The sequence below is a fragment of the Lithobates pipiens genome, unplaced genomic scaffold (genome assembly GCF_037356315.1).
Source record: "Lithobates pipiens isolate NorthernLeopardFrog02 unplaced genomic scaffold, aLitPip1_a1.2 Scaffold_22, whole genome shotgun sequence".
Classification (NCBI taxonomy): domain Eukaryota; kingdom Metazoa; phylum Chordata; class Amphibia; order Anura; family Ranidae; genus Lithobates; species Lithobates pipiens.
In genome coordinates, this window is record NW_027507784.1 from 267627514 (window position 1) to 267699602 (window position 72089).

Here is a 72089-nt window from a genome sequence, read left to right on the forward strand (position 1 = left end):
ATATCCAAAACAGGGCATAGTAAGTTAATTGGTCCTCACAATGGCTTTCTTTTAAGCTCTTTGATATAAATATTATATTTCAAAATCGCCACCACAGTTCCCCCTGAAGTTCATTCTTGAACTGATATCCTCCTTCAGTGATTTTGTACCCATCCACAACAGCCCAGAAGCCCCAATCCTTCCCCACCACCACGGCCTCCTCTTTCTTTCTTGAACACGCCGGAACTCCTCCATGTAGGCTTGAAACAGCCAAAAGGAATCCTGGTGCCCTTGAGACTTCACATCCAAACCATGAGTGTCTGTACTGCAATGTTTCATCGCCCCTCTGCCTTGGACGAGCGGAACTCCAACATTGAGAGCGGGATCCTGAAATATCTGGTCCTGTAACGGTTGCTTCAATTGGATCGGACCACGAGACAGCACTTTTCAGCATGGTGAAGGGCAGTTCAGGAGAGTCCTATTTGTTGCACATTTGTCTCAAGAGATGACTTATCTCAAGGTTGTCTTCCAGTGGTGGTTGGGCGAGCCTCCGGACAGTCGTGCATGAATGCAAAAAAACAACAAAAAAAGGTAGAATGTCAGTGTACAGATAGTGGAGGAATGCCAGACAGGAGCAGCGGGTTGGCCATTGAGACTTAATACTTATAAGGGGTGCAATGTGGACGAGTATAGTGGGCTCCCCACAGGGAACAGAGTCCAAGCAACAGCCAGTATCATCCATGGCCCTTGATGGTAGGGATAGTCAACACTGCCTGTTATTGCCAGGTCCCTGGGTTCACCACACCTGCTCGCAGGGCTTCAGGTTAAAGCAGGAAGTAGAATTACATTAAGTAAGGCAGAAATGGTAAAGCCTTCCATTTCAGAGCTCATCTCTGCTATTCAAACAAGAGTTCCAGAAGACTAATACATTTACTTTTAAAGATATAGAAGAACATTATCAGCTAATTGACTGGTACCATCACTTAAAGTAATTAAAGATAAGAATATGAAATAAAGAAAGTAGGAACAAGAAATAAGAGGAAAAAGAATAAAATAAGAAAAAAGAATAAAAAAAAACACATACAGGTTTAATGCTACTTCAACCCAGATGTCAAAGAACATTGAATCTGCATTCATAAAAAAATGAACAATATATAACTGTCCTGAAAAATTATTACAAAGTGCCCTGAAAAATGATACATTGCCGCTGTTACCGCAGCAACTTAGCAAAAAATTTAAAAGAGGAACAAAAGAATAAAAATAGGTAACTCCTCTCCCATATTAGTGATCAACAGGTGAACCGGATCACAGTCACTAAAAAATTTACAAGTCGGGTACAAAAAAATATTAAAAAAAGGAGAGAATAAAACAATGGTTGCCAAAAAACTTTTAGAATTTAGTCAAACCCGACTGCACTTTGTTGCTCAAATTTTCTTAGAGGCTTTTCCCAAAACAACAAAAAAGAAAAAAATATAGTTCAAGGGTCCTCTTTTAAATGCGCACAGTACTCTACATCAGTCTCTTAATAGCTACCCACATCAGGACAGCAACAGGGTGGAGTTTACTAAAAGCTGTGGCCCTAATAAACTTTTCCCATTAAGAAACCTTAGTTGGATATATTTAGATTCACCTCTTTTGATTGTGAGCTCACCCAAATCATCCACTTCACTCCTAAGACATCCTGATTTCCAGCTCTCTTGTTACCTCCTCCCATGCTCAACATCAAGATCGCTCCAGAACCTCTGGAACTCCACCATCCCCGTATGTCCAGTCAGCTCCTACCCTGAGCACCACTAGGTGATCCCTAAAAAAAACTTTTATTACGGGAAGCCTACCCCACCTAAAATGTTACCTCAGCCAGCGCCCTATTCCCAGCCGCTATTGTTTTTTTGTACCACCCTCTTATCCTTAGATCATAAACCCCTTGATCAGGGCCTTTCTATTTACGCCCTACACAGACTGTTGGCACTATCTAAATTCTGTTGCCCAAACTACCCAACTACCCAACTTTTAACTCCTCCCGAATCCCAATGGAAGTTTCAATAGGGATGTCAGGATTTTTTTTATAAAACCTTTTCTCTGGGGTAATAGGGGTCCACCCTTGTGTCCCTGCTATATCTATTACCAGAACAGGGGAAGATGTGCAATAGACTCCCTGAGGTAGTGTACCATGCTGAGAACAGTTCAACCCGTATAGCAGCATATAGGGCATCACTGGACATTCAATACCAGCACCAATACCCTTGTCTCAGGTCTCGATTATTTTTAACTTTGTTTAGGACCAGTTGGGACACTACCCCGGCCTCCATTGGACCTGATCCCCCTCCTGTGCCAGTATTGTTGTCTTTTCCCATAGCACAACACCTTCCTTTCTCCAGCACTCATCAGTACCAGTCATCTGAGGCTGTCCAGACTCAAACCATCAGAACAAGATGGACTCCAGGGTGTAACACAGTAGAGTCTGATAGGATAGCACCCCGATTGACCACAATATCTGCACAACGTTCCATCCCTGCCATTAGGGATGCGAACAGTGCAAGTTAGATTTTTTTTTCATGATCCTGGAACTGAGTCATCAACCAATCTATTACGACTCATAGGCAACTTGGATACTACCCCCTGCCTGCCTATCCTTGCAAAGTGATGCTGGACAGAGCAAGTTAGTTTTACTAACCCCTTCCCTGATATGTAGCACAAGACCTCCCAATGTGGTCCAGAGTATCTCCAGCTCCGTAGTGTTATAAGGTACCCAGTGCCCCACCTCCAACTCCGAAGGCAGTCTCCCTTAACCCTCTCTTTTATCCTAAGTATGGGAAATGTTCTGAGTACCCGAATTGAAACCACCTGCCAACAGGTACACCTTCTCCCTCCTTTATCAATTTGGTAATCAGACCATGTTATCCTTCACTGATACAAAACAAACTGTCCACACTCTTTAGACCGGACTCCCATGAATGACAGTGGCACAGTGCAACATTGGGGCACTGGTCTTCTTGGCACGCAGGCCATAGACCACTAGTTAAGGTACACTAGGACAGGGAGGACACTGATAGGTATTAACTGATGAGAATACAGCATACCCACACATATATCCAAAGTGAGGGTCCTTGGAACAGCCAAGAGCACCCCCTACAAACTTCCAGCACAACTTTTCTCCAGACTCAACCCAAACTATACAATATGGGGCCAGACCTATACACTTTCAACTTGTATGCAATCTGGCATACAGTATGCAAACTACACTTCTGTAGGTAAATCGCATGCAAGGAAATTGGAAAATAAAAATTGCATAATGTATATCCAGCTCGAGGAACTGTTGCTACCCGACACAACTGGCCAACAGGCAAAGCAAAATCCCTTCCTGGACTAAGGCACTGAGATCACTGAACAGTAGTAGGTACACGAGCCGACCGGTGTGCCTTGAAACACACCAATATTCATTAGGTAACTGATAACAAATAGCCACATAAAAGCAGACAAACAGGAAGCTCTAGGAAAAAAAATAGGATTGCATGGTGACACAGAAGGAAACAGTTGTGAACTACACTTGGGGACACCCAGATAGCTAGGCACATTAACATACTGTAGCCTAAGGCAAAGAGCTACGCTTGCAAGGAAAGCACTGGCTGGGTGTGTAACTAATTACAATGACAGCAGGGGGGTGAAGCAGTCTTTAACACAAGTCTTGTGAGATAACATCTAATTGCCGACCCTTACCAGTTAAATCCATGGAACTACAAGTATCAACATGGCTAATCAGTGGTGCAAAGAAACTTGTTCATACCAAAGCTTCATACATGTTGGATCAGAACATACCACACACACTTAGGTAGTCCGAGACACAGCTGATTGGGCTAACAAATAGAAACACCCACTAGATATCGGTGCTGAAACCAGGAAAAAGAAAAAAATTGTCTATGGTGATGGTGATATTCTTTGTTCTGTAAGCCAGGAAACCCAATTATTGAATCTGAGGGATAAAAACACCAATAAAATTTAGTAATAAACATTACATTTTTCTCGCCTGAAAAAAACTGGTTGTATACCTGTGATAAGACATTAGCATGTGAAACCAATATACATCACATTACATTACAAAAATAGTGCCCTTTTTTAAAATACCCCAAAAATTGTTGAGCTCAACTCATTAATATGTATTACTTAGTACATATTAATACCACGTGGATTTTTTTTTTATGGTATACCAATAATTCCCCCCCAAAAAAATGTATTCACCATGGTGAGAGAGAAAAAAATTTGCAACTTGTAATAAACCTTTTCAGGGCACCATTTCGTCTCGCCAAACTGTCTTTTCTGGAAAAACAAACACAATTTAGTAAATGCACCTTTTCAATTCATTAGTACAAGTCTTGGCTCAGGTCATTTGCATGTCAATACAGTTTGCTTTACATTCTCACTGACCTGGTCAGAAAGAAGGGGGGTCATTTGGGTGGGCTGAGAACAAACTTCACAGGACACAATCTATATTGCATACTCCACACCCACACTCACACAATTAGGTCAAAGACGACCTCTAGATATCACACCTATTAACATGTTTTCTATCATAACCTGTACTTCTTGTTAAACTCATAACATCTGTTTGGTAAGTTTTAAATTCTTTCAGAGATCCATCCCATTTCATTCGCCCCTTCTCCGCCTGTATGGGGGCAATAAAAAACTCTTACCTTCCCGGGATTTATTCTTGCAGAAACACCAGGGATGGAACATTGTTGGTACATACCTTAAGTGTGGAGGATGTCCCCCTGAATTCAGACATACCCAAATCCCTCGCTCCGTTATCTCCTGGGCAGCTGAAGTCCTATGGCCATGTCATCTTAGTGCGATGAGCACGGTACAGATCTTCCTGTACATTAAGTTTCTTACAATACCTCTTTACAGTCCAACGATCCCAAACTTGCATATATAACCCAAGGCCCATATTTATCTATCCTCTCTTCCTTTGGGGTCACGTGGTAGGGTTTCTTGGGCTCTGCGTACAGAGAACCTGGCGCTTTACCTTCAGAGCGGTTATAGTTTGCGCCTTTATCACTATAACCGGCCCCGCATCTCCGATTATTGTACACGGCCTGTGCGGGCTGCTAGCGTACTACTCCGAATGTACCCACGGTTAGACACCCTCTTTGAAGTGATTTGATTACCCATCCTTTATGGACGATGGACCTTGATTCCCCCAACCTTTTTACAGGTTGTCTTTACCCCAGAGGTAGCTACTCTCTGGCCAAGAATTGGGTTGACAGACCCCGCCCCTGTCACCGTTGCTGCTTTTTTTTTCACTACTTGTCAGAACAGTTTTTTTTTTTTCTCGGGCTCTGCGTACAGAGAACCCGGCGCTTTACTTACTGTAGCGGTTATGGCTTGCGCCTTTATCACTATAACCGGCCCCGCATCTCCGATTATTGTACACGGCCTGTGCGGGCTGCTAGCGTACTACTCCGAATGTTCCCTGTTCTGACTATAGTCCTTCAAAAAAATTAGCCTGGAGATTATCCAAACTATAATAGTTCAATCTCCCTCGTGGACTTTTCTGAAGTATTCTAAAAGAAATGCTTAATGAAGCGCTAATACTTCTGTTATTAACTTGGATACTCAGAACCCTGATGATGCTTGTAGTACAGGAGGCCGTCCACTGAGGCACACCTAATTTCAATATGAATTGTAGCATTTACAATGTTTACAGGTCTAATTACAAAGCTCACCATCCACAGTTAGCAGTTTACAAAAAGACAGATTCATACTAGGGCTGAAACAACTAATCGACAACCAATCGGCCATGAAATCAATTGACCACTACCTTCACAAATCGATCAATCGGCCAGTAACTTAATGGGGTTAAAGAAACAAAATGAGCCCTCTATTGTACAAAAAAACAACACTTTCACAGTTCTACAGTAAAAATTAACCCCTTATACTAGTGACTATCTGCTCCTCCTGCACCACAAAGGGCCGTCCCTAGCCTTCTCAACACCATTATGTTAACAAATGTCCTAGACCTGGCGCACACCCATGTCCCCTGTCCCTCTGGTGCTTCCTGCAGAAAAGCACCACCGTTCACCTACATGGCTTCCCATGAGACACATTCACATCTATGCTCTCTTCAGCCGCAGTATACCTGGAAAGGGTCAGGGAATCCTCCCTCAACGCAAAAAGGTGCCTTTTTGGTTCAACACACTTTAATGGAGAGGCTGCCAAAAAGCATGCAATGCGCCCCTGCAGCAAGCCGTGTCCTACAATCTGACCTACAACAAACTGGCCAAAAGAAAATGCAAATCGCAGCAAAATCACATGCATGAAAATCAAAAACGCACAGCAAAAAGCACTGCAGAAACAGATCAAAAGCAAACTGCATAGGCCTGCACCAAGCTCCATGCTGGCCACAAATATCAACTCTCAGACGAGAAAACATTGATGAAAAATCCATGTACATTCACTGAATGTTTGAAATTTAACTTGTTTTTAACATCCAGAGAGCCCGGAGCTGACAGCCAAAAGCGATAAGTGCAGGGCGGACATGACGGGGTTAACAGTAGAGCAGAGGAAAGAATTAGGGAAGGACTAGGGGCCGAGGGGGCGGGGTTAGGAAAGAGTCAATATAGTCTCCTGGGGCATGCTGGGAGTTAACAGAAGACGGAGGAGAAAGTTAAGTTCAGCATGGACACGGTGGAGAGGCTTCTGATGCAGCTGAGGGAGCAGGCGGCGGTCCGGGGTGAGGACTGGCTGGTGGATTCCTTGGGGGGTTTAGTGACACGGCCGGAGCCTGTGAATGCTGGGGGGACCGGTGTGAGCACGCGGGCGCGGCGTTCCCGGCCGCCAGAGCGGTTTTCGCCCGACGAACAGGGGGGGGGGACGGCGGGCGGGGGGCGGCGGACTGGCGGGACGATCGGCGGCACCCCCTGGGTCTGGACTGGCTACAGGCAGCTTGGGTCTCCCGGGACAGGGCTCTACACGGCCTGCATCTGCCACGCGGGGGAGGCTCAGGGGGATGGGGATGGAACACAGCACTGCCAGGAGAACAGCTTCAGTGAGCGCTGGCCCCGCCCCCAGAACGGAGCAGAGAGCAAGAGTCACGAGGGGGAGAGCTGATGTCCCCAGGCCTGCTTACTTGTCGGCAAGGGACGGTGCTTTGGAGCCCCTTCTCAGCGCGGGCCACCCCCCATTAGAGGAGCAGCGAGCAGCCAGCAATCAAGGGAGAGCGGTGGTTCCCGGGCCTGCGGTGGTGACGGCAGGGGAACACTTTGGGGAGGCATTTCGGAGCGCTGGCCCCGCCCCCGGAGCAGAGCTGAGCAGTGGGGGGGCTGGGGGGGGACATTGGATGTCTGCTATCCCCGGGCCAGCCACAGCCGCGGCAGGGGTTCGCAGCAGTCTGGGACGGGGGCTGCTCAGGGTCACAAGGAGCGTGGCGGAAGACTGCGGGACTGTGGGGGCGTACGCCGGTCGGGGCAAGGCCAAGCGGAAGTCGGAGGCCGGTCACGCGGAGCGCAGAAGGGTGCGGATGGCAGCAAGCACAGTGGCAGCCAGAGGAGAGCGCTCTGGCAGGTCCTCATCATCGGAGGAGGTGGAGCGAGAGCTGGGAGCCATGGAAGAATCGGATGCGGTGGACGATGCGGCCCTTCCTGGCGTCGGGAGGAAGTCCGGAGTGAATGGGCGATCGGCTGATGGGGCGTCTCCTGTGCAGCCCGGTAAGTCACCTGCTTCTTTACCAGGATTGGGTACGTCAGGTAATTGGCAGCAGGGGGACGGTGGGGGGGGCTTAGCCAGGGTTTGGGGTCTGGGGGGCTGGGGTTTCTAAGGACTTGCAAGGTTTTTTGGTGGGTTTGAAAGAACTGGTGTGTCAGTTTGAGCGGGGGGTTACGGCACCTGCGGGGCCGGGGGCGGCATGGGTGCCCCCGGGGGGCGGAATGGCGGAGGCGAGCATTGTTGCGGCTCGGCCTGTTCCGGGACCTGTGGTTGGGGGGCCGGTTGTGGACGCTGGGGGGAGTGACAAGAGTGTGGTTCCGGCGGGCGAACAGGTGGCGGCGTCTATTGATAAAGGGGTGAGGCAGGACATTACTAGGCTGGCAGACGCGGCGAGGTGTGAGGTCTACGTTTGTTACGAGGGACCGTTAGGAGCTCATCTAAAGCAGGAGGTCCGGGAGAAGCTGTGGAAGGGTGAGTATGTGGAGATCTTCTCGTTGTTGCCGCTGGAGAAGTTCAACTTGGATAGGGTGAAGCCTGACGATTCCAAGAAGGAGGATAAGGAAAAGCGGAGGTATCGATTAATTCCGAGGACGTTTGCGAATTGGTTACAGGCATTTGCCATTATGGCCAGTGCCATTGGGGAAAAACACTCCGAATATTGTTCGGCTTTGTTTTGTTACCAGGATTCGATTGGGGAGGCTTACCGGGTGTACGGCGGAACGGCGTGGTTGCGCTATGACGAACAGTTCAGACAGCGGAGAGTGATAAGGCCGGACCTGCGATGGGACCACAAGGACATCAGCTTGTGGATGCGTTTGATGACGACGGCGAGGGCCCCGGGGCAGTTTTTTCAGGGGGGGGGCGGTGGACCGTCGGCCCCAGGACAACCGGCCGGAAATAAGAAAGGGGTGTGTTGGCAGTACAACTCTGGTGCCTGTAAGTTCGGCACTGGTTGCCGGTTCAAGCACGAGTGTTTGGGCTGCGGCGGAGCTCACCCTGCCTCCAGATGCTTTAAGCAAGGGAAGGGCCGACCGGGGGATGTTGGCAACAAGAGGGAGGACTCCGGTGATGGTGGCAAGGATGCGGCCGTTTCTCGGTAGGTATCCGGACAGGAGTGCAGCGAAGCGTCTAGAGGATGGGTTCACGGATGGCTTTCGGATTCCTTGCGCGTTGACGGTGATTCCACCGTTGGCACCCAATTTGAAGTCGGCCCTGCAACATCCGGAGGTGGTTTCTGAGAAACTGCGGAAGGAGGTGGCGTTGGGTAGGATGTGTGGCCCTTTCCCTGTGCCTCCTTTGGACGACTTGGTGGTCTCTCCGTTGGGTGTGGTGCCCAAAAAGGAGCCCCTCAAGTTTAGGCTTATTCACCACCTTTCCTTTCCGAAGGGCGGGTCGGTGAATGATGGGATCGATCAAGAGGTTTGCTCCGTGTCATACACGACGTTTGACGCGGCGGTGAATTGGGTGCGCAGATATGGAAAGGGGGCGTTACTGGCCAAAGCGGACGTTGATTCGGCCTTTCGTTTGTTGCCGGTGCATCCAGATAGTTTTCGTTTGTTGGGGTGTCATTGGGAGGATGGTTTCTATGTAGACCAGTGCTTACCGATGGGCTGTTCAATCTCCTGTGCGGTGTTTGAACAATTTAGCTCGTTCATTGAATGGGTGGTGAGGGATGTGTCGGGGGTGAATTCGATCATTCACTACCTTGACGATTTTCTATGCATTGGGCCTCCAGCTTCCAAGGTTTGCGCGATATTGCTGGCGACGCTGCAGCATATTGCGGAGATATTTGGCATTCCTTTGGCACCGGACAAAACTGAGGGACCTCACACGGTCATCGTGTTTCTGGGAATTGTCTTGGATTCCGAGGCCATGGAGTGCCGGTTGCCTGAAGACAAGTTGGCGGACTTGCGGCGGGAGATAACAGAGTTGTTGGGGGTTCGGAAGGTTCAGCTGCGAAAATTGCAATCGGTCCTAGGCAAACTCAATTTTGCCTGTCGGATTTTACCGATGGGGCGGGTTTTCAACCGCAGGTTGGCAGCCAGCACGGCGGGTGTCAGGTCCCCTACGCATTTTGTGCGATTAGTGAGATCGCATAAGGCAGACTTGAAGGTCTGGCAGACTTTTTTGGAGTCGTTCAATGGGCGGGCGATGTGGATGTCGGGGCCGGTCAGCAACTTTGACCTGGAATTGTTCACCGATGCGGCTGGGGCTTTTGGATTTGGGGCGTTTTTTCAAGGCCGATGGAGCCCGGGTCCTTGGCCGCAATCATGGGTGGCGGCAGGGTACACGTCGAATCTGGTGCTGCTGGAGTTGTTTCCAGTGGTTCTGGCGGTGGAGCTGTGGGGCGCCTCCTTCAGGGATCGGAAGGTGCGTTTTCACGGGGATAACATGGGGGTTGTGCAGGTCATTAATCGTCATACGGCCTCTTCCCCCCCTGTCATTCGGTTGCTGCGTCACCTGGTGTTGCGGTGCCTGCAGTTGAATGTGTTCATTCACGCGGTGCATCTTCCGGGCGTGGAGAACGTGGTGGCGGATGCGCTGTCCAGGTTCCAGTGGGAGCGGTTCCGGGAGTTGGTACCGGGGGCGGAAAGGTTTGGGACTCCCTGCCCTCTGTGGTTGTGGGATTTAGCTTTTGATACGCCTGTTAAACAGGATGCTGTTTGAGGGGGTGGTGCCCTGACAGGACTCGTAGTGCGGTGGTCGGCTGGTTGTATGGGTTTTTTCCGGATGGGTCTACTGGGGGCTTGCATCCCACCCGGGGGGGGGGGTACAGGCGACTGGTTTGGGTGCATGTGGGGGCGTTGGGCCACCTCATGGTGATCGGTGCTCAGTTGGTTAGCTTTGGTCTATATTTCCAAAAAAAAAAAAAAAGGCGGTGGGAAGGGACGGTGATCCTGGGCTGGATAGTTGGTTTCGGGGTTTTTGCGGCAGGTTGACAGGGGAAGGGGTTGGTTGGAAGGTGTTGGTTTCATGTTATGCTGTTACTGTACAGTGGTGTTCATGGCTGTTTTTTCCTGTTTTCTTCTGTTTCAGGTACGGCAAAAGGATTGGTCTGGATAATGGGCCATTCCTATGTGTGCTGGGGGGCACGACGGGGTGATGCTAGGAGGGGAGGCAGACGTTTAGGTTTTGCTAAAAGTGAGGTCTGTATCAAGTGGTTTGGTTTCCCAGGAATGTTATGGGGCAGGTTGGTGGGGGAGGTTCATCGTTTTGCACAGAGGGACAGGCCCCCAGATGTCCTGGTGATCCATGCGGGTGGTAATGACCTGGGCTGTAAGACTATGATTGACCTTACGCGGGATATTCAGTTTGACGTGTGGCGTCTTAGCATGGATTTTCCAAACATGGTCATAGTCTGGTCGGACATGGTGGCCCGCACCACGTGGCGGATGGCCAGGTCAGTTGAGGGGGTGAATAGAGCCAGGAGGAAGGTTAATAGGGCGGTCAGTAACTTCATGGTTCGGAATGGGGGGTTGGCCATTAGACACTTGGAACTCGAGTTTGAGACTTGGAGATACTTGCGAAAGGATGGAGTTCACTTGAATGACGTGGGCATTGACCTGTGGACTCTTGGGATTCAGGATGGTATTGAGCGAGCACTTCGGGTGTGGAGGGGCATGCAGCAGTAAGTTTGTTACTTCCGCATGCGGTGGCGGGTTTTTGGTCTGTGCAGGCGAAGGAGATATGGCAAAATGGGTCAGGAACTATCGCTGAATGAGATCCTGATGGTGGTTTCCGGATAACTGAGGTTAGAAGGAAAGGGTTATGGGGGCACTGCGGACAGCGTTTGTCTTTGAGCCTGCTTGTCGGCTTGAGGCCTATTATTACGCTTGGAGAGGGACCGCAGTGTCAAGTTGGTCATGGGTTCAAATGTTTTTGGTGATAATTGCCTGCACAGACCAATGCCATGCAGTGGTTGCTATTCAGAAGTTATATTGGGATATTGTTTGTTATTGTTATAATTTGATATTATTGAGAGTACATATTTTCATACAGAGTTGTTCATATTGGAATTTAATCGTTCATTTTGTTTACAAATAATAAAGTAGGCTGCTACGGCCTTTTCTTACTCCAACCGGTGTGGTCTTAAGTTAATGGGGTATAGGTAAGGTTGGGGTTATGGAAGCAGCCTATCTGGTATACCACAGTCAAGAGAGCCCGGAGCTGACAGCCAAAAGCGATAAGTGCAGGGCGGACATGACGGGGTTAACAGTAGAGCAGAGGAAAGAATTAGGGAAGGACTAGGGGCCGAGGGGGCGGGGTTAGGAAAGAGTCAATATAGTCTCCTGGGGCATGCTGGGAGTTAACAGAAGACGGAGGAGAAAGTTCCCACCCTCCCTCCCAACGGTTAGAGGTTGTTGGTTTTGTTTGTGATTGTACGGGGGTTGTTGCCATCTTTTTCTTCTGACAGGTTTCTGGACGGTGGATGTCGTGGCAGGCTGGCGGGTTTTTGGTCTGTGCAGGCGAAGGAGATATGGCAAAATGGGTCAGGAACTATCGCTGAATGGGATCCTGATGGTGGTTTCCGGATAACTGAGGTTAGAAGGAAAGGGTTATGGGGGCACTGCGGACAGCGTTTGTCTTTGAGCCTGCTTGTCGGCTTGAGGCCTATTATTACGCTTGGAGAGGGACCGCAGTGTCAAGTTGGTCATGGGTTCAAATGTTTTTGGTGATAATTGCCTGCACAGACCAATGCCATGCAGTGGTTGCTATTCAGAAGTTATATTGGGATATTGTTTGTTATTGTTATAATTTGATATTATTGAGAGTACATATTTTCATACAGAGTTGTTCATATTGGAATTTAATCGTTTATTTTGTTTACAAATAATAAAGTAGGCTGCTACGGCCTTTTCTTACTCCAACCGGTGTGGTCTCAAGTTAATGGGGTATAGGTAAGGTTGGGGTTATGGAAGCAGCCTATCTGGTATACCACAGTCATGTTTTTAAAATCAACGTAATTTCTGAACGAAAACCACACACACCGCCAAAAAATTCCTTTGACCAAGAAGTTCCCTATTCTCTCCAAATCTTCCAATCACTGTAGTTGAAAACCAACATTGATCCGACCCCATCAACGGTCAAAACAAATTAAACGAACGCTCCCAAAATGACATCCTTCTTGACGGAAGAATTAAACAGTAAACACAGTATACATCCTCTGTCTGCCACTCTGTTCCCTAACCATATAGATGGTTATTTACATTCACCACTGCATAGAGATATCTAAGAACAAACCGCCTCTTTCTTCAAACCCCACATATTAACCAAATCGTACACCATGCTTTCCCCAAGGCTATCAACCAATTAGTCGAAAAAATAATCGCCCAACCAATCGATTATGGAAACAATCGTCAGTTGCAGCCCCAATTTATACACACAAGATCATTCCGTGTGACTTAGGCTCTGTTTCCACTCATGCAACTGGCCATGCGACTTTGGACACAAAGTCGCATTACAAGTCGCAGCCCATTGATTTCAATAGCACTAGTCCCAATCAATGTGACCCAAAGCTGCAATGACTATGAAAAGGTACCTGCACCACTCCTATGCGACTCCGGATGCGACTCCGACCCAGAGTGTAAATTTGGATCAAAGTCGTATTCAAAGCCACACCAAAGTCGCACCGCACAGTCACACTCTAAATCATGAGACTTTGGAGTTGCACAAGTGGAAACACAGCTCTATGCCCACCGGTGTGTGTCTCCATTACAACGGTTGGCCTAATCTCATTCAAAGGGTCAACTGAAATTGTTTTTTGTCAGAGGCACATATCCTTTTCTCAGAGATTCCAAATTTCACCATTATTCGCACGTACAATTTCATTGTATATATCCACATTATTCAAAATCAGTCTCATTAAAGTATTAGTACAGACAAAAGGTTATATAAATATAAACAATGTTCAAAAGAAGCTTGTTAGTTTGATGGTCCTACAGGAAAGACAGACATACAAACAATGACATACCGTTTCTGGAGTTTGTCTTGTCCTCCACATACAAGATCCCAATTCGCTCAAACGTTAAGCTTCCTCACACAGGGGGCACCATTTGTTATGGCCATTTTTATATCTCACTTAAATGATTAACGATACAAGAAATAAGTGATTAAACCTTTGTCTACATAAGAATAAAAATGAACGATAATAGTGCGAAAAGATAAACAATTACCTTTATTTATACAGAAAAGAAACTTTAAAATAATTAGAACTTATCATATAACTCAAGTGATGTTACAAGTACAGTGTTGCTTAGGCTGCCAAGATGATTTAGGTCATATGGTTACAACAGACATACACTTTCAATATATATATCAATATTTCAAGATAAGTCCTAAGAAAGAAATAGAAAGAAAGAGAGAGAGAGAGAGAGAGAGAGGGAGAGATACGTTACACGGATTTCCGGTCACCCTCCATGGTCTAGAAATCAACAGAGATATCCGCTAATTCTTGCCCTATTTTATATGCATTCTCGGCCAATCAGAAGATGGAACGCACCCATTGGCTCTGAGTTTGCATCAACCGCTGATTGGCTCATTCTCAAGTCTACATGCTGATTGGTTCAGGATGGCTCACACTCTGGTTATAATTTCAAGCCCAGTTAAGCATCAAACTTCCGATGCCTTTATGAGCAACTTCCTTTGATCTCTGACCCTGCCAGTTCCAACATAAGACTGGTTTAATTATCTCTGGATTTACAACCGTCAGCCCTCTTTGATACAACATAAATTAGCATTTCAAGGACTTGTGGCACAGGAAGAGGCACTATATCTGAAATGGCCATCTCTGTGAACAATAGGATAACTTAGAAACTATACAAACAGCAGACCAACAGGTTTGTGTGTTTGAGATACCAAGAACAGTAAATATTCTAGTATACACGTTACACATATATATATATCCAAAACAGGGCATAGTAAGTTAATTGGTCCTCACAATGGCTTTCTTTTAAGCTCTTTGATATAAATATTATATTTCAAAATCGCCACCACACTAGCTATATAGGTGAGGTGAATATAGCGGTGTATACTGCGGTCAGGGCACACAGACAACAACCACTACACAACAGCAAGATCGAAAATTGGCCGAAAACGATCGGTGTGTACTGTGTTGAAGGTACACAGAACACCCACTAACTGCTTCAGACGCCAACACACTACACTAGGCCACCGCGCTGGCGGCCTTATATAGTGTGGGGCGTGTACTACACAGCTTGAGCTATGATTGCCACAGGCATCCTGCCTGTGGCCAATCATGGCTCTCCTCGCTGCTGGCGCTGTGATTGGCCAAGCATGCGGGGTCATAGTGCATGCTTGGCCAATCATGAGCCAGCAATGCACTACGATGACGCAGTGCATTGTGGGCCGTGAGCGCCACACGAATTTGGCACGAACGGCCCATAACGTTCGGAATCCGCCGAACGGGCGAACAGCCGATGTTCGAGTCGAACGTATGTTCGACTCGAACACGAAGCTCATCCCTACTGCCCTGCCATTTTAGCACCTCAAGAAATGAGATAGGCAGTCGTAAATTAAAAGCTGTGTAAATTCCAGAAAATGTACTCTAGTTTGTAGACGCTATAACTTTTGCGCAAACCAATAAATATACGCTTATTGACATTTTTTTTACTAAAGACATGTGGCTGAATAAATTTTGCCCTAAATGTATGACTAAAATTGAGTTTTTTCGATTTTTCTTATAACAAAACTTAGAAAATATATTTTTTTCTCAAAATTTTCAGTCTTTTTCCATTTATATCGCAAAAAAAAATCGCAGAGGCAATCAAATACCATCAAAAGAAAGCTCTATTTGTGGGAAGAAAAGGACGCAAATTTTGTTTGGGTACAACATTGCATGACCGTGCAATTACCAGTTAAAGCAGTGCAGTGCGAAATTGTAAAAAGACCTCTGGTCCTTAGGCTGAAAATTGGTCCGGGGCTGAAGTGGTTAAAGTGCAAAAATAAAAGTGAAATATTACTTTTAATATCGTACTTGGGGGCTGTCTATAGTATGCCTGTAAAGTGGCACTTGTTTCACATGTTTAGAACAGTCCCTGCACAAAATTACATTTCTAAAGGAATGAAAGTAATTTAAAACTGCTTGAGGCTGTAATGTCAGGTCCCGGTAATATGGATGAAAATTATTGAGAAACGGCATGGGTAACCCCCCAGCCCATTACCAGGCCCTTTGGGTCTTGTATGTAAGGGGAACCCTGCACCCAAATTAAAAAAAGAAAAGGCGTGGGGCCCCCAGGCCCTATATACTCTGAACAGCAGTATACAGGCGGTCCACACAAGACAGGGACTGTAGGTTCGTTAAGTAGAATCTGTTAGTAATTTTGAACTGGTACATTTTTTAAGTGTAGCTCCAGCCAAAAACTCTAATTTTAAGCTTTTTGGATAACATAGGGAAGGGTTATCATCACCCCTGTAACATTTGTTTTGCTGTCTCTGCCCCTGTTCAGAAGATTTCACCTCACATTTCTGTCCCAATGACAATTAGATTTTGAATATTTAGGGTTTTTAGGGAAACAAAGATTGGGGATAATAAAGCATCAGTGGAGTCACCTTTATCCCATATTAACTGTTACAGGAGAGAAATTCCCTTCCCAGGGGTAGATTTCCTCTCACTTCCTGTTGTCTCCCTCCATTTGTAAGTAGAAGTCATTTGTAAGTCGGATGTTTGGAAGTAGGGGACCGCCTGTATATGCTATACGGCCTGCCCTATATACTGAAATTTGGGCCTTAGGTGTTAGTGGCACGGGAACACTGTAAGCCCTCTCAGTTACTCTTGGTGGGTGCTGGAATGGGCCCTGCTGTGAAATATTTTATCAAGAATTGTAATTACATGCCCCTGTTTAACAGGGTCAGAAAAATTGGGCCTTTGGTGGTGGTGTCGCCACAACACTCTAAGCCCTCAGTTACTCTTGGTGGGCGCAGGAATTGGCCCTGCTGTAAAATATTATATCAAGAATTGATAATAAATGTTAAATGTGAAAATCAGAGGTGTTCTGTCACATTAGCAACCATGTAGGGTCAGCAGGTTTGCTTCTGCTTTTAAAATGTAACATCTAAACAGTCCGTTGGATTTACAAATACTGTATTTAAGCATATAAGCTCAGTTTTGTGTTGAAAATAACTGTGAAATCTAAAACTCCGGTAGGTGTAACAAGATGTCCGCTTGCCCCCTTCCCACTCTATCATTACTGTGCAGGAGTGTGGGGTATAGCAAGATGGCAGCAACAAAACGTCACTTCCTGATGAGACATCAGCCGCCACCGAGTGTACCAAGATGGCCGCTGCTCCGGAGCTAGGCTGAAGCCGTAGCCTTTCCTATGTCCGAGGCCGGAGCACTCCGCGGATCACGTGGTGTGCCGTTCTCAACAGGTTGACCTGTTTGGATCACAGATCGGTGATGATCTGTTGCACCTCTAGATGTTAGGAGGGGGGAGTCTAGATAGGTTTAAGCTGGAATTCCACATTAAGTAAATTTTCCCAAAGTAGCCCAAAGGAGGACTGTCTACAAGCTCTCTTTAGACCATTGCATAGTACATCCGTGATTGCTACAGGCTATATAACCATGGTAAACTAAGGAAGAAAATATATCTGCTCATATACTATAAGAATTTTGTTTGTAACATTTAATCTCAAGAACATTCCTTTGATTTCCTAATTCTTAGTGGGGTCAATGCGACCATTGTTTTGAAATGCGAGGAGTACTGGGGTTGTGCGCACAGCCTGGCCACCGCAGTGGCTTGACACTTGTCATCCTTTTTTTTATTTCTTTGGTCTAGGATTGAGTGTGCTACATATCCTAAGTCTGGAAAGGAGCACAGTGATTGTACGCACAGCCTGGCCACCGCAGCAGCTTGACACTTGTCATCCTTTTTTCTTTCTCTACTCCAGGATTGAGTGTGCTACATACCCTAAGTCTGGAAAGGAGTACTGGGGTTCTAAGCACAGCCTGGCCACTGCAGTGGCTTGACACTTGTCATCCTTTTTTTTATTTCTTTTTGGTCTAGGTTTGAGTGTGCTACATACCCTAAGTCTGAAAAGGAGTACTGGGGTTGTACGCACTTATGTTACGTTGCTTCTAGATTTGGCCACTAGGGGCGCACGTGCCCCCTGCTCGCCCACGATCACACGAGAACACACATATCCCGGTTCTCTGAGGGGAGAACAGACAGATCGTCTGTTCATAGAATATGAAAAGCGATCTGTCATCTCCCCTACAGTCCCTTCCCCCTTAAGTTAGAACACACAATAGGGAACACGTTAACCCCTTGATTGCCCCCTAGTGGTTAACCCCATTCACTGCCAGCGCAAACTTTTGCGCAAACCAATCAATATACACTTATTGCTAATTTTTTAATATTAATATGTAGAAGATTAATATGTAGTGGTTAACCCCTTCACTGCCAGTGACATTTTTTTGTAATCAATGCATTTTTATAGTACTGATCGCTGTAAAAATGACAAATGGTCCGAAAAATTTGTCAAAATTGTCCAATGTGTCCGCCATAATCAAACAAGATATTTGGGGGGCACACTCAAAAATGCATAAAGATGGTGCTGCCATAAGACCATACAACAGAACAAAAATATTACAGCGCACACATGCAAAACTCACACTTACCTCCAGCAAGGCTTTTTAAAACACCTAGACATTTTCAAAAAACATAAAAAAATATGGGGATTTGGTCACACCATATTGCTATATGGTGCTTAAGCCCACTTACTGCAACAACGTACCTCATGATTAGTGGGTCCTACACTATCCATAGATTGGAAAATCCTGCTTCTCTGAACCATGGGAGCTATACTCCTCTATATGGGAGAACATGAGGTCTCCACCATGACACAGATGGTCACTAATGAGAGGTACTTACTGAGGGAGTGGGATGCTCCACCCAAAAGGATTTGGTCAGAATCCATACAATAGACAAACAAGATATTTGGGGGAGGCACATCCTAAACAAATGCATAAAGATGGTGCTGCCATAAGACCATACATCAGAACAAAAATATTACAGCAAACACACATGAAAAAAGTCCCAAGAAAAATCGCAGATCGCCGACATTACTAGTAAAAAAAATTATAATAAAAATACCCTAAAACTTTTGTAGACGATATAACTTTTCTGCAAACCAATCAATATACGCTTATTGCAAAAATTTTTACCAAAAATATGTAGAATACATATAGGCCTAAAAATTGAAAAAAGAGCTGCGCCAAATAATAAAAACACATCAATAAACTAAAACTATAAAATGAAGTCCATGAAGAATATATTGTTATTCAAGAAGGGAAAGCAGTCGCACCACGGTGATCCACACTTCCTTATTGCTATTGTGCCCAGCCACCAACAAAAGAGTGCGCTTACCAGACAGTAAAAGCACAGGAGCGTTTATGATCCCAAACCACTGGCAGCTCCTCGCCTTCACCAAACACTTTAACATTCGGGAACAGATGATCCATATAGTGAAGAGTCACATGCCGCTCTGTATTTCCATTAATACCCAAAATCCACGCTGGTCTTCACTCCACACTTTCACTAAGTATCATTAGGTGGTAGTAGCTGCATCTATAGATGCTTCTTTTGGATTCAGCAGGCCTGCTGAATTTTTTTTCAATTTTTTGTCTATTTTCTTTGTCTGTGTATCCCACAGTGGAGCAGCAGCCTTACACATTTTTTGTATATTCATTTGTAAGAAAAAAATTGTTCTTTAGTTGTGTTCAATTCTAAAATTAATTTTTTGGATATTTATTTGATAATATATTTTTTCTTGCCTGATAAGTAAGAAAAAATAAAATTTCCTCTTTTTTTCTGTTCTCAGCGCGGTTTCATTTCTTTTTTCTGTACATATAGGCCTAAACTGAGGAAAAAATCATTTTTTAATATATTTTTGGGGGGTACTTATTATAGCAAAAGTTAAAAAAGATTGTGTTTTTTTCAAAAATGAGGCTCTTTTTTGTTTATAGTGCAAAAAAAACACAGGTGATTAGATACCACCAACAGAATGCTCTATTTGTGGGAAAAAAAGGACGTCAATTTTGTTTGGGTGCAACGTCGCATGACTGCGCAATTGTCAGTTAAAGCGATGCAGTGCCAAATCACAAAAAGTGCTCTGGTCAGGAAGGGGGTAAATTCTTCCGGGGCTGCATTGGTTAAGAAGCTTATCAAACCAAAAGCCCCATCTCTTTTGCATGCATATTACATACCATACAATACCATACTATACCGCTTTTCCGCACTTTGATTGAACAGGTCCTGCTGTCTGTCCACCGTAAAGGTGTACGGACATCTTTGTAGAGTGCTTCACTAGGGCAGCCGGTGGTTTGTCGCTTGTCTGGCCCTCGGGAAAACCACAATTTGGACGAACAGGTCCTGCTGTCTGTCCTCCGTAAAGGGGTACACCTTCCCCGTTTTACAGTCGAGCGTGCACACACAGATAGGACAGCAGTAAAGAGCTTTGTAGTATTTTGAGGGGAGTTTACTTAAAATGGAGAAAACAGAAACTGGAGCCGCTGAGCATAACAAGCACTCAGCTTCTAGTTTTCATTTTCAAACCTTAATTAAACAAGCTAAAGTGAGAAGGTGATTGATTACAATGCACAACTACTCTGGGTCCTGTCTGCCCCAGTTGAAAATAGAACAAAAAAGAAAAACATTTCTTTTTCATTGTGGATAGAGTAAGGGAAGCCTAGAGCCTTTGTCAGGTTTTCTTGGCATCTGTGTCCCATTGGAGAGACAACCCCTGTGCTAACTAACCTTTGAAAAAAAAGATTGTTACACTTCCCTATTTTCTGGTTCAGTCACTGCAGGTAGCTGGCGCAGAAGAACTAACATGACCGGACCAGACTGGCCTGAAAATAAGTATCTTCCTTGCATAGATGTTAGTAGGGGTGCAACGGATCAAAAAACTCACGGATCGGATCATTCCTCGGATCAGAGTCACGGATTGGAACATTAAAAAAAAGACCAATCTAAGGTTGGTCTGTAGGCGAGACACATCTGACTGCCCCTCAGCAACATCCCTGGACCAAGAGTGGAAGAGGAAGGGTGCACCCAGAGGAGTCCCTGTTGACCCTAGCATGATAGCACTCCTCCCTGGGGACTGTGACTTAATGATGGCTGGGTGAAGACAGGCTCTGGGGGGACCCCCTGCCTGAACTGGACCATATGGGCCACAACACAACTTCACCTGATGTGACCTCAGCATGAACACCCCCAAACGATACAGGACAAGATCAGCTACCCGCGGAACCCACAACCGACCATCACAGCCCGGTATTCAACGTTTCTTCAGAGGGAGCCCGTGCACTACCCCTGGTGCCATCGCCGATATGCCTCGTGTACCCCAATTGGAAACAGTCCCCTCTGAAACACAGACCCTCCCCGCTACACCCGCATCAGACCCTCTTTCAGGGACTCCAGCTGTGTTCAGATCTGAGATGGCCAGCTCTTCCTCAAACCAGGGAAACCTTGATGACGACCTCCGCAGTATGCTGTGAGCTCTGCCTACGAGGGCGGACATTGAGGCCCTCCCCACGAGGGCGGACATTGAAACCCTAATCCTGCGGATAGAGGAGGCACATAATAGGGACATAGAAGAGGTGAGGACGGAGCTGCTCACCATAGAAGACCGAGTTTCCTCAGGGGAAACCCAGATAACTTAGTTGGAGACTAGGGTACAAGCCCTGGAACATGCACAGGATGCCCATGCGGTGGTAGCGCAGGAGATGCAGCTCCATCTGGAGGAAATGGAGGACTGCAGTCACCGTAATAACTTGCAACTGCGGGGTATCCCAGAGGCTACGGGCCAAGAAGATCTGGCAGAGACTGTTACCGCTATCTTTCACAGGCTTCTGGGTAACCCGCCTCCCTCCCTGGAAATCGACCGGGTCCACCGTGCCCTGGGCCCCAGATCTACTGATCCGGCAAGACCCTGTGATGTTCTGTGCCGCCTACACAGGTACGCACAGAAGGAAGTGCTCCTAAAGAGGGCATGGGATCATTGACTTTGACGGGGCACAGATTCAGATACTCCCGGATCTATCCAGGGCCACACTACACCGCCGTGCTATGCTGAAACCGGCTCTTGAAGTTCCAAGACACCATGGTTGCACATACAGATGGGGCTACCCTGACAGTCATCTTTTACAGGAATAGCGGCTCCTCTACATTACGCACACCGGCGGACCTCCCCACCCTCTTTACTTTCTTGGGGGCAGAACCAGTCCAGGTGCCAAACTGACTGGTGAGGATCCCGCACCCTGCAGGCCGCTTAGGCCCAGCGTCAGGCAGTGCCGCCCCACCAGCTCGCTCCCAGAGGTCCCGAGGTCGGTCCCGCACCACGTCCACATCCATAAACGGATCACGTGAGTCATAATGGCACCCTTCAGCACTTACTATGTTGTTCTATGTTGAAATCTTCACTCCTCCTCAGCTCTATTTTCTTGTGATCGGCATCCCCCCACCAGGATTATCCCCCGCCATACGACCGCCTTGGCTGCTGGCGCTACGCAGAGGATATGTGGAGCAGTGCCGCACCTTGATGGCCCTGGGCGCATCTACATGTTTGTCACCATCCGAGGGCGTCGTGGGGCCGCTCATGCAACACCCTGGCAAGGCGCTGTCTGCCCTCGAGAGGGCCGAGGCGGCTCCCACCTTCAGAGCCCCCTACGGCCCATCTACATGGACCCCATGACTATTATGCTCCTGCGGACGCTCGGAGTGGGGAGACAGTGGGAGAGGCGCTCGGAGTGGGGAGACATCACGGAACATGTGAGGGGGTCGGGTGGGTCACTGTAGCAGGATTTGCGCTGCAGTTGGGGGGTGACTGGGTGGTAGCTCCTGAATTTGTGATGTGGGGGGGTTTTGTTGGGATGGGGCATCTTTTCCTCCCTGCTCCATCCCCGCCCATCCCTGCCATCCTCTCTCTCCCCCGCCCACCCGTCTCCCTCTCTCCGTGACCTGTTGGTGTCCCCCGGATGGCACGGGGGGGATGCACCACATTGCCATGCAAGGGGGAATGTTTGTTTAGAGATGTTATGTGGTTTTTTGCTCTAGTTAGTTTGCTATGTCTCCAGCCAGTGTAGTTACTTTGTAGATAACTGTGCAACGTTATAATTTGCCTAGTTATATGACATGTCACGTGTTCACGAATCCTGGACAATCCCTATTCTTCCGCGTATATCAGTCCTGCTCACACAGACGTTACTGAATTGCCCACATCTACACATACATTTAGGGCCTGGGGCTCTGGGAGCTCCCCGTCAGCCTGCGCTGAACGCTCCCCCAATTAGTTTGACGCTATTCATACAGGTATTCCTGGTGGGCGTTGAAGCAGCAATTTGCTGCATTTTAGTACTCCAGCTCCACTGGACGGTAACGGTTGAGAGTCTTCCCCTCTCGGTCGCTACCCACTTTCTGAAAAGTCTGTTCCCTATCTCTTTACCCTTTACTATCACACTCCAATACACTCTTCCACACTTAAGTCTTTATTCCTCAAAGGCCTGATAGGCAGTATGAAGGTTACCATCGCAAACCTCTATGCCCCTAACAGCAGACAAGACCTGTTTGTGAAGAGACACTTAAACTTGCTTAAAAACTTTACGGAAGGACAACTTATCATAGGCGGAGACCTAAACATCCCATTACTACCCACAGAGGACACCTCCACTGGGCTGTCCTCCATCCCCCGTGGCACACGGAAGGCTGTCCATGCAGCCCTACATGCCGCACAACTGGTGAATGTCTGGCGCCTCTTCCAACCCGGTGAATGGGATTACACTTTTTTCTTTAGACCGCACCACGGGTATTAATGCATCGATTATTTCTTGATGCCACACAACCAACTTCAGGCTGTCAAAGGATCCACTATTGCGTCTATCACATGGTCAGACCATACCCCAGTTACATTACGCTATGCTTTGACTGACTTTTACAGGGGACAAAATAAGCCATGGAGACTCAATGAGAGCCTCCTCCAAGACGCCGAGGTACTAACAGACGTAACGACAGAATTATCGCATTATTTTCACTCTAACAACACAGGGGACTGCGACGTGGGCCTAATTTGGGAGGCGCACAAGGCAGTGATTCCAGGGGTACTGACAAAACACGGCACACGACTCAAAAGACAGAGAACGGCTCAACTATCCGTGTTATTCGGCAAACTTCAAATTTTAGAAGCAAAACACAAACAGACACCGACTGCTCCCTTGGGTAGTGAGCTGGATATGATACGCACTCAAATAACCGATCTTCTTCACTTTAAAGCTAAGGCAGCGCTCCAGATTTCCCGTAAAAAAATCTACGAATCAGGTAATAAATGTGGTAGACTACTGCTGCAATCTCTGAAGGCCCGACAATCAGCATCTTATATACCCCACGTCTTCTCTTCCTCCAGGAGGCGAGAGACGCTGCCCCAACAAATTACCAACACATTCAAGTCCTTTTACGAGACTCTATACAACCTAAACATAACACAGCCATCCCAGGAGCATATAGCCAACTATATAGCCTCTTCCAACATGCCCACCCTGCCGACGGAAATACGAGACATTCTAGAGGAACCTATAACATTGTCCGAAATCCAACTGGCAATAGGAAATACCAAGCGAGGGAAGGCCCCGGGACCTGATGGCCTAACAATACAATATTATAAGACTTTATTCCCGTCTCTTGGACATCATCTACTTAATCTCTTTAATGACCTTACTAAGGGGAGCAAGCTCCATGATGCCACGTTACAGGCCCATATAGCAGTGATCCCCAAGGAGGGTAAAGACCCGTCTCAGTGTGGGAGCTACCGTCCAATTTTCCTACTGAATACAGATCTTAAGCTGTTTACCAAAATCATAGCCTCAAGACTGCAACCATATATCCCCGACCTGATACACCTAGACCAGGTAGGCTTTGTCCCAACCAGGGAGGCTAGGGACAACACCCCCAAAGTCCTGAACCTGCTGCACGCTGCCACCTTGGAAAACAGGCAAAGTCTTTCTCAGCACAGACGCTGAGAAAGCCTTTGACAGGGTGAACTGGGCTTTCATGTCTGCCACGCTACGCCATATAGGACTGGGTAATAACATGCAATATATACAACACCGTCGGCCAGGGTTAGGGCTAATGGGGTAACCTCTGAACCCTTTCAGATTACAAACGGAATGCGACAGGGATGCCCACTCTCACCCCTCCTTTTTGCGCTGTCCCTCGAGCCATTCCTATGCCATATCAGATTAAATCCGAACATAACGGGAATATCGATTAAGCATACCCAATACAAAGTGTCAGCCTACGCTGACGACTTGCTGTTCTCACTCTCAAACCCGGTGATATCCCTTCCCAATTTGATACAGGAATTTACAACATATGGCCCGATCTCCAACTTGAAGATTAATTTTGCGAAGTCAGAGGCAATGGGTGTAGGGATACCGACAACGCAGCTTACGCACCTTCAAGCCAGCTTCAACTTGAAGTGGACAAACGAGGCCCTGAAATACCTAGGTACATACATTCCCCATTGTTGGAAATAAAAACACTTCTGACCCAATGGCAATCGGGCATACACTCCTGGATAGGCCGTTGCAACATCTTAAAGATGTCTATCCTTCCAAAACTCCTCTACCTAATGCAGGCCCTACCTATACACATCCCAACCGCCTTCTTTAAAAGGGTACAATCTGCATTTACAGACTTTGTTTGGGCAAAAAAAAGACCTAGACTCGCCAACAAACTCCTTGTTCTCCCCAAATCACACGGCGGTCTAGCCCTTCCGAATATCCGAGCCTACTATCAGGCTGTCCATTTGGGGAGACTCATAGATTGGTGCCGCCATCAGGGAACCAAACTATGGGCCAAGCTGGAACAGTCCCAAAGTGCGATCCCGCTACGGGGGGCACCATGGTGCTACCCAGCACTGCCAAAAGAGTTAAAACGTCACCCACTGATTGGTAACTCGGCGAGGGTCTGCGCCCAGATAATATCGCAAGCGTCCCTCTCCCCCCCCCCCCCGAATTCGCCCCTTTAACGTATAATAGGCAACCCTTTATTTAAACCGGGTCTTTACGACGGATGTCTTCGGAGTCTGGGTGAGGCGGGCCTACACCAAGCCTCCCACTACAGTTCAGGTGGGCGCTGGAAAACAATGGCGGATTTCCTGGATCCTACGGGCCCGTTTTGCCTAGACTTCCTGAGGACTCTCCAACTAACGCATTTCCTTTCTATGATCCCACCTCCCAAGGCAGACGCCCAGACGCTTACAGCCCTGGAGGTGCTATGCACTGACATGGGTGCCCTACCACACACACTTTCATTGACTTATAACCTTTTAAATGCTCCCTCAGCAGACTTTACACCCCCGGGATTACTTTATTTGGAAAAAGAGCTAGCTTGCCAATTCAATACCACCAGGAGGCAACGTATTCTCCGATTTACACACAAATCCACAATCTGTGCCAAGATACAAAATCCTCTCACGTTGGTATAGGACCCCCTCGTTACTCCACCAGTTCTACCCGAATACATCAGACCTGTGTTGGTACTGCCACACAGACAAAGGGACCATGTTACATATTTTTTGGTCATGCCCTAAACTAACGCACTTCTGGAAAGTAGTGCGTGAGACAATACAACAATTTATAGACCAGCCCCTCACAGATGACCCAACATTCTTTCTCTTACATGCCTCCAATATCCCGGAGATGAAATACAAGAAATCAGTGATCCGCCACCTGCTTGACGCAGCTAAGGCCTGCATACCACTCCAATGGAAATCGGCCCTTCCGCCGACCATTGCTCTCTGGCTTCGTAAGGTGGAGGACATCAGGAAAATGGAGGACCTTATCCTCACAGCACAACACAGAGAAGAGGCCTTTATCAAAACCTGGCAGGGCTGGAATGTGTTTATATACTCAGCTGAGGGCCAAGCCCTGAGAGGGTCTGACACAGACACATAATACCGCGGGAAGTGACAATAATATGTTGCGTCAGGCGGTCGTAGACATAGACCCCATAACTGCGATTCCGATCGGATTTCTGAACACTCCATGATCGCGTGACACATTGCTCCCCCCTTCTCCCCCACCCCTCTTCCGCAACCCCCCCCATAATCGATACATTCCCGCTCTTCTCCTTTCTCATCTATCCCTCCTGTCTCTTTGCTTCACCCCACCCCCATATATTGGGGGTTGTATCAACGTAGATACTTAGTTAAAAAGAACCTGGGAGGTGTGCCCACGAGACGGTGATGATTCACTAATACCACAAGATGGTATTTACTGTTATTGATGTTAATGTTAGCAGAGACTTGATGTTGTATCACCTGTTTTGCCTTCTACTCTGTATGTCATGTGTAAAGTATGTAACTTGTTGGTCTATGTGGACCCATTTCCTAATATAAATAAACAATTAAAAAAAAAAAAGACCAATCTTTCTACACCCACCGGAGTTTTAGATTTCACTGTTATTTTCAATACAAAACGGGGGTTATATATGCTTAACCACCTTCAGACCGGACCATTTTGCTGGTAAATGACCAGAGGTCTTTTTACAATTTGGCACTGCGCTGCTTTAACTGGTAATTGCGCGGTCATGCAATGTTGTACCCAAACAAAATTTGCGTCCTTTTCTTCCCACAAATAGAGCTTTCTTTTGATGGTATTTGATTGCCTCTGTGATTTTTATTTTTTGCGATATAAACGTAAAAAGACCGCAAATTTTGAAAAAAAATGATATTTTCTACTTTTTGTTATTAGAAAAATCCAATAAACTCAATTTTAGTCATACATTTAGGCCAAAATGTATTCAGCCACATGTCTTTGGTTAAAAAAAAGTCAATAATTGTATATTTATTGGTTTGCGCAAAAGTTGTCACATCTACAAACTAAGGTACAATTTCTGGAATTTACGCAGCTTTTAGTTTACGACTGCCTATCTCATTTCTTGAGGTGCTAAAATGGCAGGGCAGTACAAAACCCCCCCAAATGACCCCATTTTGGAAAGTAGACACCCTAAGGAAATTGATAAGTGGCATGTTGAGCCCATTGAATATTTTATTTTTTTGCCTCAAGCAAAGTTGTCACTAAATGATATATTGCTCACACATGCTATGGGCATATGTGAAATGACACCCCAAAATAAATTCTGCTGCTTCTCCTGAGTACGGGGATACCACATATGTGGGACTTTTTGGGAGCCTAGCCGCGTACGGGGCCCCGAAAACCAAGAACCGCCTTCAGGTTTTCTAAGGGCGTAAATATTTGACTTCACTCCTCACTACCTATTACAGTTTTGAAGGCCATAAAATGCCAAGATGGCACAAACCCCCACAAATGACCCCATTTTAGAAAGTAGACACCCCAAGCTATTTGCTGAGAGGCATGTTGAGTCCATGGAATATTTTATATTTTGCCACAAGTTGCGGGAAAATTACAAACTTTTTTTTTTTTTTTCACAAAGTTGTCACTAAATGATATATTGCTCACGCATGCCATGGGCATATGTGAAATGACACCCCAAAATAAATTCTGCTGCTTCTCCTGAGTACGGGGATACCACATATGTGGGACTTTTTGGGAGCCTAGCCGCGTACGGGGCCCCGAAAACCAAGCACCGCCTTCAGGCTTTCTAAGGGCGTTACAGTTTTGAAGGCCATAAAATGCCAAGATGGCACAAACCCCCCCCAAATGACCCCATTTTGGAAAGTAGACACCCCTAAATTTAGGGGTACACTAGTGAGACTAGGTAATAAATGACGGGTGCCCTGAAACTATAAAAAAAATAACTAACCAACCAGCGTCACCTGTAACAGTTATATGGTGATCACTGGTGAAAGGGTTAACTAGGGGGCAATCAGGGGGCTTTATGCGGTAGTATATGGGGGTCCCTGGCGCTATAAAAAGCTGCGGCGAACCTAAATACCTACCTGCCTAACTAGCGTCACCTGTGACACTAATACAGTGATCAGAAAAACGATCGCTTATTAGGCTGGGTTCACACTGGAGCGATGCAGGAACGCCACAAATGCGCGGCGGATTCCCGCATCGCATGCCTCCCGGCGGCAGTTCACACTGCCCTATGCGAACTGCTGGGAGTGTCAGTGAAATGTTAATGACACCCCCAGATCAGTTCGCATATCGCAGTGCGATCTGCAAACTCGGATCGCATGGTGTGAACACCCATGCGATCCGATTCTGCTGCGGACCAAAAAAAGGGTCCCGTGCGAGTTTGCGGAGGGTGCGGCGGGTGCGACACGAATTCAGCCATACTATCTGTATGGCTGAACTCGAATCGCACAGAGATCGGATGTGATTTGCACTGCAGTGCGGTGCGAATCACATCCGTTCTCATAAACCGCTGCAATGTGAACCCAGCCTTAGTGACACTGGCGACGGGGGGTGATCACGGGGTTAAACCTTTATTGGGGGGGTTAGGGGGGTACCTTAGAACTAAAGGGGGCTAACCCTAACTGCCCTAACAGTTATTACAGTCACAAATGACACCCGCCGGGTGATCAGGGGGTTAAACCTTTATTAGGTAATAAATGGCGGGTGCCCTGAAACTATAAAAAAATAACTAACCAACCAGCGTCACCTGTAACAGTTATATGGTGATCACTGGTGAAAGGGTTAACTAGGGGGCAATCAGGGGGCTTTATGTGGTAGTATATGGGGGTCCCTGGCGCTATAAAAAGCTGCGGCGAACCTAAATACCTACCTGCCTAACTAGCGTCACCTGTGACACTAATACAGCGATCAGAAAAACTATCGCTTATTAGGCTGGGTTCACACTGGAGCGATGCGGGAACGCCATGAATCCGCGGCGGGTTCCCGCATCGCATGCCTCCCGGCGGCAGTTCACACTGCCCTATGCGAACTGCTGGGAGTGTCAGTGAAATGTTAATGACACCCCCAGATCAGTTCGCATATCGCAGTGCGATCTGCAAACTCGGATCGCATGGTGTGAACACCCATGCGATCCGATTCTGCTGCGGACCAAAAAAAGGGTCCCGTGCGAGTTTGCGGCGGGTGCGGCGGGTGCGACACGAATTCAGCCATACTATCTGTATGGCTGAACTCGAATCGCACAGAGATCGGATGTGATTTGCACTGCAGTGCGGTGCGAATCACATCCGTTCTCATAAACCGCTGCAATGTGAACCCAGCCTTAGTGACACTGGCGACGGGGGGTGATCACGGGGTTAAACCTTTATTGGGGGGGTTAGGGGGGTACCTTAGAACTAAAGGGGGCTAACCCTAACTGCCCTAACAGTTATTACAGTCACAAATGACACCCGCCGGGTGATCAGGGGGTTAAACCTTTATTAGGTAATAAATGGCGGGTGCCCTGAAACTATAAAAAAATAACTAACCAACCAGCGTCACCTGTAACAGTTATATGGTGATCACTGGTGAAAGGGTTAACTAGGGGGCAATCAGGGGCTTTATGTGGTAGTATATGGGGGTCCCTGGCGCTATAAAAAGCTGCGGCGAACCTAAATACCTACCTGCCTAACTAGCGTCACCTGTGACACTAATACAGCGATCAGAAAAACTATCGCTTATTAGGCTGGGTTCACACTGGAGCGATGCGGGAACGCCATGAATCCGCGGCGGGTTCCCGCATCGCATGCCTCCCGGCGGCAGTTCACACTGCCCTATGCGAACTGCTGGGAGTGTCAGTGAAATGTTAATGACACCCCCAGATCAGTTCGCATATCGCAGTGCGATCTGCAAACCCGGATCGCATGGTGTGAACACCCATGCGATCCGATTCTGCTGCGGGCCAAAAAAAGGGTCCCGTGCGAATTTGCGGCGGGTGCGGCGGGTGCGACACGAATTCAGCCATACTATCTGTATGGCTGAACTCGAATCGCACAGAGATCGGATGTGATTTGCACTGCAGTGCGGTGCGAATCACATTCGTTCTCATAAACCGCTGCAATGTGAACCCAGCCTTAGTGACACTGGCGACGGGGGGTGATCACGGGGTTAAACCTTTATTGGGGGGGTTAGGGGGGCACATTAGAACTAAAGGGGGCTAACCCTAACTGCCCTAACAGTTATTACAGTCACAAATGACACCAATGCAAAAAAAAAAAAAAAAAAGCAATTGGTGTCACTGTGACTGGGGGGGCAGGGGTAATTGGGGGGTGATCGGGGGGTAAAGGGGGGGTGTGAGTGTGCCTGGCATGTTCTACTGTATGTGTGGTGTGTTGGTGCAACTCACCGAACCTCTCTCCTCGGTGCCGGAACGAAAAATACCGACACGGAGGAGAGAATACATCACTTCCTCTCCTGTGTTTACATTACAGGAGAGGAAGTGATGTCACGGGACATTTTCATTCGTCGGGAGCGATCGCGAGGGGGTGGCAATGAATGAATGGTCGTCCCCTCGTCCGGGATTGCTCCCGAACGAATACCGACCGCCGCAGGCACCGGGCGGGCAGGCAAGGACGTACATGTAAGCCCTTATGCCTGCCCGTGCCATTCTGTCAACGTACATCGTCGTGCGGCGGTCGGCAAGTGGTTAAATACAGTATTTGTAAATCCGACAGACTGTTTAGATGTTAAATTTGAAAAGCAGCAGCAAACCTGCTGGTTGCTAATGTGACAGAACCCCTCTGATTTTCACATTTAACTAAATGTCGTATTTACAAATACTGTATTTAAGCATATAATCTCTGTTTTGTGTTGAAAATAACTGTGAAATGTAAAACTCCAGTGGTTGTAACAAGATGTCCGCTTGCCCCCTTCTCACTCTATCATTACTGTGCAGAAGTGTGCAGTGTAGCAAGATGGTGGCGATGAAACATCACTTCCTGACGAGACAGTGGCCGCCGCTGGGTGTACCAATATGGCAACCACTCCGGAGCTAAGCCAAAGCCACGGCCTTTCCTATGGCCAAGGCCGGAGCACTCCGCGGATCGCGTGGTGTGCCGATCCGAAAAGGTTGACCCATTTGGATCATGGATCGGTGACGATCCGTTGCACCCCTAGATGTTAGGAGGGGGGAGGCTATATAGGTTTAAACTGGAATTCCACGTTAAGTAAATTTCCCCAAAGTAGCCCAAAGGGGGACTGTCTATAAGCTCTCTTTAGCCCATTGCATAGTACATCCTTGAACGCTATAGTCTATATAACCATGGCAAACTAAGGAAGAAAATACATCTGCTCATATACTAGTAAAATTTTGTTTCTAACATTTAATCTCAAGAACATTCCTTTGATTTCCTAATTCTTAGTGAGGTCAATGCGACCTTTGTTTTGAAATGCAGTGAGGAGAAAATTCAAGGGAACAAGATGGACATTTTCTCTCAAACTAACAAATTTATAACAATGTATGTAGTCAGGAAAGTCTATTCATTTTAAAATTCAATGTTAAAAGCAAGCGATAATTTGAAGTACTTTCAAACAGCTTTCATCAAGTCATCGAACATACTGAGAATTTTTGTATAAATGTTAATATGAATCATTGTTCAGATGTTCCTTTGAACATTTACTAGTAGGTGGCGGGCTTAAATAAATACACACACACACACATATATACACACACTATCAATGCAAAGGACCTACCTCACATACATTCACACAAGGATAGGACCATACTATTTTTTGTCACCAGTCTCTGCCCTTAAAGAGCTTACAATCTAAAGGTCTAATATCACATGCATACATACACACACACATACTAGAGCCATATTGTTCATTCACATCAGTCCCTGCCCTGAAAGCTCTTACAATCAAAATGCCAAACCTTACATACATACACACACACACACACACACTGACTGACTGAAGATTACCCAAGCTGTCCACACAGACAACAAAGGTGAGGATTCTCAGCAGTGTTGTGGTGCAGAATCTAGGAAACCACCTTCTCTTCTCCAAAGCTCCTGTTGGTGGCGATAGGCTGCCCTGCAAACATTTTCCATGTTCCAGTCATCAGAATCACTCTGGTCGGAAAAAAACACATATAAATGGATTTTTTTAAATGAATGAACATATCATATTTAAAATCTCTGTTCAATGGGTTTGCACAGAGCAGCTCTAATACTCCTCTTCTGGTGTCCCCCACTGGTGTTCCTGGCTCCTCCTCTTTAGCAAATGCCCGCATAGGAAGCAGCTTCCTACAGGGGAAATTGTGCAGGCTTGATCACGACCTGCCCACACAGGCAGCGAAGCTGAGGATTCTTGGAAGAACTAAGGCGCAGAGTCCATGGAAACACCTTGTCTTCTCCAGACTTCCTTTAGGTGGAGATAGGTTGTGCTCCAGATAATTCCCAAGTTGTGGTCCCGTGAATTAGGGATAGAGTGTATTAAACTGCCAACATCCAAAATTCAGCATGAATGCAAATGCATGAGTGCAATATCGGACAACCCCCCATGGACTTTCAAGGCAGAAAAATTGTATATTGAGTAAGCTTCCGTGACTTGCCTGAGATGCTGAGCAATGCAGAAACGGGGGCCGAGATCCCCCACCGACAGCCAGAAGAGAAGGGGAGAGCAGCTGGAAATCAGCTGAGCGGCAATTCCAGGGCCGCTCCGAGCACTTCAGAGGGAGGGGGGCCGAGATCCCCGCTGACATCCAGGAGAAGAGGAGAGCAGCGGGAGATAAGCTGATTGGCAAGCGGGGCTATAACAAGGTATTTGACTTATATTACAGAAACACATTTTACATTAGAGGATACATAGCGAGGATTTTAGCAGTTTACAATTACTTTAAACTGGCTTATTTTTGGGGTAGGGCTTATATTGCAGCCCTCCCCAAATATCATCGTAGGTCTTATTTTCTGTGAAATGTGGTATAAATGAATAGTGATGGACGAACTTCCGACGGGACGTTTCGCGAACGCGAAACGCGAACGGACACAAACGTTCGCGAAAACGACCGTTCGCCGCGGGCTCCATTGACTTCAATGGGAGGCGAATTTCGCAAACCTTTAGGTCGAATTTGCGGCCACGGGGTAATTATTAGGGGGTAGCACGTAGTCCCACCACCTGGACAATAGCATAATACATGTATGAGGTGAATTTGGGATCGATAACTACAAGCATTTTTTTTTTATTTGGGAAATTGTTCTGACAATTCAGGACTATGGAGCTAATGAAGGCAATGGAGGAGAGGGAAGGTCAGGGACCAGGGTAGGCAAACAAGAGGGTGCAGGAGATACAGAGCACTGACAGCAGCACCGTAATACAGAGCACTGACATCAGCACCGTGACATACAGCGCTGACAGCAGCTCCGTGACATACAGCGCTGACAGCAGCTCCGTGACATACAGCGCTGACAGCAGCTCCGTGACATACAGCGCTGACAGCAGCTCCGTGACATACAGCGCTGACAGCAGCTCCGTGACATACAGCGCTGACAGCAGCACCGTGACATACAGCGCTGACAGCAGCTCCGTGACATACAGCGCTGACAGCAGCTCCGTGACATACAGCGCTGACAGCAGCTCCGTGACATACAGCACTGACAGCAGCTCCGTGACATACAGCGCTGACAGCAGCTCCGTGACATACAGCGCTGACAGCAGCACCGTGACATACAGCGCTGACAGCAGCTCCGTGACATACAGCGCTGACAGCAGCTCCGTGACATACAGCGCTGACAGCAGCTCCGTGACATACAGCGCTGACAGCAGCTCCGTGACATACAGCGCTGACAGCAGCTCCGTGACATACAGCGCTGACAGCAGCTCCGTGACATACAGCGCTGACAGCAGCTCCGTGACATACAGCGCTGACAGCAGCTCCGTGACATACAGCGCTGACAGCAGCTCCGTGACATACAGCGCTGACAGCAGCTCCGTGACATACAGCGCTGACAGCAGCACCGTAAGCAGCCCCAGGAGGAAGTCAGCACAGCACAGGGATGGTGTGATCCCCTCATAATAAGAACCCCCAGGAGGAAGTCAGCACAGCACAGGGATGGTGGGAGCCCCTCATAATAAGAACACCCAGGAGGAAGTCAGCACAGCACAGGGATGGTGGGAACCCCTCATAATAAGCAGCCCCAGTAGAAATATGACACCGCTCAACCTCTTCAAAGAGGAGGGTAGGGGCATATAGTACGGTGTGCTTTTTTGGGTCAGGGAAGTGAGCCAAATGAATTAAGAAGGTCTGTGTGCTTGATTCCAAAAATTGTTTATAGACATATACATGGTCTACTGATCACATGTGTTGAATTCCTCCGAGATCCATGCCTCATTCATTTTTAGAAATGTGAGGTAGTTAACACTGTGGTGAGCTAGGCGAGTACGCTTATCGGTCACAATCCCCCCTGCTGCGCTGAACGTCCTTTCGGACAGGACACTGGATGAGGGGCAAGCCAACAGTTCGATTGCAAATTGGGCAAGCTCTGGCCAGAGGTCAAGCCTGCCCACCCAGTAGTCTAGGGGTTCATCACTCCTCAGAGCGTCCACATCGGCCGTTAACCCAATGTAGTCGGACACCTGACGGTCTAGGCGTTCCCTGATGCTGGATCCGGATGACACCTGTCGATGGGTCGGCTGAAAGAATGACCTCATATCCGAAGTCACCAACACATCTTCAAACCGGCCTCTTCTTGCAGGCGCTGTTGGATTGGTACCCGCAAATCCTTCTCTGGGAGTGGGAATTGCTCCTCTGCCAGCGCACGCAAAAGCAGAATGCAGCATTTCTCGAAGCAAGGCCTGGAAGTGCTGCATTCTGACAGCCCTCTGCGACGGCGGTAACATTTCCGCCATTTTGTGTTTGTACCGGGGGTCTAAGTACGTTGCCACCCAGTACTGGTCCTTGACCCTCATGCTTTTTATACGGGGGTCCCTATTAAAACACTGGAGCATGAAGGCCCCCATTTGCACTAAAGTGGAAGCGGTGTGGTGGCCTGGCTCCTGCTCATCATCCAGGATAATGTCGTCCTCTTCATTCTCCTCTCCCCATCCTCGCACAACAGGGATCCCAGAAAGGTTTAAAGCATGCTCTTCTTGCTCCTGCTCATCCGCCCCGGCACCATCCTCCTCTGACTCCTCATCAGACTCCTGTTGTTGACTTGTCTCAGATAGAGTAGCCCCCCCTGGGAATTCATCCAGCATTGCGACTTCCTCATCTTCCCGCTCCTGCTCCTCCACAGCCTGATCAATGACACGACGCAATGCACGCTCCAGAAAGAAGGCATAAGGTACCATGTCACTGATGGCGCCATGGCTGCGACTGACCAGTTTGGTGATCTCCTCAAATGGCCGCAGAAGTCTGCATGTGTCGCGCATGAGCAGCCACTGGCGCGGTGAAAAAAAACCCAGCTCCCCAGAACCGTTTCTTTCGCAGAGTTCATACAGGTAGACGTTAACTGCACGTTTCTGCTGGAGCAGCCTATCAAGCATATAGAAGGTTGAGTTCCATCGCGTCGGGCAATCGCAAATAAGACGTCTGACCGGCAGATGGTGTCGCCGCTGAATGTCAGCAAGGCGAGCCATGGCCGTGTAAGATCTTCTGAAATGGGCCGAGATTTTCCTTGCCTGCCGCAAGATGTCCTGGACCCCAGGGTATTTGACAAGGAATCGCTGCACGACCAAGTTTAAGACGTGTGCCATGCACGGCACGTGCGTGATTTTGCCCTGTTTCAATGCGCTAAGCAGATTGGCACCGTTGTCACACACCACTTTACCAACTGTCAAATTGAGCGGTGTTAGCCACTCATCTGCCTGTGAACGCAAAGCTGAAAGGAGTGCCGGGCCAGTGTGGCTCTTTGCTTCCAGGCACAACAGACGCAGCACGGCATGGCAACGTCTCACCTGGCATGTGGAATAGGTTCTGGGGAGCTTGGGCGGTGCAGTGGAAGAGACGCTAGCAGCGGAAAAGGAGGAGGCAGCTGAGGAGGAGAGGGAGGAGGATGGAGTAGGAGGAGGAGAAGAAGAGTCAGGCCTGCATGCAATCCGTGGCGGTAAAACCAAATCTACACGGGTGCCACGGGTTACATGCTTGACGGCCGTCAGAAGGTTCACCCAGTGGGCAGTAAAACTGATATACCTTCCCTGCCCGTGTTTGCTAGACCACGTGTCTGTGGTCAGATGTATCTTGGCACCGACACTGTGTGCCAGAGATACATTCACTTGCCGCTGAACATGGCCATATAGCTCTGGGATGCCCTTCTCTGAGAAATACTTCCTTCCTGGGACCTTCCATTGTGGTGTTCCAATGGCCACAAATTTGCGAAAGGCCTCCGAGTCCACCAGTTTATATGGCAGTAGTTGGCGGGCTATGAGTTCTGACAAGCCAGCCGCCAACCGTTGGGCAAGAGGGTTATCCGGCGTCATCATTTTTTTACGCTCAAACATTAGGCCCACGGAAGCCTGCCTTTTTGCAGAAAAATGTGAGCTTGGCGTGATGGAAGGTGGAGTGGAGGACAATTGTGAGGAGAGAGGAGAAGGAGAAGTAGAAGACGAGGCTGGACGGTGAGAGCCTGCAGTGTGGCTTTGTGTGTTCCGTTGCTCCCACTGGGCTCGGTGATGGCTGCTCATGTGCCTTCTTAAGGCGGTCGTCCCTAGGTGAGTATTGGGCTTACCGCGACTAACGCGTTGACTGCAAAGATTGCAGATGGCAACGCTATTGTCAGCAGCGGACACGTTAAAAAAAGCCCACACTGCGGAGCCATGTGCCGGTGTCCTGGGAGCGCCAGATGTGACCGTACATGGTCGATGACTCGCTCCTGATACATTTGCAGTCTGCTTTGTCCCTGCTGTGCAATGTAAGTCATTGCTGCTTCTCCTCCCTATCTGCTGGTCCATATCTCCCTCTGAACTCCCCTCCTCTTCCTCTCTTGTGGGCACCCACGTGACATCACTAGACACGTCATCATCAACGTCACCTTCCCCACCGCTATAAGTAGAGTAGGCAGCAACACCGGGGACCAACCTCCTCCTTGGGCTGATCTGGGTACTGGCGTCAGACTGCTGAGTAGCGCTTGTTGCTACCTCCTCTTCCTGATCCAATACCAAGAGTGGCTGCGCATCAGAAATGTCCTCTTGATATGGATCGGAAAATAATTCCAGTGACTCAAGCGGAAGGTATGTGGTGGTGGTGGTGGTGGTCGTGTTGTTGGTGGTAGTGTCTTTGGGGGTGCACATAGCAGAGAGTGAAGAAGAGGGTGCAGATCGAGAGGATGAGGAGGGTGCAGAAGAGTAAGGCTGAGCGAGCCACTCAACCAAGTCTGGTGCATCCTTTAAAGTAATTGAACGCACCTTCTGCAACTTCCCACTTTGGCTCAAGCCTGTTGCTCCTGCCCTACCCCTACCACCCCTGCGGAAGGGCCTGCCTCTTCCTCTGCATGTCATTTTTTAAATGACCCTGTGACAAAACTCTTAGTCCCTATACCGCTGAAGGACTGCTGCAGTATAGGTGAGCGGTCAGCAGTGGTGCACGTCAACCCTATCTATTGTGGACCTATAGCGGTCCTTACAGAACAGCAGACTGTACCGCACTCAAGCCTATGTACCGTAGCACCCTATACCAAGTTACCAGTCCTTATAAGAACTTTTGTGGACCAAGCAGGTTGTGTATTAGTGTTTAGCAGACTGTACGTCAGTCCCTATACCGCTGAAGGACTGCTGCAGTATAGGGCAGCGGTCAGCAGTGGTGCACGTCAACCCTATCTATTGTGGACCGATAGCGGTCCTTACAGAACAGCAGACTGTACCGCACTCAAGCCTATGTACCGTAGCACCCTATACCAAGTTACCAGTCCTTATAAGAACTTTTGTGGACCAAGCAGGTTGTGTGTTAGTGTTTAGCAGACTGTGCGTCAGTCCCTATACCGCTGAAGGACTGCTGCAGTATAGGGCAGCGGTCAGCAGTAGTGCACGGCAACCCTATGTATTGTGGACCGATAGCGGTCCTTACAGAACAGCAGACTGTAACGCACTCAGGCCTATGTACCGTAGCACCCTATACCAAGTTACCAGTCCTTATAAGAACTTTTGTGGACCAAGCAGGTTGTGTGTTAGTGATTAGCAGACTGTACGTCAGTCCCTATACCAATGAAGGACTGCTGCAGTATAGGGCAGCGGTCAGCAGTAGTGCACGGCAACCCTATGTATTGTGGACCGATAGCGGTCCTTACAGAACAGCAGACTGTAACGCACTCAGGCCTATGTACCGTAGCACCCTATACCAAGTTACCAGTCCTTATAAGAACTTTTGTGGAACAAGCAGGTTGTGTGTTAGTGATTAGCAGACTGTACGTCAGTCCCTATACCAATGAAGGACTGCTGCAGTATAGGGCAGCGGTCAGCAGTAGTGCACGGCAACCCTATGTATTGTGGACCGATAGCGGTCCTTACAGAACAGCAGACTGTAACGCACTCAGGCCTATGTACCGTAGCACCCTATACCAAGTTACCAGTCCTTATAAGAACTTTTGTGGACCAAGCAGGTTGTGTGTTAGTGATTAGCAGACTGTACGTCAGTCCCTATACCAATGAAGGACTGCTGCAGTATAGGGCAGCGGTCAGCAGTAGTGCACGGCAACCCTATGTATTGTGGACCGATAGCGGTCCTTACAGAACAGCAGACTGTACTGCACTCAGGCCTATGTACCGTAGCACCCTATACCAAGTTACCAGTCCTTATAAAAACTTTTGTGGACCAAGCAGGTTGTGTGTTAGTGTTTAGCAGACTGTGCGTCAGTCCCTATACCGCTGAAGGACTGCTGCAGTATAGGGCAGCGGTCAGCAGTAGTGCACGGCAACCCTATGTATTGTGGACCGATAGCGGTCCTTACAGAACAGCAGACTGTAACGCACTCAGGCCTATGTACCGTAGCACCCTATACCAAGTTACCAGTCCTTATAAGAACTTTTGTGGACCAAGCAGGTTGTGTGTTAGTGATTAGCAGACTGTACGTCAGTCCCTATACCAATGAAGGACTGCTGCAGTATAGGGCAGCGGTCAGCAGTGGTGCACGTCAACCCTATCTATTGTGGACCGATAGCGGTCCTTACAGAACAGCAGACTGTACCGCACTCAAGCCTATGTACCGTAGCACCCTATACCAAGTTACCAGTCCTTATAAGAACTTTTGTGGACCAAGCAGGTTGTGTGTTAGTGTTTAGCAGACTGTGCGTCAGTCCCTATACCGCTGAAGGACTGCTGCAGTATAGGGCAGCGGTCAGCAGTAGTGCACGGCAACCCTATGTATTGTGGACCGATAGCGGTCCTTACAGAACAGCAGACTGTAACGCACTCAGGCCTATGTACCGTAGCACCCTATACCAAGTTACCAGTCCTTATAAGAACTTTTGTGGACCAAGCAGGTTGTGTGTTAGTGATTAGCAGACTGTACGTCAGTCCCTATACCAATGAAGGACTGCTGCAGTATAGGGCAGCGGTCAGCAGTGGTGCACGTCAACCCTATCTATTGTGGACCGATAGCGGTCCTTACAGAACAGCAGACTGTACCGCACTCAAGCCTATGTACCGTAGCACCCTATACCAAGTTACCAGTCCTTATAAGAACTTTTGTGGACCAAGCAGGTTGTGTGTTAGTGTTTAGCAGACTGTGCGTCAGTCCCTATACCGCTGAAGGACTGCTGCAGTATAGGGCAGCGGTCAGCAGTAGTGCACGGCAACCCTATGTATTGTGGACCGATAGCGGTCCTTACAGAACAGCAGACTGTAACGCACTCAGGCCTATGTACCGTAGCACCCTATACCAAGTTACCAGTCCTTATAAGAACTTTTGTGGACCAAGCAGGTTGTGTGTTAGTGATTAGCAGACTGTACGTCAGTCCCTATACCAATGAAGGACTGCTGCAGTATAGGGCAGCGGTCAGCAGTAGTGCACGGCAACCCTATGTATTGTGGACCGATAGCGGTCCTTACAGAACAGCAGACTGTAACGCACTCAGGCCTATGTACCGTAGCACCCTATACCAAGTTACCAGTCCTTATAAAAACTTTTGTGGACCAAGCAGGTTGTGTGTTAGTGTTTAGCAGACTGTGCGTCAGTCCCTATACCGCTGAAGGACTGCTGCAGTATAGGGCAGCGGTCAGCAGTGGTGCACGTCAACCCTATCTATTGTGGACCGATAGCGGTCCTTACAGAACAGCAGACTGTACCGCACTCAAGCCTATGTACCGTAGCACCCTATACCAAGTTACCAGTCCTTATAAGAACTTTTGTGGACCAAGCAGGTTGTGTATTAGTGTTTAGCAGACTGTACGTCAGTCCCTATACCGCTGAAGGACTGCTGCAGTATAGGGCAGCGGTCAGCAGTGGTGCACGTCAACCCTATCTATTGTGGACCGATAGCGGTCCTTACAGAACAGCAGACTGTACCGCACTCAAGCCTATGTACCGTAGCACCCTATACCAAGTTACCAGTCCTTATAAGAACTTTTGTGGAACAAGCAGGTTGTGTGTTAGTGATTAGCAGACTGTACGTCAGTCCCTATACCAATGAAGGACTGCTGCAGTATAGGGCAGCGGTCAGCAGTAGTGCACGGCAACCCTATGTATTGTGGACCGATAGCGGTCCTTACAGAACAGCAGACTGTACTGCACTCAGGCCTATGTACCGTAGCACCCTATACCAAGTTACCAGTCCTTATAAAAACTTTTGTGGACCAAGCAGGTTGTGTGTTAGTGTTTAGCAGACTGTGCGTCAGTCCCTATACCGCTGAAGGACTGCTGCAGTATAGGGCAGCGGTCAGCAGTAGTGCACGGCAACCCTATGTATTGTGGACCGATAGCGGTCCTTACAGAACAGCAGACTGTAACGCACTCAGGCCTATGTACCGTAGCACCCTATACCAAGTTACCAGTCCTTATAAGAACTTTTGTGGACCAAGCAGGTTGTGTGTTAGTGATTAGCAGACTGTACGTCAGTCCCTATACCAATGAAGGACTGCTGCAGTATAGGGCAGCGGTCAGCAGTAGTGCACGGCAACCCTATGTATTGTGGACCGATAGCGGTCCTTACAGAACAGCAGACTGTAACGCACTCAGGCCTATGTACCGTAGCACCCTATACCAAGTTACCAGTCCTTATAAGAACTTTTGTGGAACAAGCAGGTTGTGTGTTAGTGATTAGCAGACTGTACGTCAGTCCCTATACCAATGAAGGACTGCTGCAGTATAGGGCAGCGGTCAGCAGTAGTGCACGGCAACCCTATGTATTGTGGACCGATAGCGGTCCTTACAGAACAGCAGACTGTAACGCACTCAGGCCTATGTACCGTAGCACCCTATACCAAGTTACCAGTCCTTATAAGAACTTTTGTGGACCAAGCAGGTTGTGTGTTAGTGATTAGCAGACTGTACGTCAGTCCCTATACCAATGAAGGACTGCTGCAGTATAGGGCAGCGGTCAGCAGTAGTGCACGGCAACCCTATGTATTGTGGACCGATAGCGGTCCTTACAGAACAGCAGACTGTACTGCACTCAGGCCTATGTACCGTAGCACCCTATACCAAGTTACCAGTCCTTATAAAAACTTTTGTGGACCAAGCAGGTTGTGTGTTAGTGTTTAGCAGACTGTGCGTCAGTCCCTATACCGCTGAAGGACTGCTGCAGTATAGGGCAGCGGTCAGCAGTAGTGCACGGCAACCCTATGTATTGTGGACCGATAGCGGTCCTTACAGAACAGCAGACTGTAACGCACTCAGGCCTATGTACCGTAGCACCCTATACCAAGTTACCAGTCCTTATAAGAACTTTTGTGGACCAAGCAGGTTGTGTGTTAGTGATTAGCAGACTGTACGTCAGTCCCTATACCAATGAAGGACTGCTGCAGTATAGGGCAGCGGTCAGCAGTAGTGCACGGCAACCCTATGTATTGTGGACCGATAGCGGTCCTTACAGAACAGCAGACTGTACCGCACCCAAGCCTATGTACCGTAGCACCCTAGACAGACCAAGTTACCAGTCCTGATAAAGAGCTTTGTGGAACAAGTGAGTTGTGAATGATTAGCAGACTGCAGCAGAAGGGCAGCAGTCAAGTATAATATTCTTTCTATATTTGGAAGAAAGAATATTATACGTGTACAAGCCTATTACCGTACCACTGATACCAGTCCTGAAAAGAACCTTTGTGGAACTAATAGTAACAGCAAGTCTTTAAAATTATCCTCACTGCCTGACACACTGCTTCCTGCCTGTCCCTATACAAATTGGCAAAAAAGAGTAGGCTGGAACGATTAGCTGGAACAGCTCTTTTGTGGACCTGATAGTAACAGCTAATGATGATGATGATGATGATGATGAAGAAAGACTAATCTGGCTGAGCTGTCCCTAAAATAGCAGCATACAGCGCTCTGTCCCTTTATCTAAACTGACAAAAGAAACTCAGGCTGCTGACCTAACACCTATACCAGTCCTGAAAAGAACTTTTGTGTACCAAATAGCTAGCGTTTTCTCTGTCCCTACTCCACACAGGATCCTTTCCCTACAGTGACAGAAGAAAGAATGTAAAATGGCCACCGGATCGGGTGTATTTATAGGTTAGGGGGAATGTCCAAGTGTCCATGAGCTGTCATGTCTCAATTGGTTGTCCTGTAACACATGATAAACGTGTCACGAAAGGTTAAAGTTCTTGTATACATTAAACACGTAAGTCCGCCGGGGCGAACGACGGAAAAAGGCGTTCGAACCCGCGGACGGCGAAAGTCGGAAATTCGCCGCGAAACGACCGCCGGGCGAACCGTTCGGCCATCACTATAAATGAACATAATATTTTCATTTATATTAGGTTAATGGTTACCACCTACATGGTGGCACCATCCGCAGCCTCCTGGGACATGTCACAGGTCCTAGGAGGCTGCAGGACAACTTACAAATCATAGTTCGGCTCACACATGCGTGGTGGGGGGCCCTCTGTGAAGCCGCAAGGAGTCACAGGTGGTATCCCACAGTGAACATGACAGTGCAGGGGACCTGAAGACCAGAAAAGAACCTGCCTGGGTGAGGATAGCACTGGATCCCTGGACAAGCAAATGTCTGTTTTTTAAAAGTCAGCAGCTACAGTATTTGAAGCTGCTGACTTTTAATTCTTTTTTTAAGATGACCGTAGATCCTCTTTAACCAGTTGTCAACCAGCTGCCACAGTTGTACTGTGGCAACATGGTTCGGCTGCGCAAATCCCCATTATGTTACGTCGCTTCTAGATTTGGCCACTAGGTGCGCACGTGCCCCCCCTGCTCACCCACAATCACTCGAGAACACACAGATCGTCTGTTCATACAGAATATGAACAGCGATCTGTCATCTCCCCTACACAGTCCCCTCCCCCTTCAGTTAGAACACACAATAGGGAACACATTAACCCCTTTATTTCCCCCTAGTGGTTAACCCCTTCACTGCCAGTGACAATTTTACAGTAATCAGTGCATTTTTATAGCACTGATCACTGTAAAAATGACAAATGGTCCGTAAAATGTGTCAAAATTGTCCGACGTGTCCGCCATAATGTCACAGTCCTGATAAAAATTGCAGATCGCCAACATTGCTAGTAAAAAAAAAAAGAATAATTAAAAATGCTGCAAAACTATCCCCTATTTTCTAGATGCTATAACTTTTGCGCAAACCAATCAATGTAGAATAATTGCAAATTTTTTTACCAAAAATATGGAGAAGAATACATATAGGCCTAAACTGAGGAAAAAATTGTTTTTTTATATATTTTTGGGGGTAACTTTTGATTGCGTTTTTTTCAAAATTGAGGCTCTCTTTTGTTTATATTATAAAACGAATCAATCAGCGCTGAACACAACAAATAAGTGAAAAATTAAACAATTAATTAAAAAACATGCAGCTCGAATACTATAGGTCAAAATACCAAATCCCACATTACAAAGTAAAAAAGTAACAGTACAGCGCATAAATAAATAATCTAAGTGAATGAAAAAGTGACACTCTATTAGTGCATCAAAACACAAAAGTCCATAGATTTAAAGAACAACAAGTAGAGATGTCAGAAAAAAGATCCGCTTGTGCAATGTGCCTTCAATCGACAAAAATAAGTGATGATGTGATTCCTTCACCAATAAGCAAGATGGACTCTCACCTCAAAATATGGACCCCTGATTTAACAGACAGGTCAGAAAACGCATGTTCCCATCATGGGTAACTCACAGCATTCAGTAGATATAGCGGTAGTGCTCAAAGATTGAATCCTTTTCAGTATCGTCAATTTAATATGATTCCATAAAAAACATAAAAAACAAAATCTAGTGCTCTCTGTTTCCACAAATTTATTTAAAACAGAAGTAAAAGAGATACACTCACATTCTGGTGCACTGATCTCCAGTGCTGAGTGCTGGGCATGAAAACAAATGTATCACAGCGTCCATGCATGGATCAGTATAGCAGCTTGCGGATGACGTCACGGCTTAGGTCACATGGTCCGTACGCGTTGCGTCCCCGAAAGTAGGCGGGACTTCATCAGCGGCGACGGCGTGACGTCGGACGGCCGCTTTTAAGCTGGTATACTGATAATGAGCCAATGAAAAAGAAGATAGTGCGCAAGGCAATTTCACAGAGATAACACACATCAAGCGTGACTCCGGAAGCCAAATTAACACTTAGATAATTACCAGAAAGAGAGGAAGAGTTATAAAAACTAATAAAACTAATAACACAGAGGAGTGCATATGAATTGAACCACATCAATGGCAACTTACATACGCACCAACCCGGTGGCCTCAAATGGGGCTTATTAGATAACAAAAGAATTCCTAATTACCTTTAAAAGAGCAGTATTATAGCACAAATGCGGGGACACATAAATATATCTCAACCCATCATTGCACCACTGCAAAACATAAAATAAAATAAAACAAAAAATAAAACCACAATGCCGCCGACGCCATCAGCAAGCAATACTGATCCATGCATGGAAACAACAATTTAATACAAATGAGTTACATAATAGAAATAAATGCCAAAATAAATAACAGAAAATGAAATATAAATAGAAAATATAATAAATATAAAAATAAAAATAAAAATAAATAACACATACATAAGTGAAATTAGCAAAACTATCTATCCGAAATGAAGCAATTTAAATCAAAGTCAACGTTCAAGCCACTTGGGGCAAGAACCTTTGTTTCATGTATCCAATGCGACTCACGTCTGCTCAGTTGGCGTATGAAGTTACCTCCACGCCAATGTTTCGTAACCTTCTCTATCCCCCAGAAACTCAAACTCTTGGGATTCTGAGCATGTACCAATTTAAAATGACGAGACACATTGTGTGTCCTCAGTCCCTTCTTAATATTATTCACATGCTCACCAAGCCTCACATGGAGAGGCCTAGACGTCCTGCCAATATATTGGAGGCCACATCCACATTGTAACGTATATACCACCCCTACCGTGGAGCAAGTGATCAATTGATCAATCATGTACTCCCTGTTATTACTAGTAGCAACGAAGGATTTCCTCTTTTTTATATTACATCTGGAGTGTTTGCAAGCAGTACACCTACCACACGCATAAAAACCGGACAAAAAAGAAAAAAGCCTGCTTTCAGTTTGTACAGGAGGATCAATGACACTGGGGGCTATCTGATCACGTAACGAGGGAGCCTTTTTATATATAAAAGAGGGACGTGCGGGTAACAGAGGTCCTAATACCCGATCCTGTTTCAGTATAAACCAGTTTTTGCAACTAATTTTTTGAATTTCTTGTACTGGACATTATAGTCCAGAACCATTCTAAAGTTAGCACCTCCATCTACTGGTTCTTTTATTCTATCTCCTAATAAAAGAGATCTATCTAACTGTTGGACTCGAGCTACTTCATGATCTAGACTAGATCTGTCATAGCCTTTTTCCTGAAATTTAGAGGATAGAATTTGAGCCTGAAGGGCAAAATCGTCCACTTTGGAACAATTACGTCTCAATCTTACATACTGTCCTCTGGGGATGTTGCACAGCCAAGACTTATGGTGGCAGCTCCCCAGAGGAATGTATGAATTACGATCGGTAGGTTTAAAATAATTCTTCAAAGACAACCCATCCACATCATTACTGATCTCCAAATCAAGGATTACCATACGTTCCTGACTAATGTTCCAAGAAAGCTGGATGTTCTTATCATTCGTGTTCATAGTCCCAATGAAATTATCCAGACTAGCTCGGTCACCGTCCCATATCATAATCAGGTCGTCAATAAACCTTTTGTAGCAGATTAATTCATGGGGGCGATTGCGAAAGACAACGTGGGAGGAGGACGTTGTCTTGAGACGTAATTGTTCCAAAGTGGACGATTTTGCCCTTCAGGCTCAAATTCTATCCTCTAAATTTCAGGAAAAAGGCTATGACAGATCTAGTCTAGATCATGAAGTAGCTCGAGTCCAACAGTTAGATAGATCTCTTTTATTAGGAGATAGAATAAAAGAACCAGTAGATGGAGGTGCTAACTTTAGAATGGTTCTGGACTATAATGTCCAGTACAAGAAATTCGAAAAATTAGTTGCCAAAAACTGGTTTATACTGAAACAGGATCGGGTATTAGGACCTCTGTTACCCGCACGTCCCTCTTTTATATATAAAAAGGCTCCCTCGTTACGTGATCAGATAGCCCCCAGTGTCATTGATCCTCCTGTACAAACTGAAAGCAGGCTTTTTTTCTTTTTTGTCCGGTTTTTATGCGTGTGGTAGGTGTACTGCTTGCAAACACTCCAGATGTAATATAAAAAAGAGGAAATCCTTCGTTGCTACTAGTAATAACAGGGAGTACATGATTGATCAATTGATCACTTGCTCCACGGTAGGGGTGGTATATATGTTACAATGTGGATGTGGCCTCCAATATATTGGCAGGACATCTAGGCCTCTCCATGTGAGGCTTGGTGAGCATGTGAATAATATTAAGAAGGGACTGAGGACACACAATGTGTCTCGTCATTTTAAATTGGTACATGCTCAGAATCCCAAGAGTTTGAGTTTCTGGGGGATAGAGAAGGTTACGAAACATTGGCGTGGAGGTAACTTCATACGCCAACTGAGCAGACGTGAGTCGCATTGGATACATGAAACAAAGGTTCTTGCCCCAAGTGGCTTGAACGTTGACTTTGATTTAAATTGCTTCATTTCGGATAGATAGTTTTGCTAATTTCACTTATGTATGTGTTATTTATTTTTATTTTTATATTTATTATATTTTCTATTTATATTTCCTTTTCTGTTATTTATTTTGGCATTTATTTCTATTATGTAACTCATTTGTATTAAATTGTTGTTTCCATGCATGGATCAGTATTGCTTGCTGATGGCGTCGGCGGCATTGTGGTTTTATTTTTTGTTTTATTTTATTTTATGTTTTGCAGTGGTGCAATGATGGGTTGAGATATATTTATGTGTCCCCGCATTTGTGCTATAATACTGCTCTTTTAAAGGTAATTAGGAATTCTTTTGTTATCTAATAAGCCCCATTTGAGGCCACCGGGGTGGTGCGTATGTAAGTTGCCATTGATGTGGTTCAATTCATATGCACTCCTCTGTGTTATTAGTTTTATTAGTTTTTATAACTCTTCCTCTCTTTCTGGTAATTATCTAAGTGTTAATTTGGCTTCCGGAGTCACGCTTGATGTGTGTTATCTCTGTGAAATTGCCTTGCGCACTATCTTCTTTTGCATTTCAAGAAAGTTTTATTGTATTTTCGTAGTTAAACAGAATAACATTGGCTCCACTGCAATAAAGATACATATAACAGTAAAGCGACCAGTATACATGTACCATTAATCAAAAGAAAAACATGTAATTGATACAAATAGCATATCATGAGAGAGCCATACAAAAAGCAAAGCTTAACCAATTCATGAACACCCTCAAGAATGGTCTAAACTGATCGGGGAGAACCCACCGATACAGATCAAACAGTTCCAGGAGACCAGAAGCATGGCAAAAACGAGAAAAATGATCGTAAAAAAACAAAAACAAAAAAAACAGGGGATCCGGTAGAAGGCCCCAGAGCGACCCCCGAGAGTCCAGGCCCCCCCACCCCAGTGGGAGCTAACTGTGTGAGGGCCTAGGACTCCCAGAGACCACCCCGACACCCCCCACCACATCCAACCCTTATTGGAAAAGTTTGTCCACACCCCTGGTCATCCGGATCCCAAAGTCAAAGATAGAAATTTGAACTATATGTACCTCTAAGGAGAAGGTCAGATCGTAAATCCCTAATGCCGTAACCAGCCTCCGACCTTCAAGTATGTGTGGGTGCCATAACAAGTATAGTAGAACGAATGGAGAGAGGGGAAAAGATACCCCCCAAGAGAGAAAAGAAGAATACGTGGGAAAAGAAAGAGCGAAAAGTAGAATAGAAACAGAAAGGTTAGAACTGGTGTATCTACCGGAAGAATCAAAGAGAAATCAACTGGACAAGCCAGGTCTAAGGGGAAGGTGGCAATAAGCGGCCCATGGATCCCAGGTGGTATAGAATCTCTCAACCTTATCATTCAATTTAGCCACTATGTGCTCCTGTGACATAATCCAAGAGATTTTCCTTTTACAACACTGAAAAGAGACCGTAGGCTTTTTCCAGGCCTTCGCTATCGTAGTTTTAGCTCCCAACAGTATGAAGTAGGCAAGTTTCTGTTTAAGTTTGGATATGTTGGGTATGGATTGATTGAGAAGAGCTACATTTGGGTTAGGATGTACATTGGTATCGGATACTATGTTGATGGTTCTAAAAATTTTCTGCCAAAAGGACCGTATATGTGGGCAGGACCACCAAATATGTATCATAGTACCCTCCAGCTCACAGCCTCTAAAACATAGGGATGAAGTACCAGGGAACATCCGTGCCAATCTAGCTGGGACATAATACCAACGGAATAAAATTTTAAGGCTGGCTTCTATTAATGAAATATTGAAAATACCTGTAAAAGAGCGTGTGGCTGCCTGAGACCACTCAGTTGGGGACCATGAGCTTCCCGTGTCCTCCTCCCATGCTCGAGCGTAAGTCGGCTTTCCCTTCCTCGTCAGGAGCGCTGTGTAGATCAGAGAGATGCCGCCTTTCTGGTCTGTAGTATTGACACACCAGTGTTCATAAGGTGTGATGGAGGGGGGTGTCCGTTGGTCAGACCAAATTGATTTTAAAAAATGAGATATTTGGGAAAATCTGAAAAGTTCCGTATCCAGCATTTCCAGTTTCTTTCTACAGTGAGAAAGGGTCAGGGGACCCCCCGGAGAAAGAAAGTGGCCTATGCGGTATAGCCCCTTGTCAGTCCACCATTTAAAAGCCTGAATGTTCAACCCAGGAGGAAAATTGGAGTTGTTAAATATGTGGGCCAGCGGTTTCAGTGGAGATGTCAGAGTGTTACGTTTGAATAGCTTTGAACAGAGGGCTACAGAGTGGGAAAGTGTAGGTGACATGATGGCTGGTCGCACCTTCGGATTGCACCAAAGAAGGAAGTCTATAGTGTGAAGTGGGACTGCTTTCCTCTCCATAGAGAGCCAATCCGGTTTTGTACCTTTGGAGAAGACCAGAGAAATCTGCGACAATTGAGCTGCCATGTAATAGTTCCAAATATCCGGGAGACCCAAACCTCCTTGAGATTTTAAGCGAAGCAAATTTCTAGATGGGCAACGGTAACCCTTTTTCCCCCAGACAAAGCGAATGATCTCAGATTGTAATTTGTTAAGGAACTGTTTTCGAATCGGAATGGGAAGAGAGCGAAACAAGTACAGAATACGGGGAAGTAGCGTCATTTTGACAGCATGAACCCTACCTAACCAGGACAGACCACACTTCGACCACTGTTCCAGATCTCTCCTACAGTTGGTTAACATAGGGGGATAATTAGCATTAAACAGATCTTTGATGTTAGGAGTTAGTTTGATCCCCAGATAAGAGATTTCTTTGGGAGCCCATACAAAATCAAAGTTTCTAACAAGCTGCAGAAGGCGGTCCGGAGGAATATTAACATTCAATGCCATTGATTTATGCATGTTAACTCTAAGTCCAGAAATCCCACTAAACTTACCCAACACCTTATAGATCATTGGTAAAGAAATTAGGGGAGAGGTAATATACAGAAGAAGATCATCTGCATATAACGCATATTTATGAATCTGGTCTCCACATACCACCCCCCGAATGTCAGGGTTCGTCCGAATAGCTATCGCTAAAGTTTCTATTGCAATTGCAAATAGCAAGGGGGATAGTGGACAGCCCTGTCTAGTACCTCTTCTAATATGGCATGGAGCAGAATATTTACCCATCAATCGTATTTGTGCTGAAGGAGTAGAGTAAAGTGAATTTATTAAATTAAGGAAAGAAGGGCCAAATCCCCATCTGTGCAGGATATCCGATAAATAATCCCAGTCTATCGAGTCGAGCGCTTTATGTAGATCGATCGAAAGAAGGAACCCTTCCTGTGGGGGACCTCCATCCCATTGGGAATTGAGGAGAGAAATGACATCGATGGAACGTCTTATCTGGTCCGGACCCTGCCTCCCGGGAATGAAACCCACCTGGTCTTTATGTATGTATGAGGGAATAAAGCTCGCAATCCTATTGGCCAATATTTTAGTCATAATTTTAATGTCATTATTAATGAGAGATATAGGGCGATAGTTTCCCACATCACTTACGTCCTTTCCTGGCTTGGGTATTACCGAAATATAAGCCGAATTAAGGTCTACACTCAGGGGTGACCCCTTCCTAAGGGAGTTAAAAAGGGAGACCAGGTGAGGAGCTAGGGTGGAGCTAAACTTCTTATAGTATCCCGTAGAAAAACCATCTGGACCGGGGGAAGAGCCTGTTTTCAGGGAGTTGATTGTACTTAACACTTCTTCTTGGGTAAATGGGGCTTCCAGGAGGTCTTTGTGATCAGTAGTAAGGGAGGGCAGTGGGAGGGAATCTAGGAGGGACTTCCGTTTCGATTCCGAGAGATCGGGAGTGTGTTCATAAAGTTTAGTATAAAACTGTAAGAAAGCCTTCATTATTTTCTCTGGATTCTGTGTTAACTCCCCTGATGGCAATTTAATTTTAGGAAAAGCTAAGATGCGTTGTTTGGGGCTTAGTTTAACAGCAAGTTTGGAGCCGATCCTATCCCGTTGACTATAAAATCTAGCCCCTGTCCATCTGAGATGTCTTTCTGCTGCTGTCGTTAAGTGTAAATTTAAAAGGGTCCTAGCCTTATCCAATTGAGCTAGGGAGGCCGGAGTAGGGTGACGCTTGTGGAGCCTAGCCAACGATCTAAATTCATTAGTCAGCTTAACCGTGTCAGCTTTATGTTCCGCTCTAAGTTTTGCCGAAAATTTGATTATGTCTCCTCTAACTACTGTCTTATGAGCCGCCCATATAGTCATAGGGGAAACGTCCTCAGTCGTATTGTTACAGAAATAGTCTTGAATAAAGCCCTCAATAACCGAACAATGGGCCGGTTCGCTTAAAAGGGATTCTTGTAGACGCCAACGAGGTGGGGACCCCGTCCCCATTGGCCTGTTTATACTCAGAGTGACAATGGAGTGATCAGATAATGGAGTATCCACTATCTTAGAGCAATTGACAAGGGGGATCGATGTGGGTCTGACAAATATGTGGTCTATCCTGGCCAGAGTATTATGGGGTGCTGAAAAGTGGGTGTAGTCCTTTGTATGGGGGTTGACTTCCCTCCAAATGTCGATCAGTCCTGCTGAGTGTAGTGATTGGGCGATCTTAACGCTTTGTCTAGGTGGATGTCTGAGTTTTTGACAGCCATTACTAGATTTGTCCAAGGAAGAATCAAAAGCTACATTTGAGTCCCCTCCAAGGATGATAGTACCCCTTAAATGAGGTGTAATCTTATGAAGTAAGGAGTCAAAGAAAGCCCTCTGCCCTTTGTTGGGGGCATAGTAAGATATAAAAGTATACATCTCTCCATCAATCTTCCCCGATACTACAATGTATCTTCCCAGTGGGTCCGATACAGTCTCATGGTGTGTGAAATTAACATGTTTGGCCAGGCAAATGGCCACCCCCTTTGTTTTGTTTGAAGCGGAGGAAAGAAAAAATTGGGGGAAGTGTTGGTGGAGAAAGGTAGGATTATATGAAGCTGGGAAGTGAGTCTCTTGTAATAGGAGAACATCTGCATGCATAGACCGATAACTTTGGAACATTTTCCTGCGCTTGACAGGGGAGTTAAGTCCCTGAGTATTATGAGAAAAGATTTTGAGAGTAGGAGCTGAAGTGGTGGGACTAGGCATAAGATATGTGTGTAGAGGCTAGTTGATAGGCTGCATTCTTACCTGTGTAGTGAAACAGCACTACTTGGAGGAGTAGGCGCAAAGTGGGAGACAACTCGCCGGGGCATGGGAAGGAAGACCACGGTCCGCCAGGATCCAAGCACTGTAAAATAGAGCAAAAGAGAGGAGCTATAGAAAAGAGGTGAAAAAAAGGAAGGAAGGATAGAGAAGGGGAAGAAAGAGACAATGTTAAAAACACCAGTATAACATCAAATGTATACATAGGCCCTAACGAAAACATCTCCCCATAAAATCTGGGGTCCCCAGACCCCTGCCCACCCCACGGACGGAAAGTTTGGGTCATTCCGCCCCCGTAATCTAAGAGGACCGGAAAGTCCTAATTATAGGACCACCAGTATAGTTTCCAAGGGCACCAGAGGTGCTCTAGAAACCTGTCAGAGGTGCACTGGGTCCACCACAGCCCCAGAAACCGGAGAAATAAAACAAGCAAATGAGAGCTAAAACAAAAGCCCATAAGAATACTCATAGGCAGAACGTCCCTGAGAATAAGGACAAACCTGAAATATAACTAACCACCAGTAAAGAAACGAAGAAAATTGAAAAAAAAACAAATAGCAAAACCCTGTTACTGGTCATTGTGATTGCAGTGAAGAGGCCTACTCAGTAGGTCTCTACTCTCCCAAATCCCCCCCTCCCCCTAATAAGGCCCCTATAGAGGAGCCCGCTCCAGCCGGGCGTAGGGCTGGGTCAGGCTGCCCCTTACAACGGCAGGGACCCCGTGCGCCAAAAACCCCGCCCCCAGTAATTGCCAGCTGAAAAAGGCATGCCTGCCTGGCCCAAAAACCGGGGATCCTAACTGGGAAAACTCAGAGAGACAAATGGAAAGTAGATAGCAATAAAATGAACCCCAGGTTAGGATACATACAATCATAAGGAGTCCTGTAAAACTGTAAATGAATAGAACTTTAGAACCCACCCACCCCCCCAACCCCAAAGGGCCGAGGCCCCTCAATCCCTCCCCTGCATCCCTCCCTACCTGAGTCCCCCAGTCCAATAACAATGAGAAAAAACAAAAAGGAAAGTATAAAAAAAATTGGGAAGTACAGGTAAATGGCCCTAGGCCAAAGGAGGGAGTCCCAGAAAGGGTCACTGAATGGTTCTGGAAGTGGTCAAAAAACCAGAGAAAAAAGGAAGAGTCTGGCAAAAATCAGGAACAATTATCCATTCTTCTGAAGACGAATCCACATCAAGGCGGGAGATTTTCTTTGGAGCGTTTGGAGTGCTGTTGTAGCCAATTTGGTTGTAGAGGACTGGCTGGAGGAGGCCTCTTTGAAGAGGCCGGGGTCCCTCTGATGGTTTGCCTGGAGGATGTGTCCTGAGGAATTAAACCCAGCTGAAGTAAAAGTTTTTCGCCATCAGCAAATGAGGAGAATCCAAGATGCTTATTCATATAAGAGAAATTAAGGCGTAGAGGAAAAGACCATCTGTATGGAATCTGTTTATCTGCCAGGATTTGAAGTAGGGGCTTGAGAGCACGTCTTTTCTGTACCGTATAGGGTGACAAATCAGTGAAAATCTGAATTTTATGTCCCAGCAGTTTGAGGTTGTCTGAGAACCTGGCTCTTTTCATAACCTCTTCCTTTACAGAGTAGAAGTGTGTTTTGACAATAATGTCTCTAGGGAGGCCATCTGAGCAGGGAGGCTGTAGGGCCCTGTGTGCTCTGTCGAGTTCCAGACGTTGTTCAGTAATATCAGGTATTAGTTCCTTAATCAGTTGCTTCACAGCCGCAGGGACATCTTTCTCGGATTCGGGGAGTCCCCTGATCCTAAAGTTATAACGTCTCGGGGGGGCGTGTCCGGATGTGAGCGGCGAAGGACGTCTCTGTGGAGAGCTCCAGACATCCTAGGCCCCATCCTTTGACATCCTTGGCATACAAAGCCCAAAAACTGAATCCTTCATACCCACTTGCTTCCCTCCATTGCCTGCTGCTGCTGCCAGGACCATTGTGCGGATTCTGGCCCGCGTTTGGATAGGAGCCTGCACGCTGGTGACCGCCGCCATCTTCCCGGCCGTCTTCCTGCCCATCGACCCTCTCCTGGACCAGCGGTGTGGTAGGGGGCCCTCCCTTGTCCTCTAGCCGGCTCCCCTGCATCTCCGGTGGGGTCTGGTGGCCCGCGGGACCCCCGGTGACGTCCGTCGAGGCCGCGGCCCGGTGCGGCCTAGTGCGGCCTAGTGCAGCCTCCAGCCCGCCGCACTTTCCTACGCCGCCGGACGGCCGCCGCGGGGCCCTCCTTTGTCCTCTAGCTGGCTCCCCTGCATCTCCGGTGAGGTCTGGTGGCCCGCGGGACCCCCCGGTGACATCCGCCGAGGCCGCGGCCTGGTGCGGCCTAGTGCGGCCTAGTGCAGCCTCCGGCCCACCGCACTTTCCTGCGCCGCCGGACGGCCGCCGCGGCCGGCGCCGGCCGAACGGACGCTGTTGGTGACATCCCCGGCTGTCCTGCTAGCCCTCCATCCTCCTGCTGTGCCCTGTGTGCTGTTGGGCCTGAACTTGGACTCTGCTCCCAGTACGGCGGCCATCTTGGTGCACCCAGCTGCGGCCTTGCCATCTACTACAAGCCTTCTGCACAGCCTGGGTCTATTCTCAGCCTCCCTCAGTGATTTAACCCTTCTACTGGCCGATTGTTTCCTGCAGCCGTGCCGTGGCTCCCCTGCATAGTACTCTGTGGTGCTTGGCGGCCATCTTGCTACACCCAGGATCTCTCCTGACCCCTTTGTACCTGCTCCGGACCCCATCTACGGACGCCCTGGCCTGCCAGCAGCGTAGGGCAGCGGCTTCTACCCCCAGGCATACTGAGGCCTTCCTTCCTGACTCCAGTGCCCCGTGCTGAGCCTCTCCTGCTCCTCCCGGCCATACTGGGAACGTTCTTGGTCCCCCTGACTCCTCCTCCGGTGGCTCCCTGTCACCTGAACTGCCCCCTCGGCTGGAACTGCCGCCCGCTATCTCTACATCTGAGGCCCTGCCACCTTACGGACTCTCTTGACAACTGTCTGCACCGCCAGCATTGCACATAGCGACCATTTTACTAGGCAATAACGCCACCTGCTGGCCCCCCGTCTCCGCAGTCCCCGTCTCTTGCTTTATTCCGGCCGGGGAGCCATCTGATGCCTTCAAAGAAGCCTCCGAAACCTGTGCAGCTGCCCAGGGCACAGGCTGCAGCCCCACCCCCCCGCGGGGACCCTGCCTTGCTCCAGAAGCTGCAGGCATTGTTGGTCGACATGGATGACAGTCCCCCAGCTGACATTCCCACGCCCTCCTCATCCCAGCCTCCCACAGGTGACACCAGCATGATCTTAGCAGCGATTGAAAGCAGCAAGACATCTCTATTGGTACGGATCGATCACCTGGCAGAGGAGTGCAACCTTATCCGTAATGACCTGGATAAAATACGGGGGCGTCTCTCAGAATCTGAACATCGGATCTCGGAGGTGGAGGATCGAACGGGACAGCACGCTGACCAACTCACGGACATACGCAACACACTTAAAGCCCTAGTGGCGAAGTCAGATGACGCCGAAAACCGAATGAGACGTAATAATGTTCGGGTACTGGGCCTTCCTGAGGGCTCAGAGGGAGACCACCCGGCGGACTTCGCAGAAGCCTTCTTCAAGGATTTACTGGGATTGACTGATGTCCCTCCTACGTATGTGGCAGAACGTGCACATCGTGTTCCGATGGGTCGCCCTGTCTCGGGAGCGCCCCCGCGTGCCTTCTTGGTGCGTTTCCTCAACTACCGTGATAGAGATCGTATACTCGCCGAGGCCAGGAAGCACCCGAATCTGCAATATGGTAATGCACGCATCATGCTGTTCCCCGATTTCTCCCCGGACCTACAGAGAAAACGGCAGACTTTCACTGATGTTAGGCGCAGACTCCGAGACCGCAATATTAAATATGGCATGCTCTATCCTAGTCGCCTGCGAATCCAGCATGAAGGCACTGTCAAATTTTTCGACACGCCGGCCGAGGCGGATGCCTGGCTTACCAGGCTGCGCTGAGATGGCGTGCACTATTCCATTATGGGGGCCCGGGGGTTGACTGGGGCTCACTGGGGGACAGCACTGTAAATGACGGGAAAACTCTGAACTCTTATGTCATTTTAGGCCCAAGTACCGGCCCTTCATCCTTACCTGTCTACGATATCCTATTTTAAGTGAGCTATCCACGAGGAACTCTACAAGATAAGTTGTTGCTCTCCCCCCCTTCTGGCTTGTCTCGGTGAAGTTTGAAGTTGTGCCGGGGATATACCTCTCCACCCCGGCTGGAATACACCGTGGCAGCTATATTTTTCCCCCTGTTTTGGGGGGATTTTTGTTTTTTGTTTTCTCCCCTTGTGGCACTTGGGTGGCACGAAGTGTTGTTGCTGACCTGCAGAGGACTGCCCCCTGGAGGGTTTCTACACGTTCTTACGCACGGCATTGGACTGCTACCGTGCACAGTTTAAGGGGTTAAATTGTTATTTTTTGGGTATAGGCCCAATCTGATCGCTCCCCAGTTTCCAGGGATGCCATCAGCTATGGGCAGGGTTGGCCCCTCGCGGTCACCAAGGGTATGTTTGCTTTTTGTTAATGTGTTTATTTTTTTGTTTGTATGGTTATTGTCTGGTCACGATTCTTCCTACGATGGGCTCTCTGGGTCTAGGCGGCTCTTGGTGCATGAAGTTGACGCTCAGGTATGTCTCCTTGACATAATAGTGACACCTTCTGATGGCCACGCGTGACATGTCCTCTTTTAACATCCTATCTTGGAATGTCCGGGGGCTCAATTCTAAATTTAAAAGGGCAGTTCTCTTTAAATATCTGAAATTGCACTCCCCCCATGTGGTGCTGCTTCAGGAGACGCACCTTATGGGCAGCAAACTGTTGGCACTGAAGAAGCCATGGATCCAGAGAGCCTTTCATGCCTCCTACTCTACCTATGCCAGGGGGGTCTCGGTGTTGATTAGCAAATCCCTTCCATGTGCAGTGGAGCAGATTCACACCGATCCTCAGGGTAAATACGTGATAGTGGTTTTCACAGTTTGGGGAACGAGATATATAGTGGTAAATGTATACTTGCCTCCTCCCTTTTCAGCATCCACCTTATACACGATCCTGGAAAAGGTTACCCCGTACTGCCCCGCTAGGCTGTTACTTATGGGTGATTTTAATGCCATTCTAGCCCCAGACTTAGACAGACCAGTCCCCCCCAAACACTGCTCCCCTGACCTATCCATTTGGGCACAAGCCATGGGAGTGACGGAGGCCTGGAGGTGGAAACACCCCTCGACTAGGGCCTACTCATGCTTTTCCACCACCTATAAGACGTCCTCACGCATCGACTTAGCTTTTGCCAATCCAGCCATGCTTTCGGACGTGTTAGACGCCACATACCTGCCCAGCGGGCTGTCGGACCACTGCCCTCTCCTCCTTAATGTCCGTTCCCCCACTTCCCGAACCTCGGCCCTTTGGCGCCTGGGAACCCACTGGCTCTCCCATGCCGATTTGGTAAACACTATCCCGCCCCACCTTACCGAATACTGGCAAATTAATGCAGGGTCCTCCTCCCCAGAGGTTACTTGGGACGCATTCAAGGCCTTCAGTAGAGGTCATTATATCTCCTCCATAGCTGGGATCCGTAGAGAACAAGCCACCACCACGACTGAATTACAGAGCAAGGTAGATACCCAGGCTGAGGCCTATGCAGCTGACCCCACTGACTCTAGTTTCGAGGCCCTTAGTGCGACGAAACGAGAACTACACCTCCACCTCACAGAACTTGCCAGACTGGATCTTTACCGCAACAAGCAGAGGTTTTTTGAACAGGGGGACCGAAACGGTCGTCTCCTGGCAATGTTAGCTCAACATGACCTGCCCCTGACGGTGATACCTAGTGTGGTGTCCCCCTCAGGTGAATCGGTCTCCTCTCTTCCAGACATATTAGACACTTTTAGGCAATACTATAGTTCCCTTTATACCTCCGTACTGCCCTCGGATCTTAGGCCACAGGACCTGGCGCCTTGGCTGGACCCCCTGGCACTCGGCTGGCTCTCGGACGCAGAGAGAGAATATTTGGTAAGGCCCATTACCCCGGAGGAGGTACGGAGGGCCATTTGCTCCTTTCCCGCAGGGAAATCCCCGGGTCCAGATGGCCTCCCTATGGAGTTCTACAAAACCCACGGGGACCTACTTGCCCCCCAGCTGGCCCAGCTCTATACTCACTGTCTGGCGGAGGGCACCCTTCCCACCTCCATGAGCCATGCACACATTATACTAATCCACAAGGCCCCTAAGGACCCCACGTTATGTGCCTCATATAGGCCTATCGCCCTCCTAAATGCGGACTTCAAAATTCTTACCAAATTGCTCACTACGAGACTACAGCCCCTACTGCCGTCTGTGATAGAGACGGACCAGACTGGTTTTATGGCTAATAGAGCCACTGACATCAACTTACGACGCCTGTTTACTAACATCCATGCTCAGCACCTTACTGAGGGTTCCAGGGTGGTGGCCTCCCTAGACATAGAGAAGGCCTTCGACACTGTAGAGTGGCCTTTTCTGTGGGAGGTCCTCCGCAGAATGGGGTTCCCCTTGGTATTTATTAAGTGGCTTCAGACGCTCTATAGACACCCCACGTCGGCCATTAAGTTGGGGGGGAGTCTTTCGCGGTCCTTCCCTTTGTCCAGGGGCACGAGACAGGGCTGCCCTCTTTCTCCGGCCCTATTCGCCATTGCAATGGAGCCCCTGGCGGAGGCCTTACGTACCTCCCTGCATGTCAGGGGCCTGCGTGTTGGCTGGCTGGAGGAGAGGGTCGCCCTGTATGCGGACGACCTCCTTCTCTTCCTTAATGATGCGGACTCCTCACTCAGAGGGGCATTACAAATTCTTGACTCATTCTCCACGATCACGGGCCTTAGGGTTAACTGGTCGAAGTCGCTTCTGTTCCCCATAGACCCAGCGGCTCGCGACACTGCCCCCCCTGATTTACCCCTACAGTGGGTGGAGACCTTCAGGTACCTTGGGGTTGTGGTCTCGAGGCAGGCTTCGGACTTCGTACCCCTAAATCTATCCCCAGTGGTTCATGAGACACGGCTGCGTCTGAAGGCATGGGAGTCACTACCCCTATCATTGCTAGGGCGGATAAACCTGATAAAAATGAAAATCCTACCGAAATTGATCTACCTACTTCGCCAATCTCCACATTGGATTCCCAAATCCTTTTTCTCCCGTCTGCATAGTCTGTTTGCCTCCTTCATCTGGGGAAACCAGTCCCCCAGGTATGGATGGTCAACAATTACGCGTCCGTCCTCCCAGGGAGGACTGGCGTGCCCTGACCTGTACAAATATTTTCTAGCCACCCAGCTGGTTACAGCAGCTTGGTGGCTCACTCCTGATAAGACAAACCCTGCCACCTTGGTTGAAGCGGCGGTGTTGGGGTCGCTGGAGGCGTTGAAATTTTTACTCTATCGTGGCCCGAAGGCCCCGTACCCACTGACCCCCTCCATGCGCACCACGTTACGTGCATGGGGGGTAGGACTTAAAATTGAAAAATACCCTACCAATGCACTTTCTCCAGCTGCCCCCTTGTGGCGTAACCCCACCCTGGAGCAGTTTTACAAACTGCCTGAACCCCATGCTTGGACTAAATTCAATATTAGAACAGTAGACCAGGTGATTTCTGACCAATCGCTGGCTCCACTCCCCAAGTTGATTTCTGAATTCAACGTCCCACAGAGTTATTTTTTTAGGTATCTACAACTCTCCCATGCCTTCAGATGCCAGTTCTCCAGCTCTCCCCCCCAGGTTGTCCAATCCGCATTGGAGGGCCTCCTCAAGTCCAGCTGTGACACTAAGCCCACCTCAACACTTTACTCCCATTTGATAATGACCTCCCTCCCTACTTTGGGGAAACTTAGAGATAAGTGGATGCGAGACATTCCCACCTTTGATAACGATGATTGGGATGACATGTGGGACTTCCCCTTCAGATCCCTGGTCTCCCTGAGAGATCGGCTGATACAGTTTAAGATGGCCCACCGAGCATATTTCACCCCCTACAGACTGCACAAAATGAACCCCGCCTCCCCGCCGGGATGTTGGCGTTGTGGGACAATACCGGGGGACTTCATTCATATTTTTTGGACCTGCCCAGCCATTGTTGACTATTGGAAGGAGATACTAGGGGTCATTACACAGGTCACCTCCATATCGCTCCCACTCTCTATAGAAACTTGCATACTGGGCCTGCTAGATCAGCTAATTCCCACTGTGGCGCGGCGCACCCTAGCTGGGCTACTTCTCTTCTATGCCCGCAAGGCCATTGCGCTCAGCTGGCGTAAGCCCACTCCTCCCCCTCTCTCCCTGTGGAAAAAATTGGTGAACGACAGCCTGCCTCTCTACAAGGACTGCTATGTTAATAGGGGTTGCCCGCAAAAATATGACAAGGTCTGGTCCAGCTGGCTGGCGGATGCCTCCACGGCCTCAGACCCATAGCCTACTTAACGCATTTTCGTTTGTTAATGAATAGGAATATGCACCAGTGGAAATGTTGTATATCTGAGTAGCATGGTTTAGTCCTGAGTCATCCTACTGCACATGGAGTCGGCTCTTTGTGGCCGGTGAGATGCCTTGAATTCTCCGACATGTTTTTTTATGTAATGCACTGTCTTATATTGCAACTCTTTACATGTCACGCCTGTAACACTAATCGTGACCAATGTATGTGTTTTTGTTTTTGTTTTTGTCTGTCTTGTTTTGCTTTTGGTTACTTGTTCACTGTCTGAAATTCCAATAAACAGATTTGCAAAAAAAAAAAAAAAGTTATAACGTCTCGATCTATTCTCGAGGTCGTCGATTTTTGCGCAAGTGGTTTCAAGCTGATCCTGCAGATCCTGTAATCTGGCTGTATTCTGATTAATTCGTGCAACTGCCTGATCTGCTTTCTTTTCAATAGTGTCAATTCTCACCCCAATGTGCTGCAAGTCAGAGTGTATGGATGCAGAGATCTGTGCCGCATTTTCTGCCAGACTTTTGGCTAGAAGCTGGGAAAAAGCTTTCATCATGGAGGGAAAGTCATTAGGAGCAGGGGAAAGAAGAAAAATAGATGTGGCGCTATACCTTATAAAACTCCCTAGAAAATATAATATAAATAAAATTGTACAAATTTTCCAGCTTGCTGGCTAATATTTTAAAAAACAGCGAGAAACCTTAATGGACTATATAGTAAAAACTATAGTAAAATCAATAGATAATAATAAAGTGCTAGGGGTTAGTCCTTATTAATTAGTGAATGCAAAGTGAATATAAATTTTCCAGCCTACTGGTTAGTAAATGCAATAAAACTGTACGGTCCACTCAAATTAGGTAAAGGTGAATAAATAAATATTTAGATAAATAAAACTATCATGAATCAATCAATACTTAATAGTGAAAGCTACTAGAGTTGCTTGTGACTGTGATTGTAGCACAACCAAATGAATGGACACAAGGGGAACAATCAAACCTATATAAACGTGAATACTGGTGGGGTGGTGGGTGTAAACACACTGTGTCAAATATCAAAACATGCCAAAAAATACCACAATAAAAAATTGAAAAATAGAAAATTAGAAAATTAAAACTAGTGAAAAATGATAAAAACTTAAAAATATTTTAGTCCAGAAAGTAAAAAGTGAAGAATCTAAAAAGTCTTGCGGTGATAAGTCTAATATGAAAGTCCAATTGAATAAAGTTTAAAATTGATATTTAAACATGAAATGAATAGTTGGTGGTGAAAAAAGTAAATGAAGAAAGTGACATCGATATTCGTTCGCAGTGAACGTTTGCAGTGAACGTTTATGGATTTTACTCTCACCAGAGATATGACCCCGTCCGGGGTGGATCAGCCTCCACAGTATAAGCCACTGTGTCGCTTCTTGGGCTGTCTCTGCTATGCTGCTGGGGAGATCCTTCGTTCTTCCGTGGGGATGTTGTACCTCGTTTACATATGATAGAAAAGAGGACTGCCCATGGTGTAGTATGTTTGAAACTCAGTTTATTTGAAACAACCTTAAAAATACTCACATTTAGTACGAAAAAAACGTGTATTGTATTAAAAGCGTTCGGAACATCCACTCGGCTGACACGCCGTTTGTGCTGAAGGTGTACGTATCTGGCCACGCCCTACGCGTTTCGTCATTCAGACGTCATCTGGAGCGGCCATCTTCATACACCTTTCCACTTTTATAGGGTATAGTAACCAATCGCGCATGTGCGGGGTCACAGCCGCCATGTTTGTTAAGGTAATGTTCAATGTTAAGCCTATTATTATGCCGGCCCGGCCGCCATGTTGGTTGGGGGAATTGTCAATACTAAGCCTGTTGCTATGCCGACCCAGCAGGCAGTATATCATTGCGTCTGCTGTTGTTTGTTAAACGCAGATTGGACACTATTCCTACTTAAGTGGAATATATGCTATTAAGACACCTTTATGCACACACATAAATTGATGTAACCATAAAACAAAAATAAAGGATAAAAATAACCATTACAATAATTTGACAATATTTATGGAATTACAATAGTTTAGCAATATTTAAAATAAAAATAAAAATAAAAATTGAATTAAAAATTTTTTTTTTTTTTTTTTTTTTTTACCATAGAAATCTGTAAAAGGGAGACTGAAAATCAGAGGAGAGATTTGAAGGAAGGACTAGAAGGGGGGACTAGTCTATGTGTATATATCTTATTATAGAATCTGAAGGTAAATTAAATCGGTACTGCCTAAGTTAAAATTAAAATTAAAATTCATCTCAGATATGAAGGAGGCTAGTTGGGTACCAAGGAAAATTTATATTTGACATGCTTGGATGTATTACTTTTGAAATATTGGACTTTATGCTATGTTGCCCAAGGATGCTTGATACATTTAAAGGAAGGGAAGAAGAACTCTTTCGTCCAAAGCTATCAATATATGAAACATGTTAAAAAGTATATATTAAAAACATGTATATTAAAAACTTTTTTGTTAAAAAACTTTTTTGTTAAAAAACTTTTTGTTAAAAAGGTAGAATAGAATATGGTTAACAATAGAATAGGATAGGAATGTTGCTACTTTTACATTGGGTAGGAGAGTTAAATTGTTTGGGACATTAGGGTAATAGAACATAGAACATAAGTTTTTCATTAAAGACCTCGTTGATTGTGTGGCATTCGATCTCCACACAATGTGTTAGGACAGGAGTCGGTTAAAAATTGGTTAAAAATTGGTTAAAAATTGGTTAGAAAGCAATTGAGGTCCAAGTCTATGTTCATTCCATCTGGTTGCATTGTTTCCATATTAAAAATCCATCTGGTTTCGTTTTGGGAAATTTTCTTGGTCATATCTTCTCCCCTCCAATGTCCCTTGATTTTATCGATTGCATAAAAAATCATCTGTTTCGGATCTTGATTGTGAAAGTCTCTAAAATGACGTGAGACACTGTGTTTGTCATATCCTTTCCTAATATTCTTGATATGTTCTTTGATTCTCACATGCAATTCTCTTGTGGTTCTACCCACGTATTGTTTATGGCAAGGACATTCTATAATGTACGTAACGTGCGTACTTTTGCATGAAATGAGTTCCTTAATGTTGAATTCTCTCCCGTTGGTAGTTGCCGTACAAGTAAGAAAACCAGTAGAAAAATTACAAAATTTACTTCAACTACCAACGGGATTTTTAACCAATTTTTAACCAATTTTTAACCGACTCCTGTCCTAACACATTGTGTGGAGATCGAATGCCACACAATCAACGAGGTCTTTAATGAAAAACTTATGTTCTATGTTCTATTACCCTAATGTCCCAAACAATTTAACTCTCCTACCCAATGTAAAAGTAGCAACATTCCTATCCTATTCTATTGTTAACCATATTCTATTCTACCTTTTTAACAAAAAGTTTTTTAACAAAAAAGTTTTTTAACAAAAAAGTTTTTAATATACATGTTTTTAATATATACTTTTTAACATGTTTCATATATTGATAGCTTTGGACGAAAGAGTTCTTCTTCCCTTCCTTTAAATGTATCAAGCATCCTTGGGCAACATAGCATAAAGTCCAATATTTCAAAAGTAATACATCCAAGCATGTCAAATATAAATTTTCCTTGGTACCCAACTAGCCTCCTTCATATCTGAGATGAATTTTAATTTTAATTTTAACTTAGGCAGTACCGATTTAATTTACCTTCAGATTCTATAATAAGATATATACACATAGACTAGTCCCCCCTTCTAGTCCTTCCTTCAAATCTCTCCTCTGATTTTCAGTCTCCCTTTTACAGATTTCTATGGTAAAAAAAAAATTTTTTTAATTCAATTTTTATTTTTATTTTTATTTTAAATATTGCTAAACTATTGTAATTCCATAAATATTGTCAAATTATTGTAATGGTTATTTTTATCCTTTATTTTTGTTTTATGGTTACATCAATTTATGTGTGTGCATAAAGGTGTCTTAATAGCATATATTCCACTTAAGTAGGAATAGTGTCCAATCTGCGTTTAACAAACAACAGCAGACGCAATGATATACTGCCTGCTGGGTCGGCATAGCAACAGGCTTAGTATTGACAATTCCCCCAACCAACATGGCGGCCGGGCCGGCATAATAATAGGCTTAACATTGAACATTACCTTAACAAACATGGCGGCTGTGACCCCGCACATGCGCGATTGGTTACTATACCCTATAAAAGTGGAAAGGTGTATGAAGATGGCCGCTCCAGATGACGTCTGAATGACGAAACGCGTAGGGCGTGGCCAGATACGTACACCTTCAGCACAAACGGCGTGTCAGCCGAGTGGATGTTCCGAACGCTTTTAATACAATACACGTTTTTTTCGTACTAAATGTGAGTATTTTTAAGGTTGTTTCAAATAAACTGAGTTTCAAACATACTACACCATGGGCAGTCCTCTTTTCTATCATATGTAAACGAGGTACAACATCCCCACGGAAGAACGAAGGATCTCCCCAGCAGCATAGCAGAGACAGCCCAAGAAGCGACACAGTGGCTTATACTGTGGAGGCTGATCCACCCCGGACGGGGTCATATCTCTGGTGAGAGTAAAATCCATAAACGTTCACTGCAAACGTTCACTGCGAACGAATATCGATGTCACTTTCTTCATTTACTTTTTTCACCACCAACTATTCATTTCATGTTTAAATATCAATTTTAAACTTTATTCAATTGGACTTTCATATTAGACTTATCACCGCAAGACTTTTTAGATTCTTCACTTTTTACTTTCTGGACTAAAATATTTTTAAGTTTTTATCATTTTTCACTAGTTTTAATTTTCTAATTTTCTATTTTTCAATTTTTTATTGTGGTATTTTTTGGCATGTTTTGATATTTGACACAGTGTGTTTACACCCACCACCCCACCAGTATTCACGTTTATATAGGTTTGATTGTTCCCCTTGTGTCCATTCATTTGGTTGTGCTACAATCACAGTCACAAGCAACTCTAGTAGCTTTCACTATTAAGTATTGATTGATTCATGATAGTTTTATTTATCTAAATATTTATTTATTCACCTTTACCTAATTTGAGTGGACCGTACAGTTTTATTGCATTTACTAACCAGTAGGCTGGAAAATTTATATTCACTTTGCATTCACTAATTAATAAGGACTAACCCCTAGCACTTTATTATTATCTATTGATTTTACTATAGTTTTTACTATATAGTCCATTAAGGTTTCTCGCTGTTTTTTAAAATATTAGCCAGCAAGCTGGAAAATTTGTACAATTTTATTTATATTATATTTTCTAGGGAGTTTTATAAGGTATAGCGCCACATCTATTTTTCTTCTTTCCCCTATTTTACTGTTCCATCCATCTGGATGGAAACATAATAGAGGCTGCTCTTACCTTACATTACACTACAGACTCTCTGTATAACAGATTCCATAGCGCACCCTATCCCTCTGTTTAATTATCATTAGGAGCAGGGGCTGCAGTATCAGAATCAGCATGTGAGAGAAGCATGCCTGTGTGAGGATCCAGCATGGGGGTGGAAGGACAATCCCTGTCCAGGTCCTGGTCAGCTATAGACTCCTCAGCGAGGTCCGCGCTATGTGCTGTCTTGTGTCCTGCCGCCGCCATCTTGGCATAGCTGACAGGAACGGATTGCGCCGACATCTGTCCCAGGAGATTTCGCCGCGGATGCGAGGCCGACATCCGTGGATTCCTGGCGGTTTCGTCTATCCGCCTGGCCCGGTGGTGATCGTCGTGGGACGTTCCGAAAGCTCCGGTGTTCAAATTGGGGCCGTGGTGGAGCGGAGCTCTAGAAGCCAGCGGCCATCTTGTGAGCTGCCGCGCATGCGCCTCTCTTCTTTTTCATTGGCTCATTATCAGTATACCAGCTTAAAAGCGGCCGTCCGACGTCACGCCGTCGCCGCTGATGAAGTCCCGCCTACTTTCGGGGACGCAACGCGTACGGACCACGTGACCTAAGCCGTGACGTCATCCGCAAGCTGCTATACTGATCCATGCATGGACGCTGTGATACATTTGTTTTCATGCCCAGCACTTAGCACTGGAGATCAGTGCACCAGAATGTGAGTGTATCTCTTTTACTTCTGTTTTAAATAAATTTGTGGAAACAGAGAGCACTAGATTTTGTTTTTTATGTTTTTTATGGAATCATATTAAATTGACGATACTGAAAAGGATTCAATCTTTGAGCACTACCGCTATATCTACTGAATGCTGTGAGTTACCCATGATGGGAACATGCGTTTTCTGACCTGTCTGTTAAATCAGGGGTCCATATTTTGAGGTGAGAGTCCATCTTGCTTATTGGTGAAGGAATCACATCATCACTTATTTTTGTCGATTGAAGGCACATTGCACAAGCGGATCTTTTTTCTGACATCTCTACTTGTTGTTCTTTAAATCTATGGACTTTTGTGTTTTGATGCACTAATAGAGTGTCACTTTTTCATTCACTTAGATTATTTATTTATGCGCTGTACTGTTACTTTTTTTCTCTTTTGTTTATAGTGCAAAAAAATAGGCAGAGGTGAACAAATACCCCAAAAGAAAGCTCTATTTGTTGGAAAAAAAGGACATCAATTTTGTTTGGGTGCAACATCACATGACCGCGCGATTGTCAGTTAAAGCGATGCAGTGCCAAATCGCAAAATCTGGAGCCGCTGAGCATAACAACCACTTTGCTTCTAGTTTTCATTTTCAAACCTTCATTAAACAAGCTAAAGTGAGAAGGTGATTGATTACAATGCGCAACTACTCTGGGTCCTGTCTGCCCCAGTTGAAAATAGAACAAAAAATAAAAACATTTTTTTCATTGTGGATAGAGTAAGGGAAGGCTAGGACCTTTGTCGGGTTTTCTTGGCATCTGTGTGCCATTGGGGAGACAACCTCTGTCCTAACTAACCTTTGAAAAAAAGATTGCTATACTTACCTCTTTTCCGGTCCGGTCACTGCCACTAGCTGGCACAGAAGAACTCATGTGACCGGACCAGACTGGCCTGAAAATAAGTATCTTTCTTGCATGGATGTTAGGAGGGGGGAAGGCTATATAGGTTTAAACTGGAATTCCACATAAGTAAATTTCCCCAAAGTAGCCCAAAGGAGGACTGTCTACAAGCTCTCTTTAGCCCATTGCACAGTACATCCATGAACGCTACAGGCTATATAACCACGGCAAACTAAGGAAGAAAATACATCTGCTCATACACTAGAAGAATTTTGTTTGTAACATTTCATCTCAAGAACATTCCTTTGATTTCCTAATACTTCGTGGGGTCAATGCGACCTTTGTTTTGAATTGCAGCAAGGAGTACTGGGGTTGTACGCACAGCCTGGCCACCGCAGCGGCTTGACACTTGTCATCCTTTTTTCTTTCTCTACTCCAGGATTGAGTGTGCTACATACCCTAAGTCTGGAAAGGAGTACTGGGGTTCTACGCACAGCCTGGCCACTGCAGCAGCTTGACACTTGTCATCCTTTTTTTATTTTTTTTGGTCTAGGTTTGAGTGTGCTACATACCCCAAGTCTGGAAAGGAATACTGGGGTTGTACGCACTTATGTTACATCGCTTCTAGATTTGACCACTAGGGGCACACGTGTCCCCTGCTCGCCCACGATCACTTAAGAACACCCAGATCCCGGTTCTCTAAGGGGAGAACAGACAGATTGTCTGTTCATACAGAATATGAACAGCGATCTGTCATCTCCCCTACACAGTTCCCTCCCCCTTCAGTTAGAACACACAATAGGGAACACATTAACCCCTTGATTTCCCCCTAGTGGTTAACCCCATTCACTGCCAGTGACATTTTTACAGTAATCAATGCATTTTTATAGCACTAATCGCTGTAAAAATGCCAAATGGTCCGAAAAAATGTGTCAAAATTGTCCGACGTGTCCGCCATAATGTTGCAGTCCTGATAAAAATTGTAGATCGCCGACATTACTAGTAAAAAAAAAAAATTCATCATTAACCACTTCAATACAGGGCACTTAAACACCTTCCTGCCCAGACCAATTTTGAGCTTTCAGCACTGTCGCACTTTTAATGACAATTGTGCGGTCATGCTACACTGTACCCAAATGAAATTTTTATCATTTTTTTCCCACAAATAGAGCTTTCTTTTGATGGTATTTGATCACCTCTACGGTTTTTATTTTTTGCGCTACAAATAAAAAAATACCGAAAATTTTGAAAAAAATACGTTTTTTTTGTTTCAGTTTCAAAACGTTATAAATAAGTACGTTTTCTCCTTCACTGATGGGCACTTATGGGGCTACACTGATCGGCACTGATAAGGCGGCACTGAGGGGCACCAATGATGTGGCACCAATGAAGTGGCACTGATGAGGTGGCATTGATGGACACTGATATGTGGCACTGATAGGCGGCACGGATGGGCGACACGGATGGGCGACACGGATGGGCGACACGGATGGACACTGATAGGTGGCACAAATTGGCACTGATAGCTGGCACGGATTGGCATGGATGGGCGGCACTGATGGGCATGGATAGGCGGCACAGATGGGCATGGGTGGGCACTGATAGGCGGAACAGGTGGGCATTGATAGGCGGCACAGGTGGGCACTCATAGGCGGTACAGGTGGGCACTCATAGGCGGCACAGGTGGGCACTCATAGGCGGCATTGGTGTTATACTGTACTAATGGATGCCAATCAGTGCCAAACAATGCATGCCAATCAGTGATGCCCATTGTGGGCACTGATTGGCATCCATTATGGGCACTGTTTGGCATCCATTGTGCTGACTGGCATCCCTGGTGGTCTAGGGAGGATTACCTTTTCCCTGGTGGTCTGGTGGCGTCCCTGGTGGTCCAGTGTGGGCATCCTCGGGGGGGCTGTGCTGATAATCGATCAGCACAGACCCCCCCTGTCAGAGGAGCAGCCGATCGACTCTCCTCTACTCGCGTCTGACAGACTCGAGTGAGGAAAAGCCGATCACCGGCTCTTCCCATTTACACTGTGATCAGCCGTGATTGGACACGGCTGATCACGTGGTAAAGAGTCTCCGTCGGAGACTCTTTACCGAGATCGTAGTTGCCGGGTGTCAGACTGACACCCCGCAACAACGATCGCCGCGATGCGCCCCCCCGGGGGCGCGCAGCGGCTCATAATCCTGATCACGTCATATGACGTCCGATCAGGATTATGAAACCACTTTGCCACCGTCAATTGTCTATAGGGCGGGCGGCAAGTGGTTAAAAATGCCGTAAAACTATCCCCCATTTTGTAGACGCTATAGCTTTTGCGCAAACCAATCAATATACGCTTATTGGTAAATTTTTTACCAAAAATATGTAGAAGAATACATATAGGCCTAAACTGAGGAAAAAATCATTTTTATATATATATATTTTTGGGGGGTACTTATTAGAGCAAAAGTTAAAAAAGATTGCATTTTTTTCAAAGTTGAGGCTCTTTTTTGTTTATAGTGCAAAAAAAAAAAACACAGAGGTGATTAACCCCTTCACTGCCAGTGACATTTTTACAGCAATCAATGCATTTTTATAGCACTGATCGCTGTAAAAATGTCAAATGGTCTGAAAAATGTGTCAAAATAGTCCGACGTGTCTGCCATAATGTCGCAGTCCCAATAAAGATCGCAGATCGCCGACATAACTAGTAAAAAAAAAAAAAAATTATAATAAAAATGCTGTAGAACCATCCCCTATTTTGTAGATGCTATTACTTTGCGCAAATCAATCAATATACGCTTATTGCTAATTTTTTTACCAAAAATATGTAGAAGAATACATATAGGCCTAAATTGAGGAAAAAGTTTTTTATATATTTTTTGGGGGTACTTATTATAGCAAAAATTTAAAAGATTGTGTTTTTTTCAAAATTGAGGCTCTTTTGTTTATAGTGCAAAAAAAAACAAAAAAAAACGCAGACATGTTCAAATACCACCAAAAGAAAGCTCTATTTGTGGGGAAAAAAGGACGTCAATTTTGTTTGGGTGCAACATCGCACGACCACACAATTGTCAGTTAAAGCGATGCAGTGCCAAATCGCAAAAAGTGCTTTGGTCAGGAAGGGGGTAAAATTGTCCGACGTGTCCACCATAATCAAACAAGATATTTGGGGGGCACACCCTACAAAAATGCATAAAGATGGTGCTGCCAAAAGACCATACAACAGAACAAAAATATTACAGCACATACACATGTAAAAAGTCTCGATAAAAATCGCAGATCGCCAACATTACTAGTAAAAAAAAATTTATAATAAAAATGCCCTACAACTATCCCCTATTTTGTAGACACTATAACTTTTGTGCAAACCAATCAATATACGCTTATTGCAATTTTTTTACCAAAAATATGTAGAAGAATACATATAGGCCCAAACTGAGGAAAAACTGAAAATTTATATCAAATACCGTAATTTTCCTTTCCTGATAGGCTCCATGGCAGTATACGTGTGGGTAGCCCCGCCTCCATGATTACCCAGTAGGACCCAACTCCCTGCTCCTGGCTACTATCTGTGTTCTGTAACTAGCCTACTCCAACATTTGGGAGGGAACTCCTGCTGCCATGGAGCCTATCAGGAAAGGAAAATTACGGTAAGTATTTGATATAAATTTTCCGTTTTCCTGAAAGGCTCCATGGCAGCATATGTGTGGGAAATA